At 37.5% G+C, this 72,089-nt stretch overlaps 1 protein-coding gene across 1 annotated transcript; it reads right to left on the bottom strand.

Moving 5' to 3' along the window:
• Window positions 1–41,826: 41,826 nt before the first annotated feature.
• Window positions 41,827–44,212, bottom strand: DMAC1 (distal membrane arm assembly complex 1). The gene is made up of 2 exons (XM_034987988.1): window positions 43,885–44,212; window positions 41,827–43,020 (listed from the first exon to the last, which is right to left on the bottom strand). The coding sequence occupies exons 1-2, from the start codon at window positions 44,156–44,158 to the stop codon at window positions 42,956–42,958; spliced, it is 339 nt and encodes a 112-aa protein (XP_034843879.1). The 5' UTR covers window positions 44,159–44,212; the 3' UTR covers window positions 41,827–42,955.
• Between the last annotated feature and the right edge of the window lie 27,877 nt (window positions 44,213–72,089).

Here is a 72,089-nt window from a genome sequence, read left to right as displayed (position 1 = left end):
TCATCTATTGTGAGTCATTCTTCTGCCTACCCTCTTTTTAAAAATTCCATTATTATTTGTGAGTTAATATATATAGGGTGTTTATTAATTTAAACCTTACTGAGCATTGTTACATGTGAGACACTTTGCTTCTACCTCAAAACCTTGTAAAAACTATAAAAGATGTCATGGACTTATATCATAGGAAAAGGAGGCACTTGTTGCAGGTATATTTTCTACAAGTTTGCAATATATGAAATTAACAATATTCAACTTTTTTGAACTATAAAAATGATAGTATCATATTGTCTTTCTTTTATTTGTCCAGGGTTAGTGAGATATAGACAACACCTGAAGTGGTTGCTGTGTGGGGAGCCATTTAAAAATGACTTTTATTTTTATTGTTCCCTTTCCAGAATATGTAGCACACGGCTTTGAAATCTAAAAGGGTTCAAAGGCTTCAGGGTTCTTTTTTGTTGTTGTTGTTGTTGTTGTTTTTATTTTTTTTAGATTTTATTTATTTGTTAGAGAGAGAGCATGAGTGGGGGGAGGGGCAAAGGGAGAGGGAAAAGCAGATTCCTGCTGAGCCTGGAGTCAGACATAGGGACCCATCCCAGGACCCTGAGTTGGAGGCAGATGCTTAACTGACTGAGCCACCCAGGTGTCTGTAAAAAACTTCAGTTTTAATCTCAGTGCTCTTACTTACTTTCTTTGTGATCTTGAGCTCATTTTATTGCCTCCATAAAACTTAATTATTTCACCTATAAAATGGGGATAGCAGTAGAAACAACTGTATTAGTTCTCTCTTGCTACATAACAAATTTCCCCAGAACTTAGTGGGTTAAAAAAAAATCAAAAAAACCACAAACATTATTCATAATTTTTGTGGGTCAGGAATTTGGAAGCAGCTTAACTGGATGGTTTTGGTTCACATTCTCTCATGAGGTTGTGGTCAAGGTGTTAGCTGGAGTTTCGTCACCTTAAGACTAGACTGAGGCTGAAGGAACTGTTCACTTGCATTCATAATGAGTTGCTGCTGGCTATTAGGATGTCTCAGATTTCCACTGTGTAGACTTCTCTGCAGGGCTACATAAGTGCTCTCACAATATGGCAGTCAGCATCCTCCAAAATGAGTAATCCAAGAAAGGGTAAGATAAAATCTGCACTATATTCTATGGCTTAGCCTCAGAAGTCCTACATCGTCCTTTCCACAATATCCTACTGATTATGTAGGTCAGTTCTATTCAGAGTAGGTAGTGACTGTACAAGAGTGTGAATATCAAGAAGGCAAGGATCACTGAAGTCATCTTGGTGGCTGGACCACACCAACCATACATTTATTGTTAGGAATAAATAATGCACATAAGTACTTAGCCTGGCATGTATCAAGCATAATTTAAATTCTAATTAAGTTATTACTAATATTAATTTATTAAAATAAATGTAAATGTTAATGCATAATTTCTGTTTAAAGTTTGTAAAATGCAAAAAAAAAAAAACAACAGAAATTTTAAATAAAAAAAACACCCATTTCTAACTGTTCTCTAAACCTCTCATCTAGAATAGTACATATAACACAAAACATGCAGTGAGGTGTGTCAAAATAAAATTCTAGAATCCTTGCAGCTCCATAGGTAATTATGTGACTATTTGAAAAAAAAAAGTTTTAATAAATACAAAGTTTATTTTTTAACAGTATGATCTCATATTTAGTTTATATGGTCCTTTTGAGATTATAAATGAATTAGGAAGAAATTAGGAGCAAGTTCTTTTCAATATACTAAATTCTCTTCAGTGGTCTATAAGTTCATAAATTCCTCCTGTTCTTCTGAATACAGTTAATGTTTTATTTAAAAGGTATCTTTTGGTTGTAAGTGACAGAAACCAAGTCAGTCTATTTTAAGATAAAAGGGAATGTTTAAGCTCAAACAACTAATAAGTCAGGGGTGGAACAGTGTGTGACATAGATTCCAGGGGTTCAAATGATATCCTCAGGTCATTTCTCATGTTGCTTCCCCCAATGTGGTGAGCAACATGGTCACCAGTATACCCAAACCCCTACATTTATAGCATAGCATTAGAATAGAAAGAAGATCTTTCCCTCCCAGAACGTACTTAATCCCAAGTCACATGCTCACTCCTGAGCCAATCGCTGTAGTTAAAGAGATGAGTACTTTGATTGACCAGCCTGGTTGATGTTTGTACTTTGAGATAACAGTATTGATGGTGGTAGTTAGTGGTAGTGGGTAGGGTTGGAGTCAGGGGACACCATGAATTTTAGTCCCACCAGCTCACCATAGGAGCCAGAAGAAATCTAGTGGGAAAGTGTGTAAAGAAAAGGAAAATTATAGCTATTATAGCTGACTATGAATAAGTAGAATTTATGATAGAAGCACTCTGCAAAATGAATTAAAAATAAATGTTTAGAATAGTTTTGTTTCCTATTATATATAATATTTTATTTTATATTTTTATAAAGGAAGAAGGCATAGGGTGTGTACATCCTATAGTTAGAAGATTTAAATATTGGTCACCTGTGAGGGGAAAAAAAAATCTTTCCTGCTTATTGTTGCAAAGATGGACCACACAAAAATTAGTTTTTTAATAACCCATGACACAAAAGTATAAAATATAGAAGTTTAGAAAGCTGCACAAGCACTTTGTGAATATTCTACAGACCAATAGTTTTAAACTAGGTTAAGAAAGGGTGCCTGGGTGGCTCAGTTGTTAAACGTCTGCCTTCGGCTCAGGTCATGATCCCAGGGTCCTGGGATCGAGCCCTGCATTGGGCTCCCTGCTCCACAGGAAGCCTGCTTCTCCCTCTCCCACTCCCCCTGCTTGTGTTCCCTCTCTCGCTGTGTCTTTCTCTGTCAAGTAAAGAAAATCTTTAAAAAAATGTATAAACTAGGTTAAGAGGAATTGGTTCAGACTATTTATTGCTGAGGGATGGTAATGATTCAGAGAGGAAGAATCTTCAATTTCCAATCTCTCAATTTTGTTTTTGTCTGTCTTATCTGGAGGGATCCTGCATGAGTTTTCATTTGGAAGGAGGGTTCCATTACTAGGAAAAATAGTTTGGAAATCTAATGTCATGTAAAAGATGATTATAAAGTTTTAGGGTCTGTATGCCCTCACACATTCATTCAGTTATTCAACAAACATTTGTTTATTTGTGGGCAAATAAACAAAAGCATTTCTCTTCCCTCTTGGAGCTAAGAATTTAGGGTGTATCTGTTGTTATCTTAGGGTTATTATAAGCTCAGACCAGAAACTGTGGCCCAAGTCCACTAACATTTGACAGATATTTAGCAAGCTCCTCTTATGTGCAAGGTAGTAAGTGGGGCGATGTCATGGGTGGGTGCTGGGAATGCAAAGATGGATAGCAAACCCTGCTCTCAGAAAATCACAAATCAATATTGTGCTTCTTGGTCTCAAGGATGGTGGACTTTTGACCTCCTCTTATGCTTCTACTAGTAGTGAGGGAGGAAATATGTAGTGAACATTGTCTTCCATATTTCTCATCCTACTCCCTACCACCACCACCAACAAAATTCCTTCTGTAATGTTTAAAGAACCTCTAGGAAGAAAAATGACCACTATACAATAGCTTTTAGTGGCTAAATCACACTCATGGACTATTTGTAGATCCCAAGAGGACTATACTGTATCAACCTCATTCCTAATTGTGGAACAAAATTTCAAATGCAAAATCTTCTTGGAGGGGAAATTTACATGTTTTTATTTATAACATCTATACTTTAATGCAGAATTCTTAGGGCAGAGTTTCTTAAAGTGTGGTCCACAGATCACCTATATTAGAGTCACATATGGAACATACTAAAAATGCAGATTTCTGGGCCTCACCCCAGACCTTCATAATGAGAATCTGCAGACTCCAGAATTCAGTAATTCAAAAGAGAACACTAGGTAAGTCTTAGACACACTAATGTTTCAGTGAGCAATGTTTCTTAGGTTCAGAAGCCTAAGTTGTGTGAGATCTCAAATGGGTAACCAGTCTTACTTAGGAATGTATTCATTCATTGTGTTATGAGTAGGCAACATTAACAAACTCCATTAAAAAATAGCAATGACAAACCACCAACATACCACTAATCAGAGTTGGGCCTGGTAAAGCAGGTCTCTTCACACATCAGTTTTCTGTTCTAACCCAAATCAAAGTGACTACTGGCTTGATAACAGAGAACCCTACTTTTCCTTGTTCCAAAGATCTGGGGATGCAATAAAGTTAACAGAAGAATAGCCCTCTGGCTGGACACCCAGCAACCCCATTCTCAAATGCCTCCTAAGGCATCTAGGAAGTCCCCAGAGGGTACTTCATTGTGCTTTCATGTGGTCCCTAGATGACCACATGCTCTTGCTCTTCAAGTTTGCATTAATATTGCTCTGAAACTATCCCTGGTGTGTCCTGGCTTTGTACTACTCTGCTACTGATGAAAGCAGCTTTGAGGTTGCTGTGGTTTTCTGCTCTCAACTTCCCAAACCCAGGAGCTTGGTTTGGTCCTGCTTTCCTACTTCTAGTTCCAACAGTTTACCCTGCCAATGAGGAATACTTTCTTCATCTAGCCCTGTGTTGTCTTCTGCATCCAAAGTTTTAAATGGATTCAACTTTTAGTTTCTGTGTCTTGCCAGAGAGTGGAGTGATGTGCTTCTCATTTGGTCATATCTTCCTGTGCACAGAAATTGGTCAGAAGTCTCTTATGGTGGAGTTTAGGAGGTTGGGTAGGGAGCTAATGACACTTAAATTGATTTTTTTTTTTTCTCACAAGTTGCTTCAACTTCATATCAAGTTTGTTGACCTCAACATCCTCTCTAGTAGGTTGAGTTTTTTTTTTTTAATAAGGTGATTTCATTGAGTTAACAGTGTCATCAAGGACATAACTTTCTGTCTTCCTGCTGTGCCATCAATAGCTCATTGGCTTGTCCTCACACTGGTTCACTCCATGGTCACAGGATAGCTACAGCAGTGCCAGGCATCAGATACAGACCCAACAATCAAAAGAAGAGGAGGTCCATCTCTTTCTCTATGTCTGTTTCAATACTGAGGAAAACTCTCTCACAAGATTCTTAGCAAGTTGAACTTTAATCTCTTGGACAAGAACTGGATCATATGCTCACTCCTAAACCAATCACCATCAAGGGGAATAAGTTAATCTTGTGAGGTTTTTGTTTGTTTGTTGCTAGAATATTCAATATATTCTCCCTAAGGGCTAGACACATGAATACAGTTAGAGTGTTATTAGCATACAAGAAAGAGGTGGGTTTGGGATAGGCAACCAACTACTAAAAGACTTCTGGTCCTTCATGATGAAAAGCTCTGGAAGACTAATGGAGTTGTTCATATCCTTATCTCTGGCATGTTTACAACTCCTAGATTCCCACTCTGGAACCATAGAATAGCCAGAAGCACATCTGATTTTGGTTTACAGTGATGAGGATGTTCTAATTTAATTTAATTTAATTTGATTTGATTTTTCACTGGTTATACGCAATCTACAGTGTCTGATTTTTCAATTCATTTCTAACTAGACCCTGCCTTTTTTTTTTTAGAAAAAAAAAACCTAAAAAATAAGAAACAAAAACAAAACTAAGAACTTTCAAGTTTGCAGGTGAGTATAAGTAACATGAAGGTTTAAAATAAAACAATTGAGGGGTGCCTGAGTGGCTCAGTGGTTAAGCGTCTGCCTTCGGCTCAGGTCATGATCCCAGAGTCCTGGGGTCAAGCCCCGCATTGGGTTCCCTGCTCGGCAGGGAGCCTGCTTCTCCCTCTCCCACTCCCCCTGCTTGTGTTCCCTCTCTCGCTGTGTCTCTCTCTGTCAAATAAATAAATAAAATCTTTAAAAAAATAAATAAATAATAAAATAAAACAACTGAGATTTAAACAAAACATTCATGTTTGATAGCTTCTAGGGTTTTCCAGTCATTTCATTTCTCCTGATCAGAACTCTCTCTCTCACTTTTCACAACAGCCAACAAATTTAATGGAGCAAGTAACATGAGTCACAGACCACAGCCTCATTTCAAATGAAAAATGCCAAAGTACACCCTCTGCCTCAATCCTGTGTCAAATTCCTGTGTCCAAAAAAAGGAGGGAAGGAAGGAAGGATGTAAGAGGAAAGGAAAGATCTCCTGCAAATCTGTCAAATGAACAACTGCAAGCAGCCATTAAAGTTAATTAGAACCAAGTGTCAGAAACAGAACTTTGAAGATTTCACTGATGTTTACTCTAAAACCCACTTTCCCCCAAAGCTTCCATGTGCTTCTTTATTTGGTTTTATTTCTAGGACTTGTGCTTACAGCAGCAGATGTGGGAGCAAAAATGAAATCAGAAGGACTTTGGTATTCTGGAGTAAATTTTTCTCCACTGCATTAGTGAGAGAGAACAGATTGTAGCTAGGATAAGAGCAGTGTAAATAATTTTAAGTGTGCAATAGCACACAGCATCGATTTAAATGACCTGGTAACTCGGCACCATCCCAGGCAATTATTCCTTAAGCGGGATTTATGTTGTGTGTTGTCAAAAAGCAGTTCAAACCTTGGACACATATATGTTTAAATATATGTTTGGAAATTGCTCTTCTCAATTGGAAAAGATCTTTGCTTTGTTATAAAAATCAGAAAGGCCATTTTCTGTATCTTTTCTTTTAAATTTAATAACCCTCGGTGGTGTGGAGGAATAGTTCACTTTTTTCCAGTAATTTAAATATTTTTGAAGATGCACATGCAGATTTATTTGAAAAGTGTCTTCTAACAAGGATAGCATTTATCATTAAAAATATATGAATGAAATTACAAGAAGGCTTACTCTTTTATTTTTAATGATATCTTTTATATATATCTAAAACTTTCTGGGCTTTTAGTGAAACTGCAAAAGAAATTAAAATATTTTAGGTTTTCCCCTCCACATTTCTTTCTGGGGAAGCAGCAAGGCTTGGATTCACATAAAGAACTGCATGTTAATGTCATAGCCTCAGATTGACTGGGTAAATGCCAAGGAGCACATCAGAGTTAGTAATGAAACTTCCAGTGACAACTCAGTCAGCCTTTGACTTCATGTTTTATGGCTCCCCACTCTGTCTGACATTATATTTCAGGACTATAGTTGGAATGCTGAGCACAATGGTTGGCACATTCTAATCTCAGGTGCCCAGATGTGTTGGTGGATTTTTCTTTTCAGTTCACAGCCAATACGCCTCATGAAACTTGGGTTTAAACTTGGCTGTAATTTTGGCAGCAGAGCTGCCAGTCAAGAGCCGATCTAACCCTTGCATTTGCTGTTCTTCTCTCTCATTTATAACTTGCCAAAGCAGAACCAGATCTATGGGACATTCTCAGGTGGGATTCTGATCTAATGTATAGAATCTATACAAGTACTGTATTGTTTCATAATATAAGAAAAAACATGCTGGATTCTAAAGCCTTGTCTTTAGCTTCTCCAACTTTTTTGTTGTTGTCCTACTGTTGCTTGACACCCTTACCTTGGTTTTCTCTAAAAAAGTCTCATGAGTGAGTCTTCTCCAAACCCTCCTCCATCTGATTTTGCTAATTGTGATATGATAAACTTATTTCTCTCTCTCATTCTTCCTCCTTTAGAGGGAATAGACACATTAAAATCAGGATAGCAAAAAGAGGAATTTGGTAATGAAGAAAGAAACAGAAACCCTCCTTATGCAAAAAGATTGTTGTGGCAGCATAGAACTATTCTGTTGTCTTACTAATTCTCCACTTGCAGCATCCTAAGTACTATCCACCCCACCACACATATCCCTGTCCACAAATAATTGTTAATTTGTGCCAGATGCATGAGAAGAAGAGGAAGTCCTCCAGAAGAGAAAGGCAGAGGGGTCAAATAGACATCAGTCATAGAGAGAGGGCTTTACTTTCTAGTGATTCCAAAGGTGGGAGGGGTAGGCAACTCTGATATGTAAGAAGCTACTCTGTCTTCTGGATGATTATGGGATGGAAGTTGTGTCTCAAAGTAAAGGACAATTTTTATATCCTCTGTGTTCTCTGTGAGCACTTGACTTAAGAGTAAGGGTATTTAAAAGTGAATGGTGCCACCCTTCTTATTCATTAGTAAAGAATAGTACTGGGATTATTCTAAATTGACTTCAAATTTCTCCATACTGAACGAAAGCCAAAAAGGGCTGGCTGTCACGAACATTATGTCAGTCTGTTTCCCCACCTTAAATACAGATCAATTTCTGCATGAAGCTATTTCATGATCTTGGTCAATCCATTCAATAGGTGAAGCTCAGATAATTTATGATTTGACTACACCTACAGGGTGTGTTGGAACAGGTAATCAGAATCAGACTGTTCATTTGATTATAATACATTGCCTAGGAAGTACCTGCAAATTAGGGTCTCAAACAGGATGATTTGAGGATGTCCTTGCCTATGTGGTTACATGTGTAAAGTTCTCTGGAAATAGGAAGGCTGGCCCTAAGCCTTCAGACCTCACCAGCATTTTGGTTTGCTTAATTGAGCACACTCAGATTACTTGTACCTGTGGTATTAGCTATACTAATTTATATTCAATAAACATAAATTCTAAGGGATGAGACATTTAATCAGAAAAAAATTTAAGAGCAAGTTCTTAAAAGTTACTGTAAGATGTTACTTGCTAGCTCATGGCCTCCTATGCTACTGTTTTCTGACACAGTTAACTTTTTGTGCATAATAAAGCAAGATCATAAACCAAAAAATAAAGCAAAGAATGATGGGCTTTTAAGGCTAGTGGTATTGTTATAGATCATCTGATTGAAACCTATATTTTACAGAAAAGAAACAGGCCTGGAACCTGCATGCCTTCATTCACTGACAATTATTCATTTTGCTCTTACTGAATACCTGGCATTGTTCTAGTTACCAGAAATAAAGTTGTAAACTTAACACTTTAAGTTTCTATCCTCATGACACTTATATTTGACTGAGGAATGAACAAGTGTGGGTATGTGTTTGAGCAGAATGTTAGGTAGTGATGGGTGTTAGGAAGAGAAAGAGTACAGAAAAGAGATAGAGTAATAGGAGCAAAAGTGGGAGCTCTTCTGGATTTGACAGAAAGCACTCTGAGGGAATTTGAGCAGATATCTGACTGATGTGAAGGACAAGCTATGTGACTATTTGAGGGGAGGAGTTCCAGGCAGAGGGAACAGTGAGTGCAGACTCTGAGGCAAGATGTTATGTGTGTGTTTGAGAAGCAGCAATGGATATGCTTGGAACTCTGAACAAGAGGGAAAGTGTGAAATGAGATCACACAACTATCCAGGGCTCAATCATATAAGATCTCAAAGGCCAAGAAAAAGAAGCTTAGAATCTATTCTAAGTGTGATAGGAAAAGATTGGTGATTGGTGAGTTTTAAGAAAGAGTATGAATGATCCAATTTACATTTGAATTGGTCATTCTGGCTGCTGTGTGGGGTGAGAGTATAGGAGGTATGAGACAAGAAGGAAAATCCGTCAGGAAAGGATTATAATAGGCCAGGTAACAGCTGTGGTGACTTGAAGCAGGATGATGTAGTTGGTAATAAGGATCAGACTTTAGGAATATTCTGAAGATAGAACTAATAGGATTTGCTGTGGGGTTGAGTGTATTAAAAGATAAACTGTGGCCTATTAAAAATTTTAAGAGTTTATTTGAATAAAAATTTATTCGAATCAGGCAGTGCTAAACCAGAAGTGGTAAGGAGCACTCCTGAACAGAAGCCAGGGAAAAGACTCATATAGTAGAAAATGTGGGAACAAAGAAGAAATTATTGATTTGCTATAGCTTAAAGCATATTTGGCTCCTTGTGATTGGCTGTCCTTCATGTTTTGATTTCATTACCCTGAGGCATTTACAAGTTTAGATTTTCATTTGTTTATGGAGGCTAGCATGACATTAGAGCAAACTCAGTCTAATGGCCTCTTTGTTTAATTAACTTAATAAGTGTGTAATATAGAAGAAAAGGAAGAGTCAGAGATTATTTCTGAGAGGATAGTGATGCCACTTCTTAAGAAAGGGACCAAGAGGTAAAGCAGATTTGGAAAATAAAAGCAGAAATCAAGAGTTTCTTGATTTTGGTTTTGGGAGTGTTAAATTCAAGACACCTATTAGTCATCCAAATAGCAATGTCAAAAGGCAATTGAATATATGAATCTGGAGCTCAGGAAGACTTTGGGTCAAGAGGTATAAATTTAAGAATCATTACCATTGACTTATCTAAGATTACTGAGAATAAAAGTCTAAACTTGTACCTCCTGGTTGGTCAGAAGAAAGATGGTAGTGGAGTAGGAAGACCCAAGGCTTGTCTTGTCCCACAAACATAACCATATAACAACCAAGTCATCCTAAATACCCTGGAAGTCGACCTGAAGTAGGACAGAACAAACTCCACAACTAAAGGGAGAGAAGAGGCCATATGAAAGAAAGTAGGAAGTGCAAACACAGTGGTTTAGGGGAGAAAGGGATCATAGATGCTTCAGATAGGAGGGAGCTGTGATTGTGGAGAAGAGTGAGAGAGAGGAGCATACAGGGGAATGCACAAGGAGAATGTTTCCCCAGAGCCATTGGCTTGGAAAATGAGAGGGGTTCTTGCAACAATTGGGGCTTAAAGCTTGGAGTTTTAAAAGTCAGCAGGCTTAGCTGGGATAGAGCCCAGAGGTCACTGCCCTGCTCCTGGGGGCAGACAGTGTGGAAAGAGCAATTTGAAGAATGCCTGGAGCACACAGAAGGGAAATCATTTGCCCTTCTCAGAGTGCTTCTCTGAGAGGCTGCATTCAAGGAGATGCATTTCCAGGAACAAAGGAGTTGGCTGGCACCATTTCCCTCCTCTACCCCTCAGCATAAAGACAGAAACATTTGCAGGAAGCAGCACAGTGCTGACACTGGCTGCCTAAATTGCTTACACCAAGCCCAACACCCCTTTGCTCTACTGGGACTGCCCCTCTCAGTCAAGCTTGCCTCAGTCCCAGCATGGGAGGCCCCTCCCCCAGAAGACCAGCACAAACCCCTGCCCACACCATGTCTCCTGACTGGAGACTTATGCAGGGCCTCATTTCTCATAGAAGTAGTATCAGGCCTCATTTACAAACAGACCAGAGCACACCTAGTTAAAATTTGCCACATTCAGGCCAAGGGCCAAACACTGCCCACAGCAGGCAAGAAGAGCTTCTAGAGATGACTGGCCTGAAAGATACAACAATCAAAATACAAGAAAAACACATGAAGGACATGCCAGAGACATTCCCTGAAGTGCCAGGCCCTGAACACTACACGACCTCTTCTACATAAAGTCATTACTTTCAGGGGCAGGAAACATACCTGGCTTTCCTAACACAGAGAAGAAGACAGAGACTTAGATGAAATGCCACGATGGAGGAATTTATCTCAAATGAAAGAACAAGATAAGGCTACGGCCAGAGATCTAAGCAAAACAGATATAAGTAACATGACTGATGGAGAATTTAAAGCACCAATCAAGGATAGTCACTAGGCTTGAGAAAATAATAGAAAACATCAAGGAGACTCTTACCACAAAGATAAAAGAGTTAAAAAAAGAATCAGAGATGAAGAATGTAATAAACAAGATTGGAAACATGCTTGATACAGTGGACAGCAGGCTGGAAAAAGCAGAGGAATGAATTGGTGACCTAGAAGACAAAGTAAAGGAAAATAAATGAAACTGGCCAAAGATCTGCAAAAGAATTATGGAACATGAGACTAGACTTAGGAAACTTCAGTGACTTCATCAAATATGATGATATTTGTATCACAGGGTTCCCAGAAGAAGAAGAGAGAGAAAAGGGGGCAGAAAATTTATTTGAGATAATAGCTGAAAACTTCCCTAATCTGGGGAAGGAAACAAATATCTAAATCCAGGAGGTGTAGAGAACTCCCATTAAAATCTACAAAAGCAAGCCAACACCAGGACATATTGTGATTAATTTTACAAAATATAGTAATAAAGAAAAAATCATAAGCAGAAGAAAAAAGAAGTCCTTAAATTACAAGGGAAGATACCTAAAGTTAGCTGGATATTTTTAACACAAATTTTGCAGGCTAGAAGAGAGTGGCATTATATATATAATCTTAAATATAGATTTTATTTATTTGTTAGACAGAGAGAGAGAGAACACAAGCAGGGAGAGCAGGAGGCAGAGGGAGAGGGAGAAGCAGGCTCCTGGTTGCCCAATGCAGGGCTCGATCCCAGGACCCTGGATCAGGACGCGAGCCAAAGGCAGATTCTTTTTTTTTTTTTTTTAATGTTATGTTAATCACCATACATTACATCATTAGTTTGTGATGTAGTGTTCCATGATTCATTATTTGCGTATAACACCCAGTGCTCCATGCATAACATGGCCTCTTTAATACCCATCACAAGGCTAACCCATCCTCCCACCCCAATCACCTCTATAACCCTCAGTTTGTTTTTCAGAGTCCATCGTCTCTCATGGTTCATCTCCCCTTCTGATTACCACCCCCTTCATTCTTCCCCTCCTGCTATCGTCTTCATCTTTTTTTTTTTTTAACATATAATGTATTATTTCTTTCAGAGGTACATCTGTGATTCAAAAGTCTTGCAAAATTCACAGTACTCACCATAGCACATACCCTCCCCAATGTCTATCACCAAGCCACCCTATTCCTCCCACCCCCCATGACTCCAGCAACCCTCAGTTTCTTTCCTGAGATTAAGAATTCCTCATATCAGTGAGATCATATGATACTTGTCTTTCTCTGATTAACTTATTTCGCTTAGCACAACACTCTCCAGTTCCATCCACGTCATTGCAAATGGCAAGATTTCATTCCTTTTGATGGCTGCATAATATTCCATTGTATATATATACCACATCTTATTATCCATTCATCTGTTGATGGAGATCGTGGCTCATTCCACAGTATGGCTATTGTGGACATTGCTGCTATAAACATCAGGATGCACATACCCCTTTGGATCCCTACATTTGTATCTTTGGGGTAAATACCCTGTAGTGCAATAGCTGGATCATATGGTAGCTCTATTTTCAACTTTTTGAGGAACCTCCATACTGTTTTAAAGGGTGGCTACACCTACTTGCATTCCTACCAACAGTGTAGGAGGGTTCTCCTTTCTCCTCATCCCCGCCAACATCTCTCGTTTCCTGACTTGTTAATTTTAGCCATTCTGACTGCTGTGAGGTGGTATCTCATTGAGGTTTTGATTTGGATTTCCCTGATGCCGAGCGATATTGAGCACTTTTACATCTGTCTGTTGGCCATTTGGATGTCTTCTTTGGAAAACTGTCTGTTCATGTCTTCTGCCCATTTCTTGATTGGATTCTTTGCTCTTTGGGTGTTGAGTTTCATAAGTTCTTTATAGATTTTGGATACTAGCCCTTTATCTGAATGTCATTTGCAAATATCTTCTCCCATTGTGTCGGTTGTCTTTTGGTTTTGTTGACTGTTTCTTTTGCTGTGCAAAAGCTTTTTATCTTGGTGAAGTCCCAATAGTTCATTTTTGCCCTTGCTTCCCTTGCCTTTGGTGATGTTTCTAGGAAGAAGTTGCTGCACCTGATGTCAAAGAGGTTGCTGCCTGTGTTCTCCTTATGGATTTTGATGAACTCCTGTTTCACATTGAGGTCTTTCAACCATTTGGAGTCTATTTTTGTGTGTGGTATAAGGAAATGGTCCAGTTTCATTCTTCTGCATGTGGCTGTCCAATTTTCCCAACACCATTTGTTGAAGAGACTGTCTTTGTTCCATTGGACATTCTTTCCTGCTTTGTCGAAGATGAGTTGACCATAGAGTTGAGGGTCCATTTCTGGGCTCTCTATTCTGTTCCATTGATGTATGTGTCTGTTTTTGTGCCAGTACCATACTGTCTTAATGATGACAGCTTTGTAATAGAGCTTGAGTCAGGAATTGTGATGCCACCAGCTTTGCTTTTCTATTTCAACATTCCTCTGGCTATTCGGGGTCTTTCCTGGTTCCACACAAATTTTAGGATTATTTGTTCCATTTCTGTGAAAAAATTGGATGGTATTTTGTTGGGAATTGCATTGAATGTGTAGATTGCTCTAGGTAGCATTGACATCTTCACAATATTTAATCTTCCAATCCATGGACATGGAACGTTTTTCCATTACTCTGTGTCTTCCTCATTTACTTTCATGAGTATTTTATAGTTTTCTGAGTACAGATTCTTTGCCTCTTTGGTTAGATTTATTCCTAGGTATCTTACAGTTTTGGGTGCAATTGTAAATGGGATCATCTCCTTAATTTCTCTTTCTTCTGTCTTGTTGTTGGTGTATAGAAATGCCACTGATTTCTGTGCATTGATTTTATATGCTGCCACTTTACTGAATTCCTGTATGAGTTCTAGCAGTTTTGGGGTGGAGTCTTTTAGGTTTTCCACATAAAGTATCATATCATCTGCAAAGAGTGAAAGTTTGACTTCTTCTTTGCCAATATGGATGCCTTTTATTTCTTTTTGTTGTCTGATTGCTGTGGCTAGGACTTCTAATATTATGTTGAATAGCAGTGGTGAGAGTGGACATCCCTGCTGTGTTCCTGACCTTAGGGGGAAAGCTCTCAGGTCTTCCCCATTGAGAATGATATTCGCTGTAGGTTTTTCATAGATGGCTTTTATGATATTGAGGTATGGACCCTCTATGCCTATACTCTGAAGAGTTTTGATCAAGAAAGGATGCGGTACTTTGTCAAATGCTTTTTCTGAATCTATTGAGAGGATCATATGGTTCTTGTTCTTTCTTTTCTTAATGTATTGTATCACATTGATTGATTTGTTGATGTTGAACCAACCTTGCAGCCCAGGGATAAACCCCACTTGGTCGTGGTGAAAAATCCTTTTAATGTACTGTTGCATCCTATTGGCTAGTATGTTGGGGAGAATTTTTGCATCCATGTTCATCAAGGATACTGGTCTGTAATTCTCCTTTTTTATGGGGTCTTTGTCTGGTTTTGGGATCAAGGTAATGGTGGCCTCATAAAAAGAGTTTGGAAGTTTTCCTTCCATTTCTATTTTTTGGAACAGTTTCAGAAGAATAGGTATTAATTCTTCTTGAAATGTTTAGTAGAATTCCCCTGGAAAGCCATCTGGCCCTGGGCTGTTGTTTCTTGGGAAATTTTTGATGACTGCTTCAATTTTCTTAGTGGTTATCAGTCTGTTCAGGTTTTCTATTTCTTCCTGGTTCAGTTTTGGTAGTTGATACATCTCTAGGAATGCATCCATTTCTTCCAGATTATCTAATTTGCTGGCATAGAGTTGCTCATAATATGTTCTTATAATTGTTTGTATTTCTTTGGTGTGGGTTGTGATCTCTCCTCTTTCGTTCATGATTTTGTTGATTTGGGTCATTTCTCTTTTCTTTTTGATAAGTCTGGCCAGGGGTTTATCAATCTTGTTAATTCTTTCAAAGAATCAGCTCCTAGTTTCGTTGATCTGTTCTACTGTTCTTTTGGTTTCTATTTCATTGATTTCTGCTCTGATCTTGATTATTTCTCTTCTCCTGTTGGGTTTAGTGTTTTTTGCTGTTCCTTCTCCAGCCCCTTATGTGTAGGGTTAGGTTGTGCATTTCTGACCATTCTTGTTTCTTAAGATAGGCTTGTATTGCTATATACTTTCCTTTTAGGACTGACTTTGCTGCATCCCAAAGATTTTGAACAGTTGTATTTTCATTTTCATTTGTTTCCATGAATTTTTTTTAATTCTTCTTTAATTTCCTGGTTGACCCATTCATTCTTTAGTAGAATGCTCTTTAGCCTCCATTTATTTGACTTCTTTTCAACTTTCTTCTTCTGATTTAGTTCTAGTTTCCAAGCATTGTGGTCTGAAAATACACAGGCAATGATACCAGTCTTTTGGTACAGGCTGAGACCTGATTTGTGACCTAGGATGTGATCTATTCTGGAGAATGTTCCATGTGCACTAGAGAAGAATGTGTATTCTTTGCTTTGGGATCGAATGTTCTGAATACATCTGTGAAGTCCACTTGGTCCAGTGTGTCATTTAAAGTCTTTATTTGCTTGTTGATCTGTCCATTTCAGTGAGTAGGGTGTTAATGTCCCCCTCTATTATTGTATTCTTGTTAATGTGTTTCTTTGTTTTTGTTATTAACTACCTTATATAATTGGCTGCTCCCATGTTAGGAGCATAGATATCTACAATTGTTAGGTCTTCTTGTTGGATAGACCCTTTAAGTAGGATATAGTGTCCTTCCTCATCTCTTATTACACTCTTTCGTTAAAATCTAATCTATCTGATATAAGGATTGCCACCCCAGCTTTCTTTTTGGTGTCCCCTAGCATGGTAAATGGTTTTCCACCCCCTCACTTTCAATCTGGGGGTGTCTTTGGGTCTAAAATGAGTCTCTTGCAGATAGCATATGAATGGGTCTTGTTTTTTTATCCAATCTGATAGCGTGTGTCTTTTGATTGGGGCATTTAGCCCATTTACATTCAGGGTAACTATTGAAAGATAGGAATTTAGTGCCATTGTATTGCCTGTAAGGTGACTGTTACTGTATATTGTCTGTGCTCCCTTCTGGTCTATGTTGCTTTTAGGCTCTCTCTTTGCTTAGAGGACCCCTTTCAAGATTTCTTGTGGGGCTGGTTTTGTGTTTGCAAATTCCTTTAGTTTTTGTTTGTCCTGGAAGCTTTTTATCTTTTCTTCTATTTTCAATGACAGCCTAGCTGGATAGAGTATTCTTGGCTGCATATTTTTCTCATTTAGTGTTCTGAATATATCATGCCAGTTCTTTCTGGTCTGCCAGGTTTCTGTGGATAGGTCTGTTGCCAATATCATGTTTCTACCATTGTAGGTTACAGATCTCTTGTCCCAAGCTGCTTTCAGGATTTTCTCTTTGTCTCTGAGACTCGTAGGTTTTACTATTAGATATCACGGTGTTGACCTATTTTTATTGATTTTGAGAGGGGGTTCTCTGTGCCTCCTGGAGTTTGATGCCTGTTTCCTTCCCCAAATTAGGGAAGTTCTCTGCTATAATTTGCACCAATATACCTCTTCACCTCTCTTTCTTCTCTTTCTGGGATCCCAATTATTCTAATGTTGTTTCATCTTATGGTATCATTTATCTCTCGAATTCTTTCCTCGTGATCCAGTAGTATTTATCTCTCTTTTTCTCAGCTTCTTTATTTTCCATCATTTGGTCTTCTATATCACTAATTCTCTCTTCTGCCTCAATTATCCTAGCAGTTAGAGCCTCCATTTTTATTGCACCTCATAGCCTTTTTGATTTTGACTTGGTTAGATTTTAGTTCTTTTATTTCTCCAGAAAGGGTGTCTCTAATAACTTCCATGCTTTTTTCAAGCTCAGCTAGTATCTTTAAAAACTTCATTCTGAACTCTAGTTCTGACATCGTACTAATGTCTGTATTGATTAGTTCCCTGACAGTCAGTACTGCTTCTTTTTCTTTTTGTTGAGGTGATTTTTTCCGTCTTGTCATTTTGTCCAGAGGAGAATAGATGAATGAGAGAACAAAGTGCTAACAGGGTAAAACATCCCCAGAAAATATACACTAAACAAATCAGAAAAGACCTGAACCTGGGGGAAAGGAAAGTGAAGAAAGAAAAAAGAAAAAGAAAAAGATAAAAACAAACAAAAACTAAACAAAACAAAAAAACAGAATATGATCAAATATGATCAGGCTGGTACATAGATCAGTGCCACACACTAGATTTTGGGTTTATTTTGGTCTGTTAGACGAAAATGCCTCCCAAAATTTTAAAGAAAGGAAAAGTTATATATGTACAAATAAGGGTTAATATGATGAAGGGATGGACTATGACTGTAAAGATGGAAAGTATAAAAAATTTATAAAAGTAATTGATAAGAAATTGGTTGAAAAAAGAAAGAAGAGTATTTTAAAAAAAATTGGGAGAGAATGTTATCAGTCAGGAGACAAGAACAAAGCCATACACTAGAGATTTAAGGTATATTTTGATCTTTTAGAAGAAACTGTATCTCAAAATTTTAAAGAGAGAACAACTTATATATATAAACCAAAAATAAGGGTAACTACTATGAAGGGATAGAATATGACTCTAGAAATTAAAAATAAAAAATATTTTTTAAAATAGGGATTGATAAGATATTGGTTGAAAAAGGGAAAAAGAAAAATTAAGAAAAAAGAAAAAAGAAAAAAGAAAAGACATTAAAAAAAAACATTAACTTTGAAAGACTAAAGAATCATGGGGAAAAAGCCATGAATTCTATGTGCAGTATTCCCCTAGCGCTGGACTTCTGCCGTTCTCACTGATCGGTAAACTTGGTCTTGGCTGGCTGTTCTCATTGATATTCTGGGGGGGGGGGGGCTATTGCCATCGTTCCCAAATGTGTTTGCCGGAGGTGGAATTGCCCCACCCTTGCCGGAATCAGGCTAAGTAATCTGCTTGGGTTTGCTCCCGGGAGTTTTTGTTCCCTGCAAGCTTTCCATACAGCTTTGGAGGACGGGAGTGGAAATAGCAGCCTCCCAATCTCTGCCCCAGAGGAGCGGAGAACTCAGGGGTGGCACTCCTTAGCAAGCCCACAGAGAAAAGCAGTCAATCACTCCCTTCTCCCCAGTCTCCAGTCTCCAGCTGCACTATGTAGTCACCCAGCCTGTGATCGAGCATTTCTATCTCTGGCACCCGATCCCGAGTGGAGTCTCCAAACCCAGCAGATCCCTGCGGTGCGCTCCTGCGCTGCTCCTCCCAGGGGAGGAAGGGGAGTCTCCCTGGATCTGCTGCTTGTTGTGTCCCTTCTGGAAGAGCAGTGGCTCAACTGTGCTGCAGATCACAGTTTATGGCAACCCCGAGCTGAGAGCCCACTCCTCAGCCCTGTCTCTGCACCCAGCTTCCCTGCTCTGATAACTGGGAGCTCTGCAACACTCAGGCACTCCCGGTCTTTCTGTGACCCCTAGGGTCCTGAGACCACACTGTCCCAGCGAGGGTTCCACCCCCCACTTAGCCACTGTAGCAACGTCCCTCAGTGGAGCCGACTTCTAAAAGTTCTGTCACTTGCCAGAAGTGGCTGACAGAGGCCCCCTCCTTGCCATCTATCCTCCCGAATATGGCCTCGGATTCACTTCTCTGGCATCCTACCTTCCAGAAAGTGGTTGCTTTTCTGTTCAGAGAGTTGTTGCTATTCTTTTCTTTGATCTCCTGTTGAGTTTGTAGGTGTTCAGAATGGTTTGATCCCTGTTCACCTGAATTCCTGGAACCAGATGAAATCTAGGTCTCCTACACCTCTGCCATCTTGCTCCACCCCTTCCAAAGGCAAACTCTTAACTGACTGAGCCACCCAGACACCCCAGGAGTGGCATTATATATTAAATGTGCTGAATGGGAAAAATCTGCAGCCAAGAATACTTTATCTGTCAAGGCTATCACTCAGAATAGAAGGAGAGATAAAGAGTTTTCCAGACCTCACCAAAAAAAAAAAAAAAAAAAAAAAAAGACCAAATAAGAACCAAAAAACAAAACAAAACTAAAGGAGTGTGTGACCACTAAATCAGCCCTGTAAGAAATATTAAAGGGGACCCTTTGAGTGAGAAAGAAAGACCAAAAGTGACAAACACAAGAAAGGATCAGAGAAAATCTCCAGAAACAATGACAAAACAAGTAATAAAAGGCAATAAATACATAGCTATCAATAATTACTTTGTATGTAAATTGGCTAAACGATCTAATCAAAAGACATAAGGTGTCAGAATGGATAAAAAAATCAAGACACATCTATATGCTGTCTATAGAAGACTCATTGTAGACCTAAAGACCGCTCCAGACTAAAAGTGAGGGTGTGGAGAAATATTTATCATGCAAATGGCTCTCACAAGAAAGCCAGAGTAGCAACACCTATATTGGACAAATTAGACTTTAATACAAAGACTGTCAACAATAGCCAAACAATAGAAAGAGTCCAAATGTCCATCGATTGATTAATGGATAAAGAAGATGCGGCAGGCTGCCTGGGTGGCTCAGTTGTTAAGCGTCTGCCTTCAGCTCAGGTCATGATCCCAGGGTCCTGGGATCAAGCCCTACATCAGGCTCCCTGCTCGGAGGGAAGCCTGCTTCTCCCACTCCCTCTGCTTGTGTTCCCTCTCTCACTGTCTCTCTCTCTCCCTGTTGAAAAATAAAAATAAAATCTTCAAAAAAAAGATGTGGCATATATATATTATACACACACACACACACACACACACACACTGGAATATTACTCAGCCAACAAAAAGAATGAAATCTTGCCATTTGCAATGACCTGGATGGAGCTAGAATATTTTAATCAAAGTTAAATAAGTCAGTGAGAGTGATTTCACTTTTATGTGGAATTTAAGAAACAAAACAGATGTGGGAAGGGAAAAAGAGAGAGAGGAAAGCAAACCATAAGAGACTCTTAATGATGGAGAACAAACTGAGGGTTAATGAATGGAGGTGGGGTGGGGGATGGGCTAGATGGGTGATGGGTACTAAAGAGAGCACTTACTATGATGAGCATTGGGTGTTATATGTAAGTGATGAATCACTAAATTTGACTCCTGAAACCAATATTACACTATATGTTAACTAACTAGAATTTAAATAAAAATTTGAAAAAAAAAATAAAAAAGACTATAACAAAAGATAATGAAAGGCACTATATCATAATGAAGGGGATAATCCAACAAGAAGATATAACAATTATAAATATTTATGTACCAACATGGGAGCTCCCAAACATATAAAACAATTAATAACAAACATAAAAGAACTAATAGATAGTAATACAATAATACTGGGGACTTTAACACCCCACTTACATCAATGGTCAGATCATCTAAACAGAACATCAACAAGGAAAAACAATGGCTTTGAAATGACACACTGAACAAGATGGACTTAACAGATACATTCAGAACATTCCTTCCTAAAACAGCAAAATACACATTCTTTTCAAGTGTACATGCAACATTTTCCAGAATAGATCACATATTAGGTTACAAATCAGGCCTCAACAGATGCAAAAAGAATAAAATCCTACCATACAACTTTTCTGACCACAACCCCATGAAACTAGAAGTCAACCACAAGAAAAAATTTGGAAAGACCACAAATACATGGAGGTTAGGTGATATATTACTACACAATGAATGGGTCAAGCAGGAAATCAAAGAAGAAACTAAAAAGAAAATACATGGAAACAAATGAAAATAACACAATAGTCCAAAACCTTAGGGATGCAGTAAAGCAGTCCAAAGAGGGAAATATATAGCAATACAGGCCGACCTCAAGAAGCAAGAAAAATCTCAAACAACCTAACCTTACACCTAAAGGGCCTAGAAAAGAACAACAAATGAAACCTAAAGCCAGCAGAAGAAAGAGAATAATAAAGATTAGAGCAGAAATAAATGATATAGAAAGTAAAAAACAAAAAACAAACAAACAAAAAACAATAGAACAGATGGTTCTTTGGAAAGATTCATAATATTTACAGATCTCTAGCCAGACTTATTTAAAAAAAAAAGAAAAAGAAAAGGATCCAAACAAATAAAATCACAAATGAGAGAGGAGAAATAACAACCATCACTATAGAAATACAAACAAATATAAGAGAATATTATGAAAAACTATAGGCCAACAAACTGGACAAGGTGGAAGAAATGGATAAATTCCTAGAAACATATACACTACTAAAACTGAAACAGGAAGAAATAGAAAACTTGAACCAGCAAAGAAATTGAATCAGTAATAAAAAACAAAACAAAACAAAACAAAAAAAACTCCCAATAAACAAAAGTCCAGGGCCAGATGGTTTCACAGATGAATTCTATCAAGCATTTAAAGACTTAATACCTATTCCTCTTAAACCATTCTAAAAAATAGAAAAGAAAGAAAAACTTACAAACTCATCCTATGAGGCCAGTATCACCCTGATACCAAAACCAGATAAAGACTCCACTAAAAAAGGGAACACAGCCCAATATCCCTGATGAATATGGATGCAAAAATTCTCAACAAAATACTAACAAACTGAATTCAACAATACATTAAAAAAATCATTCACCATGATCAAATGGGATTTATTCCTGTGTTGCAAGGGTGGTTCAATATTCACAAATCAAACAACATTATACACTATGTTAATAAAAGAAAAGATACAAATCATATGATCATTTCAAGAGATTCAGGAAAAGCATTTGACAAAGTACAACACCCATTCATGATAAAAACCCTCAACAAAGCAAGTTTAGAGAGAACATACCTCAACCTAATAAAGGCCATATATGAAAAACTCACAGCTAATATCATCTTCAGCAGGGAAAAACTAAGAGTTTTTCCTCTACGGTCAGGAAGAAGACAGGGTTGTCCACTCTTGTCACTGTTATTTAGCATAATACTGGAAGGTCTAGCTACAGCAATCAGACAACAAAAAGAAATAAAGACATCTTATCAGCAAGGAAGAAATAAATCTATAATTATTTGCAGATGACACGGTACTCTATATAGAAACCTGGAAAAGATTTCACCACAAAACTGCTAGAACTGATACATGAATTCAGTAAAGTCACAGGATACAAAAAACAATGTACAGAAATCTTGCATTTCTATACACCAATAATGAAGCCACAGAAAGGGAAATTAAGGAATCAATTCCATTTACAATTGCACCAAAACCAATAAGAGACTTAGGAATAAACCTTACCAAAGAGGTGGAAGACCTGTACTCTGAAAACCATAAAACACTGATGAAAGAAATTGAAGATGACACAAAGAAATGGAAAGTCATTCCATGCTCATGGGTTGGAAAAACAAATAATGTTAAAATGCCTATATCAAAGCAACCTACATATTTGATATAATCCTTATCAAAATACTAACTGCATTTTTCACAGAACTAGAATAAACAATCCTAAAATTTGTATGGAACCACAAAGGACCCCAAATAGCCAAAGCAACCTTGAAAAAGGAAGGCAAAGCTGGAGGCATCACAGTTCTGGACCTCAAGTTATATTACAAAGCTGTATTGATCAAAACGGTATGGTAATGGCACAAAAAATGGATTAAAGACCTAAATGTGAGACATGAAACCATAAAAATCCTAGAGAACACAGGGAGTAACCTATTTGACATCAGCCTTAGAAACTTCTTCTTGATATGTCTCCTGAGGCAAGGGAAACAAAAACAAAAATAAACTCTTGGGATTATATCAAAATTAAAACTTCTGCACAGTGAAAGTAAACAGTCATGAAAACTAAAAGGCAACCTACAGAATAGGAGAAGATACCTGCAAATGATATATCTGATAAAGGGTTAGTATCCAAAATTTATAAAGAACTTATAAAACTCAACACCCAAAAATGAATAATCCAATTAAAAGTGGGCAGAAGACATAAATAGACATTTTTTCAAAGAAGACATCCAGATGGCCAACAGATACATGAAAAGATGCTCAACATCACTGATCATCAGGGAAATACAAATCAAAACTACAATGAGATGGCTTAGTAGGTTAAGCATCTGACTCATGATCTCAGCTCAGGTCCTGATCTCAGGTCATGAATTCAAGCCCCTTGATAGGCTTCATGCTAAGCATGGAGCTTACTTGAAAAAAAAAAAAAAAAAAAAAAACTACAATGAGATATCACCTCACACCTGTCAGAATGGCTAAAATCAACAACACAAGAAACAATAGGTGTTGACAAGGATCTGGAGAAAGGGGAACCCTCTTGCACTATTGGTGGGAATGTAAACTGGTGCAGCCACTCTGAAAAACAGTATGAAGGTTACTCAAAAAGTTGAAAGTAGAACTACCCTGCAATCCAGCAATTGCACTACTAGGTATTTACCCAAAGATAAGTACGAATTCAAAGGATACATGCACCTGGTTGTTTATACCAGCATTATATACAATACCCCAATTATGGAAACAGCACAAGTGTCCACGGACTGATGAATGGATAAAGAAGATATAGTATATATATACAATGGACTATTATTACTCTGTCATAAAAAGAATGACATCTTGCCTTTCACAACAATGTTGATGGAACTAGAGAGTACAATGCTAAGCAAAATCAGAGAAAGACAAATAGCATATGATTTGAGTCATATGTGGAATTTAAGAAATAAAAGAAACAAGCAGAGGAAAAAAGAGACAGAGGAAGACAAACCAAGAAACAGACTCTTAACTATAGAGATCATACTGATGGTTACCTGAGGGGGGTGGGTGGGGGGATGGATTAAATAGGTGATGGAGATTAAGGAATGCACTTGTCATGATGAGCACTGGGTGATGTATGGAAGTGTTGAATCACAGCATTGCACACCTGAAATTAATGTTACATTGTATGTTAACTAAGTGGAATCCAAATAAAGAAAAACTTGTACCTCCTTCTTTGTTCCTTATTGGCTATATCTAGATGACTACTGAAATAAAACAGACTTACCAGAAATTGGCATGTTATTTGAGTATTATTTTTTTTTAAGATTTTATTTATTTATTTATTTGAGAGAGAGAGAGAGAGAGACAAACAGCATGAGAGGGGATAGGGTCAGAGGGAGAAGCAGGCTCCCTGCTGAGCCGGGAGCCCGATGTGGGACTCGATCCCAGGACTCCGGGATCATGACCTGAGCCGAAGGCAGTCGCTTAACCAACTGAGCCACCCAGGCACCCTTGAGTATTATTTTAATTAAAAAACGAACTACTGGGACCTCATCAAATTAAAAAGCTTTTGCACAGCAAAAGAAATAGTCAACAAAACCAAAAGACAACCGACACAATGGGAGAAGATATTTGCAAATGACATATCAGATAAAGGGCTAGTATCCAAAATCTATAAAGAACTCATCAAACTCAACACCCAAAGAACAAATGATCCAATCAAGAAATGGGCAGAAGACATGAACAGACATTTTTCCAAAGAAGACATCCAAATGGCCAACAGACACATGAAAAAGTGCTCAACATCGCTTGGCATCAGGGAAATCCAAATCAAAACCTCAATGAAATGTCACCTCACACCAGTCAGAATGGCTAAAATTAACAAGTCAGGAAATGATAGATGTTGGTGGGGATGCAGAGAAAGGGGAACCCTCCTACACTGTTGGGAATGCAAGCTGGTGCAGCCACTCTGGAAAACAGTGTGGAGGTTCCTCAAAAAGTTGAAAATAGAGCTACTATATGATCCAGCAATTGCACTACAGGGTATTTACCCCAAAGATACAAATGCAGGGATCCAAAAGGGTACATGCACCCCGATGTTTATAGCAGCAATGTCCACAATAGCCAAACTATGGAAAGAGCCAAGATCAAATGAATCGATAAATGAATGGATAGAGAAGATGTGGTATATATATACAATGGAATATTATGCATCCATCAAAAGAATGGATTCTTGCCATTTGCAATGATGTGGATGGAACTGGAGGGTATTATGCTGAGTGAAATAAGTCAATCAGAGAAAGACATGTATCATATGACCTCACTGATATGAGGAATTCTTAATCTCAGGAAACAAACTGAGGTTTGCTGGAGTGGTGGGGGTGGGAGGGATAGGGTGGCTGGGTGATAGATATTGGGGAGGGTATGTGCTATGGTGAGCACTGTGAATTGTGTAATACTGTTGAATCACAGACCTGTGCCTCTGAAACAAATAATACGTTATATGTTAAAAAAAAAAAAAAAAAGATAGCAGGAAGGGAAAAATGAAGGGGGGGAAATCAGAGGGGAGATGAACCATAAGAGACTATGGACTCTGAGAAACAACCTGAGGGTTCTAGAGGGGAGGGAGGTGGGGGAATGGGTTTGCCTGGTGATGGGTATTAAAGAGGGCACGTTCTGCATGAAGCACTGGTTGTTATACACAAACAATGAATCATGGAACACTACATATGTATGGTGATTAACATACCATAATAAAAATATATTTATATATCTTAGATAAAATATATGTAATATATATTTCTCACACATATATAATCTGCATTCAAGAAAATAAGTGAAAGCCACATTCAGTAAGAGAAAATCCTGACTACAAAAGATCTTATAATAATTTTTAAAGATAAGTAGGGTTTTCTAAACCTCAAAAGAAAAGCCCTTGACTAGACATGATGTTCCAAGTAAAGTTCAAATAGAGAGAGTATAATCTGGAGCCCCTTAGCCAACTTTAACCCTAGGAGAGAGTTGAGTTCAAGGAACTATATCAATGTTAACTGGTCTCAAGATTGCATTTGGCTTTAGTAGGTAAAACTTCATGAAAGTGCACCTGGAATACAGTGGCCTAGCAAGCCCAGGTGGGATGTTACATTTGACTCCAATATTTTTAAGATGAAATTATTTTAGTATGAGCTTTAATTTTTTAAAGGTTTATATTTATTTATTTGAGAGAGAGAGAGCAAGTGTAAGAGTAGAGGGAGGGGCAGAGAGAGAGGATCTTGAAGCAGACTCCCCGCTGAACGTGGAGTCTGACTTGGGGCTCGATCCCACAACCCATGAGATATGACCTGAGCCAAAACCAAGAGGCCACCCAGCTGCCCCTTGACTCCAATTTTTAAGAGAAGTGGCCATGCTCTTGAACAGCTGGGACTCTGAATGGCATCCTTGTGGAAAGAAATGCCATATTTCACATCAAAGATTAGAGGAAAGGGAAGAGGAATCATAGGACAGTTGTGAACTATTAGGAAAAAGAAGGAGGAGACATGATGTTTCATCTTTTAAGTTGAGGGATTCAAAGCTCTAAGTCTTAGTAAGACTATCTCTTAGCAAGTTCCAAGAAATCATGGTATTTATTCAAGAATCAGTATCATAGTGGTGTTTTTGAAGAGCTAAATTGGTTCCAAAGGAGAATGGCTAATATTGCACAGAAACAGGATAGCTTGGAAGGTTTTAGATTCAGAATGCCTTGTAGCACCACTCTATTTCTGAAGAGTTGCACTGCATATTTTTGAAAAAGTACAACTGAATGAGAGAAGTGAGTAAAACTAGTAGGGTGCTATGTACAGTTTCGAAGACTTAACATATCCACTTATTTTATTTGATCTATGTGGAAAAGCCATAGACAGGCAAGATGGGTAAGATCATCCCTATTTTCCAAATGAGGAAGTGAGACAGTCAATAAGTGGTGGAGAAAGGATTCAACCTAGGGATTCATTTAGAACTCATGTCAAGGGAAAGCTTGTCAGTCCCACAAGGAACTTGGTGCAATAAGCATCAAGCAATGCAGGAAGCCAAAGCTGCTGTCAGTTGCCCTCCTCCCCCTCAGCCATAGATATATTTAAACCAAGTAATAATAAAACAAACCGGCAGCTGGTACTTTTGTAGAGCCAACTCTGGAGCCCCCTCAGAAGAGAACTTTTTTTCTAGATAGAATTTGTGTTTTGTCTTTTTTTATTTTTCATTTGCTGTTTATTTTAAAGTTACATTTCTAATTAAATGAAACATTTTAAAGTAAAAATTGGAATGAACTGAGACAAATTGTGAGTACAGACATGCCTTGAGCAATGTGCAGGTTTTCGTTTTTAAAATTCTGCCTTCCTGGCATCTGTCTGTGATACATGATATGGCCAAAAACACTCAATTCCACAGACACTAAGAGAGAAGTCCCTTCCCCACATCCAGACCCTGAGTCCTCAATCAGCAGGCAAGAGGAGTAGTCATACATAATTTGTATTTTTAAAAACTATGATACTGATCATCACTCATTGTCATTAAACATTCAGTCCTCACAAAACTTGGTGGGTATGACTTTTCACATTTTACAAATTAGGGAGCTGAGGCTCAGAGAATGTAGCTTGTCTAGGGACAGACAGCTTCCAACTGGCTGATTCTAATAGCTCACCTTCCACCTGCATCGTTCCAGACCTTCCAAAAACAGTTGAAGCACTTTGAGGGAGACAAGTTGAATTTCTGTTGCTTTGAAAGGCTCAACCTAAACTACTTTCTACCCAGAAGGCTAGAATTCAAGTACACACATCTCTCTGAATTCTTTGAGAACCGATGTCCTGCGAAGATGTCAAAGACCTGCACTCACATGACCAAATTTGCCTCTTACTAGTGATTGTACATTCCCTCACCCAACTGAAGCCACCTTCATTTCTTTATCTGTAAAATGGGGACTATGTGAGATGCTCTGCTCATTCTCTTAGGTTGCTGTAGAGCCAACTGTATACATTCATGAAGGTGTTTGTCAATTGAAAAACTCCTCACAAATGGTGCTAGTGTGATTTTTCTCACCTCAGTAAGAATGCTGCCAAAATTTTTGGCATGCTCATATTCAGCCATGGTAAAACTGGCTTGAGTTTTCTTATCTCTCCCTCTCACTTATGATAACTATACAGCAAAGGGAACTGAAATGGGTTTTGTGCAACAGAAGTCACAGAAAAAGGATCATGTTTCCACTAAATTGTGAGGAGGGGCTGATTCTGCTGGGGCTGCCAACATGTGCCAAATGTGTCTCTCAGCTTGCTCAATTAGTAACAGGTGTTCACAGGCTGGTGAGGTTGGAAAGAAAGCCTCCTCCACCCATTGCCTGTCTTTCACTTGTCAAGGGTTTTGACAGGCATTTTGCAGTTCCCTGTCACACAGTTTTTAGCACGGCTGCACAGCGTGCTGCTCAAAGCAAACCCAAGTCAAGGAACTCTGAGAATTTCCCCTTAGAGTTTTTGTTTGATGACATGCCTAGATATGAGTGTTGGTAGCCCTTCCTCTTGACATGTGTCTGCTTTATTCATCATCCTGGTGATCCAGAGTTTGTCCAACTGGTGATTGGGCTTTGCTCCAGGTAAAATATCAGACTTGATTTCTGTATCTGTTTAGTAAGATCTAAAATACCCCTCTGTCTTGCTCCTGTGTACCCAGTGTATAATCCTTACTTATAATCACTTTTTAAAGTGTCTGTCTCTCCCACTAGACTCTCAACTTCTAGGAGCAGGAACTCTGTAATATTCCTAACACACCAAGTAGAGTATCTGGCATATAACAAAGGCTAATAAATGCATATTGGACTGAATCTTAATTCAATGCATCTGAGGTACCTGAAAATGATAATCCCCCTGAAGGAAATGAGGCCATATTTCTTCTAGTTATTGAAACTTTTTTGATTATAACACAACTAGAATCTAGCCAGTACTGGCTTCAGGTCCCAGGCCTAAAGGACTATTTTGTAGTTGGCCGTTAGAGTGATAAAATCACTTGTTGGACTTTATTGTGTCCACTTACCTTCACATATAGGTGGACATCATTTAAAACATATATATTATATTATATATAATACATATTTATAAAATATATTCCTTTTAATGATTCATATACATATTTAAAATATATATTTCATATAAATATATATTAATGAAATATATATTTCTTTAAATAAATATATATTCATATACATATGTGTATATATATATATGATCTGGTACCTCTAGGCACAGGGCAGAATGTGCATTTTTTATTGGTCTGCTTTGCCCACTCACTGAGAGAATATTTGCCCACTCACTGATGGAATATTTTCCTTTGCTAAGGTTTATTGTTATTCTAGACACAGGCTGGATAACATAATGTGTTTAATTTAATTCACATCACTAAACCAGTATTATGCAGAGTGAAACTGAAGGAGGGATTTTCCTATTTGAGTTCTTGGGAAATAGAAAAGGACCACACACATATACACTACCACACCACCACCAATACCAATTATTCCTGATTTTCCATATTTCATTTGAATGTCTGAGCAGTTAGACACAGCAGGAGAGGGTAATCACATGTCATGCTTCCAAGAATGATCTGATCACAAGAGGGTCAGAAAGGACCCTGTTCCTCCCCTATAGAATTGTTTGGTTGGCTGGTGCATTATTTGGGGTGAGGGATTACTAAATTCCTGTAAGCATGAAGCATTTGCTGCTTCAGGTAGCTAGAGACTGAACCTGTAGGAGCAATGATCTGAGCTTCTGTGACAGCTTCACATCATCACTGCAGAGAGTGCTATTTCAGTTTGATCTGTTCCCTGCTACTATCTCTGTCCTTTGGCATCAGAGAGTACATCTCTTTCATACAAAGAGAGAGCCTTCATGATGAAAAGGTATTTAGAGATTGCCTAGTCTTCTGATTTCATGGAAGGTAACATGTTCTAAAAGTTTAAATGGCTTGCTCAAGAGCTGACTAGAAGCTGGTGGCAGAACTGAGATTAAAAACTGGGTCCCATGGTTTCAGTCCGATGTTTTTTGTTTTTGTTTTTGTTTTCCATTACATTACAGCTGAGATCTACTGCACAGGTCAGTCAGGTTCAAATACACTGGTGGTTCTCAAATTTAAACATTCATTTGAATCAGCCATGGGGCTTGTTAAAATATAGATTGGGACTTCACCCCCAGGGCTTCTGATTGAATGGTAGATCTGGCATGAGGCTAAGAATGTGCGTTTCTAATGATATCACAGGTGATGCTCATGCTGCTGGGCCTGGGAGCATACCTGAGAGACACTTAAGTTGTCAAATGGAACAAACACTGCCCTTTCTTTCTTCATTAATTTGTTCAATGCTTTATTTTCTTATTCATCAAAATTTACTGAATATGAACCAAGTACATGGCATGTTTGATGCTGGGGACAGAAACATGAAGATGACAAAAGCACAATCCTCTTTTTGAGTTCACAATCAGTGGGGAGGGACAGATGCATAAATAATTACTGAGCTGGGGGGGGGGGGAAGGAGTAAGATGGCAGAGGAGTAGGAGACCTAAATTTCATCTGGTCCCAGGAATTCAGCTAGATAGGGATCAAACCCATCTGAACACCTATTAACTCAACAGGAGATTGAAGAAAAGAATAGCAGAAACTCTCTGAACAGAAAAGCAACCATTTTCTGGAAGGTAGGACGTACAGATAAGTGAATCTGAGGCAATATTTGGGAAGATAGACAGTGGGCAAGGGGGCCTCCATCAGCCACTACTGGCAAGTGATAGAGCAGCGGAGCACAAAATTGGAACTTTTAAAAGTCTGCTCCGCTGAGGGATGTCACTCCAGTGGCTAAGCGGGGGTGGAACCCTCGCTGGGACAGTGTGGTCTCTGGACCCTCAGGGTCACAGGAAGACCAGGGGTGCCTGAGTGTGGCAGAGCTCCCAGGTATTGGAGCAGGGAAGCTGGCTGCAGAGATGGAGCCAAGGAGTGGGCTGTCAGCTCAGGGTTGCCATAAACCATGATCCATGGCACAGTCAGGACACTGCTCTTCCAGAAGGGACCCAACAAGCGGCAGATGTGGGGAGACTCCCCTTGTCCCCTGGGAGGAGCAGTGCAGGAGCACACCACAGGGATCTGATGGGTTTGGAGACTCTAAACAGGGTCGTGTGCCAGAGATAGAAATGCTTGGTCAAAAGCTGGGTGAGCATGGAGTGCGGCTGGAGACCGGGGAGACAGGAGTGATTGACTGCTTTTCTCTGGGGGCTTACTGAGAAGTGGGGCCCCGGTTCTTGGCTCCTCTGGGCGGAGATTGGGAGGCCGCCATTTTCACTCTCGTCCTGCAAGGCTCTATGGAAGCTTGCAGGGAACAAAAGCTACCAAGAGCAAGCCTGAGCAGATGACTTAGCCCGGCCCAGGCAAGGGCAGGGCAATTCTGCCTCCAGCAAAGACATTTGGGAACCACTGCAACAGGCCCCTCCCCCAGAAGATCAGCAAGAACAGCCAGCCAAGACCAAGTTCATCGATCAATGAGAATGGCAGAACTCCAGCGCTAGGGGAATAGAGCACATATAATTCATGGCTTTTTTCCCCCATGATTCTTTAGTATTTCAAAGTTAATTTTTTTTCTTTTCTTTTCTTTTCTTTTTTTTTTTTAAATTTTTCTTTTCCCCTTTTTCAACCAATATCTTATCAATCCCTTTTTGAAAAAAACTTTTTTTATTTTTCATTTTTAGAGTAGTAGTAGTTACCTTATTTTTTGGTATAAATTTTGGTATATATATAAATTGCTCTCTCTTTAAAATTTTGAGATACAGTTTCTTCTAACAGACAAAAATATACCCTAAATCTCTAGTGCATGGCTTTGTTCTAGTCTCCTGCCTGATCACATTCTCTCCCCTTTTTTTTTAATTCTTCTTCTTTCTTTTTTCAACCAACTTCTTGTCTTATCAATTCCTTTTATAAAATCTTTTGTAATTTTTATCTTAAAAGTCATATTCCATCCTTTCATCATATTTACCCTAATTTTTGTATATATATGTTTTCTTTCTTTAAAATTTTGGGAGGCACTCTCTTCCAACAGACCAAAATATGCCCCAAATCTAGTGTGTGGCATTATTCTATGCTCCAGCCTGATCATATTTGATCATATATATTTTTTTTCTTTTTTAATTTTTTTTCCTTCCTTTCTTTCAGTTTCTTTTCCCCGGGTTTCAGGTCTCTTCTGATTTGTTTAGTGTATATTTTCCTGGAATCGTTGTTACCCTGTTAGCATTTTGTTCTCTCATTCATCTAGTCTCCTCTGGACAAAATGACAAGACAGAAAAAATCACCTCAAAAAAAAAAGAAGAAATACCGGCTGCAATGGACCTAATCAATATGCACATTAGTAAGATGTCAGAACTAGAGTACATAATGATGATTTTAAAGATACTAGCTGAGCTTGAAAAAAGCATGGAAGTTATTAGAGAAACCCGTTCTGGAGAAATAAAAGAACTAAAATCTAACCAAGTTGAAATAAAAAAGGCTATTAATGAGGTGCAATCAAAAATGGGGGTGCTAACTGCTAGGATAAATGAGGCAGAAGAGAGAATCAGTGATATAGAAGACCAAATGATGGAAAGTAAAGAAGCTGAGAAAAAGAGAGAGAAACAACTACTGGATCACAAGGGCAGAATTTGACAGATAAGTGATACCATAGATGAAACAATCCTAGAATAATTGGATACCAGAAGAAGAAAGAGAGAGAGGGGCAGAAGCTATATTGGAGCAAATTATAGCAGAGAACTTCCCTAATTTGGGGAAGGAAACAAGCATCAAAATCCAGGAGGCACAGAGAACCCCTCTCAAAATCAATAAAAATAGGTCAACATCCCGACATATAATAGTAAAACTTATGAGCCTCAGAGACAAAGAGAAAATCCTGAAAGGAGCTCGGGAGAAGAGATCTGTAACCTACAATGGTAGAAACATTAGATTGGCAACAGACCTATCCACAGAGACCTGGCAGGCCAGAAAGGATTGGCATGATATATTCAGAACACTAAATGAGAAAAATATGCAGCCAAGAATACTCTATCCAGCTAGGCTGTCATTGAAAATTGAAGGAGAGATAAAAAGCTTCCAGGACAAACAAAAACTAAAGGAATTTGCAAACACAAAACCAGCCCGACAAGAAATCTTGAAAGGGGTCCTCTAAGCAAAGAGAGAGCCTAAAAGCAACATAGACCAGAAGGGAGCACAGACAATATACAGTAACAGTCACCTTACAGGCAATACAATGGCACTAAATTCCTATCTTTCAATAGTTACCCTGAATGTAAATGGGCTAAATGCCCCAATCAAAAGACGCAGGCTATCAGATTGGATTAAAAAACAAGACCCATCGATATGCTGTCTGCAAGAGACTCATTTTAGAACCAAAGACACCCCCAGATTGAAAGTGAGGGGGTGGAAAACCATTTCCCATGCTAATGGACACCAAAAGAAAGCTGGGGTGGCAATCCTTATATCAGACAAATTAGATTTTAAAACCAAGTCTGTAATAAGAGATGAGGAAGGACACTATATCCTACTTAAAGGGTCTATCCAACAAGAAGATCTAACAATTGTAAATATCTATGCCCCTAACATGGGAGCAGCCAATTATATAAGCCAATTAATAACAAAGCAAAGAAACACATTGACAGCAATACAATAATGGTGGGGGACTTTAACACTCCCCCTCACTGAAATGGACAGGTCATCTAAGCAAAAGATCAACAAGGAAATAAAGACTTTAAATGACACACTGGACCAAATAGACTTCATAGATATATTCAGAACATTGCATCCCAAAACAACAGAATACACATTCTTCTCTAGAGCCCATGGAACATTCTCCAGAATAGATCACATCCTAGGTCACAAATCAGGTCTCAACCGGTGCCAAAAGCGTGGGATCATTCCCTGCCAATTTTCAGACCACAATGCTTTGAAACTAGAACTCAATCACAAGAAGAAAGTTGGAAAGAACTCAAATGCATGGAGGAAAAAGAGCATCCTACTAAAGAATGAATGGGTCAACCAGGAAATTAAAGAAGATTTAAAGAGTCATGGAGCCCAATGAAAATGAAAACACAACTGTTCAAAATCTTTGGGATGCAGGAAAGGCAGTCCTAAGAGGAAAGTATATAGTAATACAAGCCTTTGTCAAGAAACAAGAAAGGTCTCAAGTACACAACCTAACTCTACACCTAAAGGAGCTGGATAAAGAACAGCAAATAAAGCCTAAACCCAGCAGGAGAAGAGAAATAATAAAGATCAGAGCAGAAATCAATGAAATAGAAACGAAAAGAACAGTAGAACAGATCAACGAAACTAGGACCTGGTTCTTTGAAAGAATTAACAAGATTGATAAACCCCTGGCCAGACTTATCAAAAAGAGAAGAGAAATGACCCAAATCAACAAAATCATGAATGAAAGAGGAGAGATCACAACCAACACCAAAGAAATACAAACAATTGTAAGAACATTTTATTAGCAACTCATTGCCAGCAAATTAGATAATCTGGAAGAAATGGGTGCATTCCTAGACATGTATCAACTACCAAAACTGCACCAGGAAGAAATAGAAAACCTGAACAGACGTATAACCACTAAGGAAATTGAAGCAATCATCAAAAATCTCCCAACAAACAAGAGCCCAGGGCCAGATGGCTTCCCAGGGGAATTCTACCAAACATTTCAAGAAGAATTAATACCTATTCTTCTGAAACTGTTCCAAAAAATAGAAATGGAAGGAAATCTTCCAAACTCGTTTTATGAGACCTCCATTACCCTGATCCCAAAACCAAAGACCCCATCAAAAAGGAGAATTACAGACCAGTATCCTTGATGAACATGGATGCAAAAATTCTCCCCAAAATACCCGCCAATAGGATCCAACAGTACATTAAAAGGATTTTTCACCACGACCAAGTGGGATTTATCCCTGGGCTGCAAGGATGGTTCAACATCCGCAAATCAATCAATGTGATACAATACATTAAGAAAAGAAAGAACAAGAACCATATGATCCTTTCAACAGATGCAGAAAAAGCATTTGACAAAGTACAGCATCCTTTCTTGATCAAAACTCTTCAGAGTATAGGGAAAGAGGGCACATACCTCAATATCATAAAAGCCATCTATGAAAAACCCACAGCAAATATCATTCTCAATGGGGAAAAACAGAGCTTTCCCCCTAAGGTCAGGAACATGGCAAGGATGTCCACTCTCACCACTGCTATTCAACATAGTATTAGAAGTCCTAGACACAGCAATCAGACAACAAAAAGAAATCAAAGGCATCCGAATCAGCAAAGAAGAAGTCAACCTCTCACTGTTTGCAGATGATATGATACTTTATGTGGAAAACCCAAAAGACTCCACCCCAAAACTGCTAGAACTCATACAGGAATTCAGTAACGTGGCAGGATATAAAATCAATGCACAGAAATCAGTGGCATTCCTATACACCAACAATAAGACAGAAGAAAGAGAAATTAAGGAGACAATCACATTTACAATTGCACCCAAAACCATAAGATACCTAGGAATAAATCTAACCAAAGAGGCAAAGAATCTGTCCTCAGAAAACTATAGAATAATCATGAAAGAAATTGAGGAAGACACAAAGAAATGGAAAAACGTTCCATGCTCATGGATTGGAATAACAAATATTGTGAAGATGTCAATGCTACCTAGAGCAATCTACACATTCAATGCAATCCCCTCAAAATACCATGCATTTTTTTTTTCAAAGAAATGGAACAAATAATCCTAAAATTTGTATGTAACCAGAAAAGACCCTGAATAGCCAGAGGAATGTTGAAAAAGTAAAGCAAAGCTGGTGGCATCACAATTCCGGACTTCCAGCTCTATTACAAAGCTGTCATCATCAAGACAGTATGGTACTGGCACAAAAACAGACACACAGATCAATGGAACAGAATAGAGAGCCCAGAAATGGACCCTCAACTCTATGGTCAACTAATCTTCGACAAAGCAGGAAAGAATGTCCAATGGCAAAAAGACAGTCTCTTCAACAAATGGTGTTGGGAAAATTGGACAGCCACATGCAGAAGAATGAAACTGGAGTATTTCTTTATACCACACACAAAAATAGACTCCAAATGGTTGAAAGACCTCAATGTGAGACAGGAGTTCATCAAAATCCATAAGGAGAACACAGGCAGCAACCTCTTTGACCTCAGCTGCAGCAACTTCTTCCTAGAAACATCACCAAAGGCAAGGGAAGCAAGGGCAAAAATGAACTATTGGGACTTCATCAAGATAAAAAGCTTTTGCACAGCAAAAGAAACAGTCAACAAAACCAAAAGACAACCGACACAATGGGAGACGATATTTGCAAATGACATATCAGATAAAGGGCTAGTATCCAAAATCTATAAAGAACTTATGAAACTCAACACCCAAAGAACAAAGAATCCAATCAAGAAATGGGCAGAAGACATGAACAGACAGTTTTCCAAAGAAGACATCCAAATGGCCAACAGACACATGAAAAAGTGCTCAACATTGCTCGGCATCAGGGAAATCCAAATCAAAACCTCAATGAGATATCACCCCACTCCAGTCAGAATGGCTAAAATTAACAAGTCAGGAAATGAGAGATGTTGGCGGGGATGTGGAGAAAGGGGAACCCTCCTACGCTGTTGGTGGGAATGCAAGCTGGTGCAGCCACTCTGGAAAATAGTGTGGAGGTTCCTCAAAAAGTTGAAAAAGAGAGGTACCATATGATCCTTCAATTGCACTACTGGGTATTTACCCCAAAGATACAAATGTAGGGATCCTAATAGGTACATCACCCCAATGTTTATAGCAGCAATGTCCACAAAAGCCAAACTATGGAAAGAGCCAAGATGTCCATCGACAGATGAATGGATAAAGAATTGTGCTATATATATATATAGTGGAATATTATGCAGCCTTCAAAAGGAATGAAATGTTTCCATTTGCAACGATGTGGATGGACCTGGAGGGTATTATGCTGAGCGAAATAAGTCAATCAGAGCAAAACATGTATCATTTGATCTCACTGATATGAGGAATTCTTAATCTCAGGAAACAAACTCAGGGTTGCTGGAGTGGTGGGGGTGGAGGGATGGGGTGGCTGGGTGATAGACATTGGGGAGGGTATGTGCTATGGTGAGTGCTGTGAATTGTGTAAGACTGTTGAATCAAAGACCTGTACCTCTGAAACAAATAATACATTTCATGTTAAAAAAAAAAAAAAAGGAAGAAGATAGCAGGGAGGGAAAAATGAAGGGGTGGAATTGGATGGGGAGATGAACCATGAGAGACTATGGACTGTGAGAAACAAACTGAGGGGTTGTAGAGGGGAGGGTGGTGGGGGGATGGGTTAGCCTGGTGATGGGTATTAAAGAGAGCATGTTCTGCATGGAGCACTGGGTATTATATGCAAAAATGAATCATGGAACACTACATCAAAAACTAATGTTTGATGTATGGTGATTAACATAACATAATAAAATAAATAATTACTGAGCAATCTTTTAACTGTAGTGATAGAAGTTTATACAAAGTTTAATGGTTGCACAGTCCTGAAAATAATGACAAAAAGTGTTTTTAGGGAAGACTTTGCCAGAGAGGTGACATTTGGGCTGGGCTTGGAAGGACAAGTGGGATTTTTCCAGATGTAGCAGAGATAAAATGATATCCTTTTTGGCTGAAGGAACAACAGGTGCAAAGGCATGGAGAGTGACATCTTTAGGAAGAATTGGCTAAGTAAGAGTGGCAGGAACATGGTGTGGAACAGAAGTCAAGCAGTGGAAGAAGATAAAGATGGAAAGATATGGAAGGTGAACTAATGAAGGGTATTCCATATCCTGCCAAAGAGTTGCACTTCACCTTGTGTGCAGCTGGGATAATGAAAGGTTTTTATGTGGGATGTGCTTTAAGTTTACCCTGGCTAGAGTGTGAGGGAGGATGAGAGAGGTTTCCTAGAAGCAAGTATAAATTAAGAATCTATTATAGTGATCTACATTAGGAATGATGATAATGCATCCAAAACAATAGCAATGGGAATGCCCAGGAAAGAGCATTAAAGGGATAAAATAACCAGGACTTGCTAACAGATCAGAGGTCAAGAATGAGAGTAAAGAGAGCCATAGATAATTCTATAGTTTCTAGCATGGTCAGCTTATGAGATAGAAATGCTATGAATGAAATAACAAATAGGAGAAGTAGGTTGGGGTGAGGTAAGTTCACTTGGGACAAGTTGGGATGCTGGTGTCTGTAGGCAGGCAAGTAGGATGCCCTACTGTGATGGGAAATAGAGTCTGAAGTTCAGGAGAATCGTCCAAAATCAGGAGAGAGATTAGGGTAAAGTCATGGAATGGTATGATCATGCCTGCTCAGGGAGATGTGAATTTCTTGTCCTGGATTAATATGCAAATTGCTGTCAGAGTGATAAGTGATAGAACCTCAATTATAAAGAGGAAACCAAGAGATTAATGATACATGTTACACTAAGGTATAACCAAGTTAAAAATGGAAAATCAGAATTCAAAATTTCTAATTTTGACATCTGAACATTTTGAGAAGGAATGCTAAGAAAACAACTATAGCAACATGAATTTCATTTCCCAGTTCATGCTCTTCACCATGCCACTACTGCTTTGTTGCCTGAGGCTTTGGGAAAATTCTCACCTGCTCCAGGCCTTGGTTATCTCAATTGTAAAACAGGGCTGCTGAGAGGATTTAACAATTCCTACAAAGCACTTAGCATAATGCTTGGCACATAAAAAGGGTGCTGTAATTCTCTCTCTCTATATATATGTATGTATGTATGTATGTATGTATGTATGTATGTATGTATATATGTATTCAGCAGTGGAGCAATTTTGCTAGAAAACAGAAGACAAAAACTGTCCAAGAAGGCTACCAGTAAAAGAACAAGTAAAGACAGTAACTGTAAAGACAAATGCTGTTAGATGGCCTCTTCTTGTTAATTCCTGAATACCCAGAATGGGGGTGCATATTTGGTCTGGCATTCCATCTACGACTATGATACCACAAAACATACCTGACTTGTTGCATTCATTTTATATGGCTATGTAATAAATTGTCAAAAACCTGGAGACTTAACATGATGCAAATGTATTATTTCACAATTTCACAGCATTACTATATACTCTGCTTAAGGTCTCATTGGGCTGAAACCAAGGAGGTGGTTGGGGCTGCAGTTCTTAGCTCTCATAAGGCCTTCATCCAAGCTTACAGGTTGTTGGAAGCATTCATCTCTTTGTAGTTGTAGAACTGAGGTCTTAGTTTCCCTTGTAGCTATCACTCTCAACAGCTCCAGGTGGCCTGCACTTCCTAGCCACATGCCCCCATAGGCAGCTCACAGGGATGTTTGCTTTCTTCTGGTCCTGCAGGGACTTACCTTACATTGAATCCTCCTCTTGCTTCTAATCTCTAACTTCTCCTGTCTCTGACTTCTAGAACAAGATTTAATGGGCTCATGTGATTAGCCCATCCAGATAATGTCCCTATCTTAAGATCAACTGATCTCAAACCTTAATTACATCTACAAATTTCCTTCATAGCAGCACCTAAAAGTGTGTTTGAATAACTGGGAGAAAGTGCACATACACCAGGGATCTAGACCATCTTAAAAATCTTGCCTACCACATTCCTGAAGCACATGCAAGTCAGTCACACGACTAGGCAGTGATTTTTAGCAGCATTGCTGCATTTAACATTTGCCCTTTGGGTTATTTCTCTATACTCTTTCTACAAATGAATGACAAGTTGCTGAATATCTCAAAGGCCAAGAGACACGCATTTAGAAGAGTGACATATATTCTCCCCATGCTCGTAGGGTACTTCTGAATGATGTGTAATTCTAAGACTTTCACCTCTGACTCTGTGTCCCTAACACCTATATAATCAAGGCAAGGATTTATCTGTCATTGAAAAAAAAAAAAAAAAGTGGCTTTTCAACTCAAAGTTGCTTACTATTCCTGACCAAGACTTGAGAAGTGTCGGTTTGATTAATGCAGTCCCAGCAATCAATCAATTGAGGCCAAGGGTGGTTTTGGGGGGGTAGTTGAACATATGCTTGACCTGAACATATATTTAATTTAGGAGCAATTTATTTTGTTATCAAATCAGCTGGCTTCATTCAAGAGGCCCCTAATTCAGACACAGCCAGGCTGAGAAACCACTAATAAAAAGGAACAAGGAGCAAATGCTGAGGGTGGAGGTGAAGTACAAGTCATGGCTGAGATGCTTAACCTGTAAGCATGGTCTCTGGAATTGGTCTCAGTCAGGTGAAACTCCGTAACTTTTTAGATTGATCTGCACTTGGAACACTCCAGTGCTGCCAGCAACAGCAGTCTCAGCAGCTGGCTTGGGAAGAGAGACCCCCTTACCTCTCCTTTCCAACACAAAGCAAGATCCTAAGGATCAATCTATATTTGGGTCCTTTCTTATGTTCAGACATTGGTTAGCTGGTCACAGGATTCCAGGCTAGTCAATGCAATACACAAAAGGAACAAGAGGGGCATCTGGGTGGCTCAGTGGGTTAAGCATCTGCTTTCAGCTCAGGTCATGATCCTGGGGTCCTGGAATTGAGCCCCACTTCAGGTTCCCTGCTCATTAAGGAGCCTGATTCTTTCTCTTCCCCCTCTCATTCTCATTCTTGCGCTCTCATGAATGAATAAAATCTTAAAAAAAAAAAAAAAAAAAAAAAGAGATGGTGCAATGATTTTTTTAAAGATCTTATTTAGAGAGAGAGAGAGAGAGAACGCGTATGAGTGCAAGCTGGGGGAGGAGTAAAGGGAGAGGGAGAGAATCTCGAGACACAGGGCTAGATCTCATGACCCTGAGATCATGACCTGAGCCAAAATCATGAGTCGTCACTTAACCGAGCCACTCAGGAGCCCCAGTGTAATACTTTCTTGATCAATGAGCTACTGAAGTTTATACCATGTAAAGGTTTAGTTAATAGATACCTTGGGCATCATGAACATCGTCCGTGTTCACATATGTTCACATTTTGGTTTGTGTTTCAAGGAAAACTGTAAGGTCATTTTAAATTACCTTTATTTGTACTTTTCCTCCTCTCCTTTGCCAGAAGTAATTATGAGCCTTTGTAAACTCATTTCCATGCCATAAAGAGATTCTACAACCCATGAATCATAATTAAACAGGTGTTCTTATATTACTGAGTAATAATCCACTGATTTTTGAGCCTGTTTATCCTACTCACCCCACTTCATCCCCAACAAAAGGGAAGACAATAGGGGCACTATGTGTACTTCATGCCTTGCAGGACTGAAGTGGTATATCCCTTTTGTCTCTGAAGATCAGACTCATCTCTAAAACAAATTAGATTTCTGACTTTGCACTGGCAGAAACCAAAGCAAATTTTCCAAAGTTAAAAAAAAAAAAAAACAAAAACAACTATTAGTTTCAAATTTAACAAACTTACTTTTTTTGGGGGGGAGTGTTATTCCCACTTAAATGCCCACAGACATAGTAAAGAATCATTTTACTCAAACCTAGTAAAACAGCTCCAAGTTGGGAAGAACCAAACATACCTTGGCAATACTCTAGTGAGCAGGCAAGTTTATTTGGAAAAAACTCTTATTTGCTTACACACTAGTACAAATTCTGAGATGTTAAAATTATATTAAAAGTTATTCTATTTATTCAGTAGGTCAATCCAAGACCAAAAGTTAGATTTATGTACTTTGGTTTAACCCCCCAAAAATGTTGGGAATAGTCATTCAGCATTAGATCCAGGCACTTCTACATACTAGTAACAGTTCTGAAGGGACTTGCTCAACATCGTACACACTGTGATCGGCAGCTAACTTGACTATCTTTCTGCTATGAAAAACAGCAATGTATAACTTTATAGAGAAGCTAGGGTATATCAGAAATGAAAAAAAACTGGTAGGAAGCACAGGCTTCTCTTAGAAATGAACTGTCAAATTTTAAGTCATTATCTCAAAAGCATGTCAATGTCATCACAGAAACATTTCCAGTGGTTGTGGACAAAGAACCAAATGTTTTTGTTTTCAATGATAAATGTGAATTTCTCTCAATTTTTTTGGTACTTTTAATTATATGCTGATTTTTGTTTCATAAAGGTAATTCTTGCCTCTTTGGAATCATCCTAGTTCTGAAAGACTAGAAGGAGAACTAAACAAGTCCTAGATGCACCACTGACTTGCTGAATGACCCTGGACAAATCGCCAGGATTATTTTTAAGTTTCACTTACCATCAATGAAATAGAGTAGCTTTGAAACTCTCATAAGGTGATATATTTGATAACGCCTTGGAAATTACAAGCAGTGCACAGATAAAAAGTTTTATGTACTTCTGCACATCGCATGATGCCAATCGACTGTTAATAGGTGTGGACCCAATACTAGGAAAAGTACAGAGAACTATTTAAAATAATAGTTTAGTTCATTTTCCAACTTGGTTTATCATTTCCTCTTTTTTTTTAACTTAAAAATTTTTAACTTTTTTTTTTTTTTTTTTTTTTTTAATTATTATACCAGATAAGACACAGAACTTTTTCTCTTCTCTGAGGGATTTATTGTTCCCTGTGGAGCCTGAGAAAGCGGCCACAACACTCATGGCCAAAGAATAACAACCCACATTTGTCTTTTCAGTCTTGTAGTATCTTCAGGACTGAAGTCTGTCGATGTCCATTTGTCTGTCCAGAACATCCATAAGTCCCCATGCTTGTTCTGGTGTCCTGGGGACATGGACAGATGACGACAAATTCATAGGTAGTACTTTCAATCAACACGGAAGGCCTTTCCTTTGGGGTCTGAAAGGATGACTACACCCCAACAAGCAATGCCTAGAGAAAAAAACAAAAAAACAACAGCACCTTACATGGTTGTTAAACCTCAGTTTACTAGGTGCTTTCATATATGCCACCTTATTTAATCCTCACAACACTCCTAGAAGATACATCACCATTATATTCTCTTGTAAGAGTCAAACTCAGAAAAGGAAAAGAAAGTTCAGAGGAAAAGAAAAATCGGTTACCTACCCAAGCAAGAAAGGGACTTAAAGAGAACTGATTTGGGGAATCTAATTAAAAAGGTAAGAGATCTGAAAACCTAAAATTCTACCCATTCAATTGGCTTGAAGAGTAAAAAGAATTACATTTTACTGTAAGATATCGTAACAATCAATTATTATCATAATAATAACCACATTATTATTATTGCTACAGTTAAGGACTGTGGGCTACTTTACCCATGGTACACCAAAATGTGGGCTTACAAGTCATATCTAAGATGTGACTTCAAAGCCCTAGTTCCTAATCAAGATTATGTACTCTCACTCAGACTTTCTCCAGGATCTGGAGGGGAAAAAATGGGGTCTGGTGCCACCTGGGTCACATCCTGATTATCTGACCTTGAACATAATACTTCTTAGTCTTTGTGCCTTAGTTTGTTCGGCGGTAAAAAAGGATTACTATAATCATACCTATATCTAAGCCATTGTTAGGATTAAAAAAATTGAAGCTAGTAAAGTTCTTAATTCTGTGATTTTTCTTTAATGAGGAAAGCGTTCCAACAACTTCCCCTCCCCGACCCTGCTTCTCATTTGGTGTACCTCCGCCACGTGACCAGCCCCGCAACCCGCCCACGTGGCTCCAGCCCACTTCTCCCTCTGCCCCTGCCCAAAGTCCCTGCGTTGCCCCGACTCTCACTGATGCCGATGACCATCTGTGTAATAGTCCCTGGACCAGGGGGGTATCCCAGCTTCATGGGCCTCCGCGCCACCCAGTACACGTACCCGCCCGCCCCTATCAGCCCCGCCCCTGAAAGCACGCGACAGCTCCAGCAGTTATTAAATAGAGGGCCTTCCGCTGGAGAGGTCGGCGCTCCAGGTGCAGGGAGGGGCAGGGACTCGGCGGAGTTGGTGGCCTCAGGAGGCGCAGGGACCTTGATCGGCTGCACAGGCTGGGACAGGAAAGAACCCATGTTCGGGAGCTCGGCTTCAGCTATGGGACTCTGGACGGAACTGACGTAAAAGTTACGGCCGGAAAGCAGAGCGCCGGCGCACTGCACCGGAAGCAGCTTGAGGTCGCTGGGAAATGTAGTTTGGGCCTGCCTCCAACGGGAAAAGATGGTGGCGCGCCTTCCGTTGTGGGTTTGAGTGGCAACAACCTTGGCCTTACCTGAGGCTATCTGTCCCTACACCCAGCCGCAATCACTTTCAGGATTATGACTTAGCCAACCTCCTAAATGTCTGAATTCTTAGTTTCTTTAGAGGAGGAGTCTGGGTTTCTAAGTTTCTTCCCTTGAGCGTGTCACTTCACCTGTCTGGAGGTGTGTAACTCAAAAGAGTTAAGTTTTATATGTGCTTAACTATATGCTAGACAATTTGCTAAGCGATTATCTGCATTATGCCATTTAGTCTTCCAACCCAATGAGGTATCATTTTCCTGAAAAATGATAAAACTGGTTAAGTGACATTGCCATAGTTGAAACCAATACCTGTGTCAATACAGTCAAATTTCTTATATGTCACCTGTACATATTGTCAATGCAAAATGAACAAACTTTTTTTTTTTTTTTTTTTTTTAATTTTAAAGAGAAAGGAAAAGAGTTTATTCCAGTCCAAGTTAGGATAGCTGCCTGGGGTACACCATATTCACAAAGAAGAGAGTGTTCTGGGGAAGAAACATTTGGTGCAAGGTTATATATGTTTTTGCATAAAGAATTACAAGTCATGATGAAGAACATTCCAGAACATCACAGACTTTATCTTAGTTTTTAATATATTGGAAGGCTGTATGACTTTAATTTTATGAGAACTGGGGAAGTTTCTTTATTTTTCCTGTGTTCAGGATTCTCATTTTTGGTTATTTTCTATTTTACTTATTATTTATTTATTTAGTTAGTTATTTTTACGATTTTATTTATTTATTTGACAGAGAGCGAGCGAGCGAGTGAGAGAGCACAAGCAGGGGAAACAACAGAGTGAAAGGGAGAAGCAGGCTCCCTGCTGATGTAGGGCTCATTCCCAGGACCCTGGGATCATGACCTGAGCATAAGGGAGACAGTTAACCAACTGAGCCACCCAGGCGCCCCTTATCATTTATTTTTAAACAAAGAAAGCCAATGTGTGCTCCGATATAGAACCCATGCTTTAAGGTTTGCCAAGTCATTTTGACCTTGTTAAATGTTAAAGTATAGGTTCTCTAGGAGCTCAAGAGCAGGAAACATTCAAAGTTGAAACTTTCCTTTATCAATGCTGTGAGGGGACTACATAAATATAATCAAGGTATTAAAAATGGGTTTGAATTACCTGGATAAATACTTTTCATTTCTCTTTAGTTATTTCCTAACATCATGATCTCAATTTTGTCATACTCATGGTATTGTTCCTATTCTGAGAGCCCTGGAGATAATTCAACTCAGAATCAGGCTAATGAACTTGAAGAGTTAATATAGGATCTGTTCTTGTAGGTTTACATTCTTACCATCCCTTTGGAATAAATTTTTAATTTTGATTGCTTCTTTGTAATTCAACTGCTATAGCATCCATTCCCAACCCATTTCCCTTCCATTTCCTTTGGGTAGAGTTGCATGTGTATTTTTTTTTTTTTTCTGGTTGTTTTCAGGAGATTACTGGTAAGAAAAAGGTATTTAGAGTTCAGAGGTCATTTCTGCCAGAGAAGGTGGATGAAAACAGGATTAACTTCAGGTTTGAATTTTTCTCCTTTAGAATGGCTTAAAAAATTAACACGATAAAAAATAAATTCATTTTTCCATTTTCTAAAATGGGATGTGATTTTGGGAAGGATTGAAAAAAGATAAAAATAAAGGTATGGATAATAGGAGAAAAGAAAGTAATAGGAGAAAATGCAATCATGAGAACATAGGTTGCCTGCTGCTTAATTTCAAAGACCCTTTCCATTTCATTCTCTCTCTCTTTCACCCCCCATGTATTGTCCAGTAGAAAGAGAAAGGGTTGGGAAATTTGGGTTCTATAGCAGGCTCTGTCACCATGAGTCAGCCATATGATATAGAAAACATTATTTATTCTCTCTAGCCTGTTAGAGAAAGTTTGTAATAAGGAGTTTTGGTTACCTCATGTTTGTAATAGGAGATTTGGAATAGGTGAAATCTAACACTTTTTTCCTAACTTGAAAGTTCTATTATTTACTAAATATCTCTTTTCAGTTAGTGTTTTGCTAAGTTCCATACTAAATGAATTTAATAACATTTCACTTAGAAATTCACAATTTGTAGCTGATTTTCACTATGCCTGATTCAACATTCTATAGTGCATGTGATTTCTCCTTATTTACGTGAAAACAAGCAAACAAACAAAAAATATCATTTGACAGTGGTTACCAAACATTTTGATTACACACTTATGTGGACAAAAAAGTTTGAGGGGTGCCTGGGTGGCTCAGTCATTAAGCGTCTGCCTTCGGCTCAGGTCATGATCCCGGGATCCTGGGATGGAGCCCCGCATCAGGCTCTCTGCTCCACAGGAAGCCTGCTTCTCCCTCTCCCACTCCCCCTGCTTGTGTTCCCTCTCTCGCTGTGGCTTTCTCTGTCAAATAAATAAATAAATAAATCTTTAAAAAAAAAAGTTTGAGCACATGCACAAAAAAAAGGTTGAGCACACAATAACAGTTATGCATGCCTATTTATTATTTACAAATTTTATATTACTTTATAAATTATGAGGATAAGATAATATAATAGAAATATAAAGCTTAATATTTTCTCATATCTTGATCCATAGGCTTGTGCATCTCCATGGACACCATGATTATCTGATATGTGAAAGTCATCTTTTATCTAAAAGCTTACCTTCTTTATTGTGCATATTACATAAAGATGCCAGGAGAGGACATCTTTAATTCTCTAAACAAGTATTATTAAAATGGCCCATGACACATTTCCAAACAACAGGCAAGATTTTAACTACTGTTTTGTTTTTTTTTTTAATTTTTTTAATTCTTATGTTAATCCCCATACATTACATCATTAGTTTTAGATGTAGTGTTCCATGACTCATTGTTTGTGCGTAACGCCCATTGCTCCATGCAGAATGTGCCCTCCTCAATACCCATCACCAGGCTAACCCATCCTCCCACCCTCCCCTCTAGAACCCTCAGTTTGTTTTTCAGAGTCCATCGTCTCTCATGGTTCGTCTACCCCTCCGATTTCCCCCGCTTCATTCTTCCCCTCCTGCTACCTTCTTCTTCTTTTTTTTTTTCTTAACATATATTGCATTATTTGTTTCAGAGGTACATCTCTGATTCAAAAGTCTTGCACAATTCACAGCGCTTACCAGAGCACATACCCTCCCCAGTGTCTATCACCCAGTCACCCCATTCCTCCCACCCCAGCCCCCACTCCAGCAACCCTCAGTTTGATTCCTGTGATTAAGAATTCCTCATATCAGTGAGGTCATATGATACATGTCTTTCTCTGATTGACTTATTTCTCTCAACATAATACCCTCCAATTCCATCCACGTCGCTGCAAATGGCAAGATCTCATTCCTTTTGATGGCTGCATAATATTCCATTGTATATATATACCACTTCTTCTTTATCCATTCATCTGTCGATGGACATCTTGGCTCTTTCCACAGTTTGGCTATTGTGGACATTGCTGCTATAAACATCAGGGTGCACGTACCCTTTCGGATCCCTACTTTTGTATCTTTGGGGTAAATACCCAGTAGTGCAATTGCTGGATCATATGGTAGCTCTATTTTCAACTTTTTGAGGAACCTCCATACAGTTTTCCAGAGTGGCTGCACCAGCTTGCATTCCCACCAACAGTGTAGGAGGGTTCCCCTTTCTCCGCATCCCCGCCAACATCTGTTCTTTCCTGACTTGTTAATTTTAGCCATTCTGACTGGTGTGAGGTGGTACTACTGTTTTTTTTTAAAGTACCTTCCAAAAGATGTGTTTCTTTTCTTATGATTGCCTCAAATAAATAATTTCAGCTTGTTTGTTATTGCACATAGCACATGTTGAAATTGAGAGGTTGTAATGAGATTGAGATATAACTTTGATTGGAAGATTATTAGAAATGTTGACACATCTTGAGATAAATGAAACAGTAGGGTCTGAGGATAAAGGTAGAGGTTAATGAAAGCAGGCAAAACTATATTTGGAGGAAGATGTGTGCATTTTGGGGGAAAGAAATAGAAGGAGAAGGTTGAAAGATTACTTCATTCTATTGTAACTGTTTATTATTTATTTATTTATTTATTTATTACTACTTATTATCTCTATAGTTCATTTTGGCACTTATGACTCACAAAGCCTTACGACCTCTCCTATTTATTTATAAATTTTAAAACTGCAAAAGCCATAAAAATTGTCCTTCACACTCCTGTCCCTCAGTCACCCAGTTCCCCTTCCCTAACACAGCCAGTTTTATCAGCTTCTTATATGTCTTTTCAGAGATGTCTGTGTATATGTGTATATTCTTTCCTCCAGTGACTTTGGAGGTCATTCCATATCAGCCAATATATAAAGTGCTTTTTTATGTGTTTGTAGGGCTCTGTAGTATTCCATTGTAAAGATGTACTATACTGTATTTAACTGGTCTCATATTCATAGACATTAATAGACATTTAGGCTGCTTCCAGTCTTTTGGTATTACAAATAGTGCCAGAGTAAATAACCTCGTACATACATTCTATCACAAACATGTAAGTATATCTTAGAATATATTTCTGAAAGGCTATAGTATTTATAAACTTGATGGACATTACCAAATGGCCTTTCACAAAATATGTACCAATTTACACTCTCACCAACAAGTGTGAGATCTGTTTCTCTATCCTATTCCCCCAAATAGTGAATTTAATCTCTGTCAATGTGATAGGTAAAAGAGGTTTAATTAACTTTTTCTTATTATTAGTGATCTTAATATATGTTTAATATATCTTAATATATGTTTAAAGACAATTCATACTTCTTTTTCTGTGAACTATCCATATTTTTGCCCATTTTTTTCATTGAATTGTCTTTTTCTCACTGACTTATAAGAATTCTTTATACATTAGAGAGATTAAAATTGGTCTGTGATATAAATTCATAATTTTTTCCAATCTGATATTGCATTTTGACTTTGCTTGTACTTTTTACCATGAACATTTTAAAAATATTTAATTGAATTTATTTATTTTGATTATGTTATGTTAATCACCATACATTACATCATTAGCTTTTGATGTAGTGTTCCATGAGTCATTGTTTGCGTATAACACCCAGTGCTCCATTCAATACGTGTCCTCTTTAATACCCATTACCAGGCTAACCCATCCCCACACCCCCCTCCCCTCTAGAACCCTCAGTTTGTTTCTCAGAGTCCGTAGTCTCTCATGGTTTAGCTATCTTTCTTTCTATAGCTTCTGAGGTTCACGTCATAATTAGAAAGGCCTTCTACTTTCTATGGTTTCCCCTTGTATTTTGATCTTTCCTTTAAACACTTAAAATTTTAATACATTTGGAATTTCTCCAATATTAGGTGTTAGGAATGTAATCAGCCTTTTTTCCCCCAATTCATTTTCTCAATTCTATTTATTAAACAATCCATCTTTCCCTACCTCTTAGAAATGCCACTTTCTAAAATGCCATATATAGATGTATGTCTATTCCTGGACTTCATGTTCTGCTCCATGATTTGTCTATTACTTTTGTGCCAGTATCACAGTATTTTAATTGCTAAAGCTTTGTGATGTGTTAATACTTGGAGACAGGTTCCCCCCGTTCCAGACTTTTCTTGGCTATTTTTACATGTTTATTTTTCCACATGAACTTTTGACTTAGCTTGATTATTCTGACAAAATGATGCTGACATTTTTATTACACTTGTGTGAAAATTGTAGGTTAATTTAGGAAGAATTGACATCTTTATGATGTTGAGTCATCCTATGCAAGGACATGGAAGGCTTTTTCTTTTGTTCATATCTTATTTTGTGTTCCTCTGTAACATTTTAATATCTTTTTTATAATGATCTCACACACATTTCCTCTCAGACTCTTTACCTTTTGTGCTGTTATTGAAAATAAGGATTTTTTTCCTTCTATTGTGTCTTCTAACTGGTTGTTGTTTGAATACAAGAAGACTATTGATTTCCAAATATCCTAACATTGAATTATTAGTGCCTTCTGGTGAACTTTTGAAATGTGATTGATAGCTTTCCTTTTGTGCAATTCTTATTGACTTTGGGGGTCACCTTTATACCCATTTCATAAACAGGATTTGGAAGCATTCCTTCTTTGTCTGTACTCTAGAACAGTTCAAATTCCATTGGAATTATCTGTTTTTTAAAAGTTTTGTTAGAATTTCACTGAGATATTGTATGGTGACTAACATAACATAATAAAATAAAATTAAAATTAAAAATAAATTTAAAAAAAAAAGAATTTCCCTGTGAAATTGTCTAGTCCAGGCACTTTATTATTTTGGTGGGGGAAGCAGAGGCTCTGGGGAAGGAGGTTCTTTGACACATTTCTTTATTTGTATTTTAGAAATATATTTAAATTTTCTGCTGCAAATAGTTTTGGCAAATTATACATTTCTGGAATATTATCTAGTTCATCCCAGTTTTCAAGTTTACTTGCACTAAACTGAGAAGAGTAGCCCCTTACAATTCCTTTAATTTCTTTATAACCTGTGTTGAACCTATAAATGCTAATATATATATGTGTGTGTGTGTGTGCATGTGTGTATGTGTATATATTTACATGTGATTAATTAAGGATCTTGAAATGGAGGGATTATGCTGAATTATCTGGGAAGGCCCTAAATACAGTCACATGTATCTTTATAAATACCATGCAGACAAAGAGTACACACAGAACAAAAGGCACTGTGACCAAGAAGTGATGTGGCTACAAGTCAAGGAATATGGGCAGCCACCAGAAACTGTTAGAGGCAAGGAACAAATTCCCCCCTAGAGCTTCCAGGGGGAGCACAACCCTGTGAACACCTTGATTTCAGTTCAGTGATACTGATTTCAGACTCTGGTCTCCACAACTGTGAGAGAATAAATTTCTGTTGTCTTAAGCCACCAAGTTTGTGACAATTTGTTACAGCAGCCACAGGAAACTAATACTTGTGCTTGATTAAACCTTTGTCCCAGACTCTGCACTCTGAAGAACCTGAAGACAGCAAAGTATAACACTTTCTTTTCTTCTTTTTTTTTTTTTAATTATTTATTAGAGAGAGAGAGAAAGAGCAATAGAGCACAAGGTGGGGGAGGAGCAGAGGGAGAGATAATCCTAAGCAGACTCCCTGCTGAGCATGGAGCCTGACCCAGGGCTTGATCTCACGACCCTGGGATCATGACTGGAGCCAAAATTGAGTCAGATGCTTAACCGATTGAGCCACTTTTTTTTTTTTTTTTAAGGAGTTTGTGCTACTCCACAATTTTCTGACATTGAATATTATTGTGAAATATTCTGAGGCCAGGTCAGTTTAATCTCTGATATAAGTGACTAGATCTTTTTGCCTAGATGCCTGAGTGATTTTCTTTTCTTCTTCCTTCCCTTCCCTCCCCTTCTTCCCCTCCCCTCCCTCCCCTTCTCTTCCTTTTCCTTCCCTTTCAAGTTGTTAAAATCCAATAACATTTTACCAGGATATATATCTTTGTTGACTATTCTAGTTCAATTTTCCAGGCATAAACAATGATACACATATTATTACATATTATGTATTTGTTATTGTATATTATTCATATATATATATATTAAATAATACAATATTTTAGAGACAAATATACATATATGTGTATATATGTACACATTCACATTCTCTTATCTTTGTTTCAAGAATGTTTATCTGAATTATATCTTTTAAGGCACAATTATTTTATTGTTTTCTTGTCACCAAATACAGCCAATTAACATTACTTCCACTCATTCATCATTGAAGACAAAAGGATAATTCATTGCATATTTTCAAAATAATGCACTATACAACAAACAAACAAACAACCAAAAATGTTAAATTTACCAAGGCATCCTGATTAATTATGTAAACTGGTAATTAAGAAAAAAAAACTAATCATTTGTTTCTTTCCTTATAAAATAGAAATTTAAGAGTTCTGTTAGTCTTAATGTAATCTTTATGGTTAAATAATCTCAAAGAGTGGTACATATAGTTTAATCTAGAAAGGTATGTGATTTAAACACCTCATATGAATGAATAAAATTTGCATAACAAAATGATTACAGAGAGCCCTAGGCTTTCATTAAAAATTGGATGTTGAATAATCCTTTATGATGTTATAGATTAGTATACAAAATACATTTTATACATTTATAACCTTAAGAAAAGAAAAATAATATTTTCTTGGTAAAGATCTCCTAGTAGCTATTTGGTTTACAATAGGATAAACTGAACCTCTAAGACTTTGGTGTTTACCAAATCAGATACACTGAGTGATTGTTTCCTAAGTCAAAGGTCTGCATTTTCTTCTGAAATACTGACACTTCAGGAGAGTATCTTGGCAAGGTGGTTTTCTGTATGTTGTTGTTGTGTATTAACTACGTTATTGCCCTTCCTTTCCTCCTCTCATGTGCTCTTCTATTTTACTTAAATATAAGTCCTTTCAAACATTCTCAAGAAGAATATTCCTGGGGCACTGGGTGGCTCAGTCGGTTAAGCATCTGCCTTCGGCTCAGGTCATGATCCCAGGGTCCTGGGATCGAGCCCCGCGTTGGGATCCCTGCTTAGTGGGGAGTCTGCTTCTCCCTCTCCCCTTGCTTCTCGCCACTATACCCATGATCTTTCTGTCAAATAAATAAAATCTTTAAAAAAAAAAAGAAGAATATTCCTCTAAGGAAGTTTTAGAGATGGAAAATTAAAAAAAAGAAGACTGGATATCAGCATGTCCTTGGATGTCCCTATTTTTGCTTCAGACTTCTACTAGATTGATGATGTGTTTTTACATATGACTACAAGCTCCATATCTCTGATTTTTTCCTAGAAAGTCCGCATCTACCTATGGCTCCTTTTTTATTGGGCCTCTTTGAAGACTGACCTTTTTTTTTAATTTTTAGCCTCAAGGAATGCCACATGTCTCTTTAGATATACAATTTTGGTTATCTGTTCATTTAGAAGTATTTGATCATCTTTTGGAGCTTTGTTTCATGCTTGGTTCTGCTGGCTTACTCTATTGTTGAATCTAAAAAATAGGTTTGTATAACCACCATCCCCCTAATATCTGGAGGTATGTCTTTGTGGTGAGCTTCCATTACCAGAAAAAAAAAAAAAAGAAAGAAAGAAAGAAAGAAAGAAAGAAAGAAGAAAGAAAGAAAGAAAGAAAGAAAGAAAGAAAGAAAGAAAGAAAGAAAGAAAGAAAGAAAGAAAGAAAGAAATGGACCTGGGCTTTTAACTTCCACTGTAGAGGATTGGAGATGCCTGAAGATGAGGAGTAACATCATTGTCCATGTTCTGCTGGACTTTCATACTTTCACATGCTTCTCTCTTTTCCCTCTCTCCAGAATGTGCAGTAGCTGCTTTGCGCTATAGTCCATTTGCAATTCCAGTGATAAATGGGCCTGTTCAGCTCATGGATTCAGAAAGCTATATGTTTGTCTTTTTGTGATAAGAAATAGACTCCACATATTTTCCTGCAGCTAGCAATGTGTTGTCCCTTGTTGATGTTGTCATTACTTCCATAGACCTTGGGAAGGGCAGTGGCCAGAGAACGACGACCACTGGCACATGTGGAGAATGACAAGACAGTGTGACATGCTGCATGCAACCCCTCACCTGTGCCCTGAGAGTCTAGTGTGGGCTCAGCAAAGTAACCATCACAGTATTTCTTCCTCTTGTACCATTGCCAATTGGATCTGCTCTTTAGTATTTGTTGTTTTTTCTTTTTCCTTCAATGATTCCAATTATATGCCCTGTTGTATCTTCTTTAATTTTCTTACAAATTCTTTCCATTTGTTTTCTTATTTATTTTAGCTTTGCTCTTTAATGTGCTTATAGCAATGTCTGTTCTCTCTCATATTCCTCTTCTTTTGTCCTTATAATCCTTTGATACTTTAGTTTTCTTCTCCCACTGCTTCACTTGAGTTCTGACAATTCATATTTTATCTTTTCCTGCTGTCTAGTTTTCTTGTATGTAAGTTCTTTCATTTGTGTTTTGAGCTCTTGCTTCATAGAATTGACTGGTTTTTAATTTTTTTAAATTTGGGAAGAAATATTTGGTCATGATTTTTATATGCTGCAATGACGATATATTTCTGGATGTTATTATGAACTTACCATTTATTTTTCTTGTTTCTTCCATTCTTTCCTTTTTTTTTTCTTTAGTGTATCTTCAAACATCCTCTTTTGATTCCCTTGTCATTATGCATCTCTGAAAGGGTGGGTTTTCCCATTTATATTAAGAGCAAGTTACATCAGGACAGAGCCAGAACTGAATTGCTGGCCAGTTGGTATTATCCTCTTGGCTCAAGGAGTCTTATGTGAGTTCATGTAGCCTTCTTTTCTCTCTAGTGAATGGAATAGGCAACTTTGGGGGTTTTCTTTTTAAATTCAGTCTTTTTTTCTCCTACACTTGCACAGAGACAGTGTGCTTCCTGCATGTGTGGCTTCTTGGCGGGTTTCTTTTATTTTACTTTACCTTTCTTTTTTTCATGGAGCAAAACTAGGTCCATAGAATGCAGGGATTTAAGGTGTGCCCTTCACCTTCAAGAACTGTGCTTTGCTGACTCATGCTGATATCTGCAGCTGCCATGCCCCTGCTCCACTCTCCCTTTTCTGCAACATACCCTTGCGTGATCACCACTGCCATAGTGATTGCACATGTACATATTGTGATGGAGCCACATCAGCTTTGGTCCCTGGTCATTATAATAAGCAGAATATCCCTTTTGACTTGCTTTGTATATGTAGGATAAAAGAGAAATAAACCTTTGTTGTATGAAGCCCCTGAGATATGAGGTTGTTTGTTACTGTAGCATAACCTAACCTATTTTGACTGATACAGTTTGCTCACATCTGGGGGTGCTACCCGCCAGGGCATTTGGAAATATAAGGAGGCACTTCTGGTTGTCACAATGACAGTGTTCAAGGACCAGGGATACTAAATCTCTGGTAATGCTTACAACAGTCCTATGCAATAAAATTTGCTTTGCTAAAATGTCAATAGTCCCTTGAAAAACTCAGTAAATGGCTTGACAAGTACAACCAAATTGCCTTCCTGAAATGAATGCCCATTATTAAAACCTTGCCCAAATTGGACTTTTTTTTGGCTTTTTAAAATCTTCTATTTTTAAGTAATTCAGATAATTTCAAATTTTTATATATGTACTTATTATCTTCTAAATATAATATCCAGGAGTGGACTGTTAGAGCTTATTAATTTTTATATCATTTTCATAGTCATTGGTACTCAGTAAATATCTGTAGATTTCATTTGTCTGAAATATCTTCTTGGGCCCAGGTTTGATAAAGTGAATTCCATATTGTGGGGGCAGAGTAGTGAAATGTGGGTTCCCCTTTTGTTTCCTATAGTTTGAACTGACAAAAGGCTTGGAAAATAAACAATTGAAAAAGACATTCCCTAAAGGTAGCCATCAAGTGTAATAAGACTCAAGTCAAATGGCCCAGCTGTCACAGTAAAATACAGCCTATTGACTTCCCTCTCACTAGGGAAAAGCACTGCTTGCCACTTACCACAGACAGCATGGAGAGAAAGTATCACCCTAAGAACTGCAGGAGGGAATGTCCTGTGTATCTGAGAAAAAGGCACAGAATAAATCTGGTTGCATGTGTCTCCCTAGTAGATAACCATATGTTTTTATAAGGGGGGAAGGTGGGTTACATAATTATCTTATTTTATCTTATTTTAAGGATCAGAAAATAAGTTGCACCATAGTTAAAATATAACTGACATAAGGAGCAACATTTTTTTAAATCATTAAAAAAATCATTAATCATTAATGATTTTTAATCATTAAAAAAATAATTAAATACCAGCTAGGTGCAAACTCCCAGTAGAGAGAAGTAGCGGGGCAGCTTACACAATGATGAGCATGATAGGAACTGCCAGAAGGTTTCATGAGTCTTATCTGGAAGCTGAACATATACATAAGTAAATAAAATACCTGTATACTGTGGAAAATATTATAACAGAGGCAGTAATGAATTCAGTGGAAAGGTAGGAAAAATAAGATTGTTTCTAATTGAGTGGAGGCAAATTAGTTAAATTTAGGAGAAAAAATACTTTAAGTTGGTCCTGAGAAGCAGCCTAATGTGTGGACCATGGAATGATATGTAAATATCATTGTCCTAGGGGGTTAAGAGGTATAATAACTAACATTGATAAAATGTTTTGCAGTTGAAGAGTGCTGTTACATACATTATTCATATGACTGTATTAATATTAACAGGTGGTTTATGTAATTAAAATCTGAGAAGTAGTGAATGTTAAAGGCATTAAAAATTGGGGTATACTAAAAATTATGACATCAATTTCCCACTGATTCCTCCTCAATTTATGATTGCATGTATAACTATATCTAGGATGTTCATGTCATGCAAAATGACAGCTAGAACACCCTCCACATTGATTCAATCTACTGACATCGATGCCTTGCAATATCTCACTCCACCAGAACCCAAAATTAAATATGTCATTCAAAAAGATGTTAAAGTAAATTCTCTTCTTAGAAGATGAACCACACTTACAGCCTAGCACTGGTGTTTATGTTTGTCAAGTTCAAGGAGTTGTATATGGCCTATTAAGCAGTATGTTTCCTTTGGTCTGGATACTGGTATTGATTAGATGAAGAATAAATAGCTTGGCTTTTCTTCAAGAAATGACACTTCATAGTGTCTTGAATCTTTTTAACTTGGAAATGTCTAATGTATATACACAGGTGAGGAGGAAAAGTTGTCACGTACATGTCAGCGAGCCCAGACCTTCAGAACTGTGAGCAAAAAAAAAAAATGATTTAATTATTTCAGTTCTTCCCATAACACTTATTCACTTCAACAGATTGCCTCTCTAACTCCCTCGCTCCTTATTAGTATCATGAGGAAATAACTTATATTGATCCCTTTTGTAATCTTTCTCAGTCCTGGTGGGTATTGCATGGGTGAACATCTGGGAATGTTGTTCTTTGCTATCCAGTGAATCATTAGAAAAGGAGATGGGCCCCAGGTGTCCTGCAGCCCAATGTGTCTTATGATTGCTGACACTAATCCACATGGCATCATACTGCCAAGTTAGATGGCTCTGGGGCTGCTGCTGATATAACCCAAGGGAGATAACTTCTCTTGGTGATAAAATGCACAGTTTTCTTGGAATTTTAATTTATTCCAGAATTTCCTTCCTGAGAGCATATACTGGTAATTTATTGTGGTTAGTATAAAGAATAAAATAACAGAAGAGAAAGAAGATGAGGTGATAATATGAACTAAAATAGCTATAGTATTTTCCAGATTATACAGTATCAAATTTAATACAATAAAACAGTAACAAAAGTATCATTATTATCCCCATTTTACAGATAAGGAAATTGGAGTCTGGACGGGTTAGGTAGTTTGTCTAAAGTGATTTGTTAGTAGGTGAAAGAGATGAAAAAAATGCTACCTAACATTGAGCCAGACACTCTACATATTGAATTCAATTCAGTTAAAAATAAAACTAACTCAGTTCAATTAAATTCAATTCCTTCAATTAAATTTAATCTTCACAATAACTTTATGTGCAGAGATTAACAGTCCCATTTTTTAATTGATGAGAAACCAGGTATTAGAAGTCACTTAGTTAAGAGATAAGGACTAGACTTGAATCTAGGTCTTCAGATGCAGAACCCATTCTATACTGCAGGTGTGGTCCATATCATGTGGCATCCTCTGACAGCAATTTGTGGTGTCTACCCGTATACTGTGCTAAGATAGTATCTATAAAGTGCTTTACACACTGCTTTGCACATGGAAAATATTCTGTAATTAGGAGCTACTATTAATACTTGAGTAACAAGGGTAGCAATTTGCTTATTACCTTTATTACAAAGATTTCTGAAGATTTTGCAAGTATTGTTAGGATCATGGAATGCTGGATTCCATTAAGCCTCTTACCTTTATAAAGTGTCTTTTCAGGTTGTGTGTAGAAAAGCTGAAATTCAGGGGTGCCTGGGTGGCTCGTTTGGTTGAGCATCTAATTCTTGGTTTCAGCTCAGGTCATGATCTTGGGGTGGTGGGATGGAGCCCTGTGTCAGGCTCCCTGCTCAGCAGGGAGTCTGCTTAAAGATTCTCTCCCTCTGTCCCTCACCCTCCTCATGCACTCTCTCTTTCTAAAATAAAGAAATAAATCTTAAAAAAAAAAAGCTGAAATTCAATGACAAAATGTAACTTTTCTAAATTGATTAGGTGTCAATGGCAAGTCAGGCTGGCAAAGTGTAGCAGCAAGACAAATTCTGTTATCCTTGACTGCATGCTACACTTCACCTGCCTTACATAGCCCATGAGCTCACAATATCATTTTTAAACTGCTTTGCAGTTTTCTAAGTGCTTTCAAATGCATTCTTTCATTTGTGTCTCACAACGACATTGTCAGGTGGCTATTAACTATCCCTGTTGTATGAATAGGGAAACTGAGACCGAATCGAGGTTAAGATTCAGTTAACACAACTAGGAAATGGAGGAACCAAAGCCCAGCACAGATTCCTTGACTCGAAACTTTTCTCTCTACATATTGCTACCTCATATTTTTATTAAGATTTCTGTCTCCGTATATTAGTTATGAGCCACCAGAATCTGAAAATGCAAAGGTAATAAAGTATCAGAGTGGGTAGCTTTATGAAAGGTATGAACAAAAAGGGAATTTTGTTGGGACTAATACTGAAATCTTAATTTTTTTTTTAACAAATGTTTATTTAACATATATTTATTTAGTTCCTACTTTGTCCATGACATCATATTAAATTTTGTGAGGTATGTAAAGCAGCAGGAGCCAAGAATGCTGGGAAAAATCTTCAGCTCTACTTAACACATTTTTAAATATGAAAAGAAATTATAGGACCCATGTCATGGTAATTACTTATGTCTTATTTCACCGATTAAATGAAAATCAAATTGATTATGATAACTATATCTTATTTATATTTACATTTCAAATAAAGTTTGGCTCAGTACCTTTCTTGTTGAATAAATGAATGACTGGATGGATGGATGAGTGAATGAATGAATGAATGAATGAATGAATGAATGAATGAATGAATAAATAAATAAATAAATAAATAAATAAATAAATAAATAAATAGGAATACATAGTAAGGATCTTTGCTCTCCGGGAGCTTATGAACTAAATTGAAAGATAAGATATGGGGGCTCAGTTGTTAGGCGTCTGCCTTCGGCTCAGGTCATGGTCCCAGGGTCCTGGGATCGAGCCCCACATCGGGCTCTCTGCTCCGCGGGAAGCCTGCTTCTCCCTCTCCCACTCCCCCTGCCTGTGTTTCCTCTCTCGCTGTGTCTCTCTCTGTCAAATAAATAAAATCTTTAAAAAAAGAGAAAGATAAGATATGAAATTAAATTAAATAAAATGCAAGAATGATATATGACCATATGGTATAGAGAAGAGGCATAATTTCTAGTTGAAATGATTAGGGAAAGCTTTCATGGAAGAGATGCTATTGAATGAGAGGTAAGTAATAAAGATTTCTCCTTTTTTAGAGCAATGGAAATAAGAAGTAGGGGATTTAAATCACCTAGTAGGTGGACATAGTGGGCATTCAAAACACTTTTGTTGAATGAATAAATGACTCTTCCCAACAAAAATGCTAATGTATTAGCATTTAAAAGTAAACTGCTATTGAGATATTTTGGTGTTACTTGAAATCAGTTAGATTAGAAATGTCAAAACACTGTGATCAAGGATCTTGCCATCCTCAGTTTGGCTCTTCTAGAGTATCATAGAAAGTGCTTTACTTCACTGTAGAGATTTACTAAGTCTTTACAATTCAGAGAAGCATTTTGGATGTATAGTCAAACAGTGAAACAAACATCTTTGAGAGGTTGCATCATTTCCTGGAGAGGGAGAACACCAAGCCAAAAGTCTTCAGTTACATCCTCACTCCTTACCTCATTTAATTTTAACATCTTTCAGCAGGCTGGCCATAAAAACTAGGATATGAGAATTCCTGCTTGATTCTTGTTCTGCGTTACACTCTACTGTTCACATTGATCATTTGGGTTTATTTCTTTTTTACAGAAAACCACTTGTGGTGCCTCCTAGGTTACTCTTAGAGCTGAGATTTTTATACCAACAATAAAAAGAAGCACTATTTATCATAAGGATTTTTTCCATTTGATTGCAATGATTCACAGTGCTTTCCTTTACTCCAGAGTAAAATAATAATGATTCTACCTGAAAGTTTTTAAAATGTTTTCTAAATTTTACATAGGTTGTAATCATCAAAAGTATAAATGAGAGCTTAAGGCATTAATTATAGAGGGGGGACTTCAGCTTGTTTTTATTACATGATAAATAACACATTCAATGGACTTTCCAAAAATTGTACTTTTATGTGATTCCCTTTAGAAACATTTTGAAAGATAATATAAAGAAAAATATCTACAATTTTAATATCATTAATTAATTAATAATAATTAATTATTAATATAAATTAATTTAATTATAAATTAATATAAATTATTTAATGTTTTTGGTGGTCACATTTGATGTTCTCTCTATATTCCCATTTGAACTGGATGACTATATATGTTCAGTAAAGTCTAAGTAGTTTAAAATTTGACTTACAAAACCATGATGAACACTTTTCAAAAAAATAACTTTTTAAATTAATTATCTAGCACTGTGAGGTGAATCCTGTCTCTTGAAAATGTATATAGTACATTTTTGGAAACTTTGCATATAGAAATGATTGAAAATTTCTGAAAATTTTAGAAACTTTTTAGAACTTTGTAAAGTTCAGAAATTTGTATTATCCCCCATGTTTTCTTAGGGGTGTACATCATGGTGCTGTGTATTTATAATGATTATGATTATATGGCTACCTTGACTTGGAATTCCAAAAGAAAAAGAGAGTTATGGGAATAGTTGAATGTACACATACATTATAAACATATAGGAACAATTTTTCCAAAAGAAAAAAATATAGAGAGAGAGAAAAGTTGTACTTTCATGGAAAGAAGCCCAAAAGTGAGAATGTTTCCAAGAAGATGTAAAGTTCTTTCTTCAAGGCAATGGTTTTCAAACCTTGGTATGTGGGGATCAGTTGGGGATCCAGTTAAAAAGAAGCTTTCTAGGCTGCACTCCTAAAGGATATTCATATCCAGTAAATATCTGCAACAGGAAAGGGGTGTATGAGAAAGGGGCAAGATGGAGGGATTAAAAGGGCTGGAAAAAACTTTAGAACGTGACAGATATGATCTTTATCTTAATTGTGGTGATGGTTTCTGAGATGTGTACATAATTTAAAACATCAAGTTGTACATTTTAATTGGTACTGTTTAATGTATGCTACTTATACATCAAAAAGCTTTCAAAATTAAGTAAAGTGGGCTCCAGGCAAAGGGAAGGAAGGGATTCTTCTGTTTTCTGAGGCACTTAGTTTTAGAGGTTTTTGTGTCTGATATTGAAAGCCCATCCAAACTAACACATTGTGAAGTGTGCATATGTGTGTGTGTGTGTGTGTGTGTGTGTGTGTGTGTGAAGAACTTTTGTTAACAGGGAGCAGTAGCACTAGGTCTCAGGCTGTTTCTATTGTGTGAACTTGCAAGACCCAGAGAGAAGTGTAGCTCTCCCTGCTCCATGAGGAGTCATTTACTAAGGGTTTGAGGTTGTAAATCTTGCCTTTGATTTCTAGGCCCTTCTGGTGACTGAGGCACCACACGGAATTTGGCGCTTTTTCTCACACTTCCCAAATTCTTGGGTTGTGATGGCAGGGGTGTGTAATAATAATGGGGAACAAGGTCAGCAATCCTAAAGAACTTCTTGCAAAAAAGTTTGAGATTTCTAAGCAGAATACCACATATGAGTGAGGGAAATGACTGAATTTAAGCTATATGAGCATTCTGTAGGTTTCCTAGCAATAACTTGGGCAGAAAAATCTCAGGATAGGAGAAAATTGACTTAACCAGAAGATGGTGGCTTGGAGCCATCCACTTGAATATTAAAAGGGATATGATTAAACTGGAAAGTTGGGAAGTACATTTTCTAGGACAAACATAGAAGAAGGATCTAAGAGCTGCCTATTCCTGACTCTTTATATACATGAGTAAATAGAGTCAATACTGATTGTGAGCTTTGCCTAAAGTTAGTCACACGGTGGGACTGTCTGAATTAACAAAAACAAACAAACAAAAACCACACACACACACACAAAAACCCAAGCTTTTCCAGTTTTCAAGTATATGCTCTTTTAACTGCTCTTTTTTAAAATTAAGTTTTTATTTTAATTCCAGTTAGTTAACATACAGTGTTATATTAGTTTTGGGTGTACAATACAGTGATTCAACAATTCTATACATTACTCAGTGCTCATCATGATAAGTTTACTCTTTAATCCCCATCACCTATTTCACCCATCCCCCACCCACCTCTGATAATCATCAGTTTGTTCTCTATAGTTAAGAGTCTGTTTCTTGGTTTGCCTCTCTCTTTTTTTATTCCTTTGTTCATTTGTTTTCTTTCTTAAATTCCACATATGAGTGAAGTCATATGGTATTTGTCTTTCTCTGACTGGCTTATTTCACTTAGCATTATACTCCCTAGCTCCATCCATGCTGTTGCAAATGGAAAGATTTCATTCTTTTTTATGTCAGAATAATATTTCATTGTGTATATATGCCACTTCTCTATCTATTCTTCTGTTGACAAACACGAGCTGCTTCCATAATTTGGCTATTATAAATAATGCTGCAATAAACATAGAGGTGCATGTATCCCATTGAATTAGTGTTTTTGTGTTTTAGGGTAAATACTCAGGAGAGAGACTACTGGATGGTAGTAGGGTGGTTGTATTTTTAACTATGTGAGGAAACTCCATACTGTTTTCCACAGTGGCTGCATCAGTTTGCATTCCTACCAACAGTGCATGAGACTTCCTTTTTCTCCACATCCTTGCCAACATTTGTTTCTTGAGTTTTTGATTTTAGCCACTCTGACAGGTGTGAGGTGATATCTCATTGTGGTTTTGATTTGCATTTCCCTGATGATGAGTGATGTTGAGCATCTTTTCATGTATCTGTTGGCCATCTGTATGTCTTCTTTGGAGAAATGTCTTCTGCTCATTTTTTAGTTGGAATATTTGTTTTAGTTGGAATTTTGTGTGTTGAGTTGTATAAATTCTTTATATATTTTGGATATTAACCCTTTATCAGATATGTCATTTGCAAATATCTTCTTCCATTCAGTATACTGTCTTTTAGTTTTGTTGATTGCTTCCTTTGATGTGCAGAAACTTTTAATTTTTATATAGCCCCAATAGTTTATTTTTGCTTTTGTTTTCCTTGCCTCAGGAGACATATCTAGAAAGATGTTGCTATGGTGGGTGTCAGAGAAATTACTACCTGTGCTCTCTTCTAGGATTTTATGGTTTTCAGGTCTCACATTTAGGTCCTTAATCCACTTTGAGTTTATTTTTGTGTATTGTGTCAGAAAGTGGTCCAGTTTTATTATTTTGCATGTAGCTGCCCAGTTTTCCCAACACGATTTACTGAAGAGACTTTTTCCCATTGCATATTCTTTCCTACTTTGTTGAAGATTAGTTGACCATATTTGTGGGTTTATTTCTGGGCTTTCTATTCTGTTCTATTGATCTATGTGTCTATCTTTGTGCCAGTACCATACTATTTTAATTAATACAGGTTTGTAATAAAACTTGAAGTCTGGAATTGTTATCCCTCCAGTTTTGTTTTTCTTTTTCAAGGTTTGTTTGACTATTTGGAGTCTTCTTTGGTTCCATACAAACTTTAGTACTGTTTGAATTAGAATTCTGTGAAAAATGCAATTGGTATTTTGATAGAGATTGCATTAAATCTATAGATTTCTTTGGATAGTATAAAAATTTTAACAATATTTGTTCTTCCAATCCATTAGCATAGAGTGTCTTTCCATTTCTTTGGGTCATCTTTAATTTCTTTCATAAATGTATTATAGTTTTCAGAGTACAGGTCTTTCTCCTCTTTGGTTAAGTTTATTCCTAAGTATTTATTATTTTGGGTGCAATTGTAAATGGGGTTGTTTTCTTAATTTCTCTTTCTGCTGCTTCATTATTAATGTATAGAAATGCAGCAGAGTTCTGTACATTGATTTTGTATCCTGTGACTTTACTGAATTCATTTATCAATTCAATAGTTTTTTGGTGGTCTTTCAGGTTTTCTATATATAGTATTATGTCACCTGCAAATAGTGATTTATTTCTCCCTGCCAATTTGAATGGCTTTTATTTCTTTTTCTTGTCTGATTACAATGGCTAGGACTTCCAGTACTATGTTGAATAAAAGTGGTGAGAGTGGACATCTTTGTCTTATTCCTGACCTTATGAGAAAAGCTCTCAGTTTTTCCCTTTTGAGTATGATGTTAGCTGTGGGTTTTCATATAAGGCCTTTATGAGGTATGTTCCCTCTAAATGTACTTTGTTGAGGGTTTTTATCATGAGTGGATGTTGTACTTGTGAAATGCTTTTTCTGCAGTTATTGAAATGATCATATGGTTTTTATCCTTTCTCTCATTTGTGTGATGTATCAGGTTGATTTATTCATAAATATTGAACCACTCTTGTGTCCTGGGAATAAATCCTGCTTGATCATGGTAAATGATTTTTTTTAATGTATTGTCAGATGCTGTTTGCTAGTATTTTGTTGAGGATTTTTACACCTATGTTCATCAGAGATATCAGTCTGTAGTTCCTTTTTTGTGGGGCCTTTATCTGGCTTGGGTATTAGGGTAATGCCGGCCTCATAGAATGAATTTGGAAGTTTTCCTTACTCTTCTATTTTTTGGAATACTTTGATAAAAAATAGGTATTAATTCTTCTTTAAATGCTTGGTAGAATTTGCCTGTGAAGCTGTCTAGTCCTGGACTTTTGTTTTTTGGGAGTTTTTTGATTACTGATTCAATTTCATTGCTGGTTATTGGTCTGTTCAAATACTATATTTCTTCCTTATTCAGTTTTGGGAGGTTATATGTGTCTAGGAATTTGTCCATTTCTTCTATGTTGTCTAATTTGTTGGCATATATTTTTCATAATATTCTCTTACAATCATTTGTATTTCCGTGGTGTTGTTATTTCTCCTCTCCCATTTATGATTTTGTTTATTTGAGTCCTCTCTTTTTTTATGAGGCTGACTAAAAGTTTATCAACTTTGTTGATGTTTTCATTGATCTGTTTTATTGTTTGTTTTTTAGTTTCTATATCATTTATTTCTGCTCTAATCTTTATTATAATTTCCTTCCTTCTGTTGGCTTGGGGTTTTGTTTGTTGTCCTTTTCCTAGCTCCTTTAGGTGTAAGGTTAGGTTGTTTATTTGAGATTTTTCTTGCTTCTTTAGGTAGGCCTGTATTGCTTCCAATAAACTTCCATCTTAGAAACACTTTTCTTGCATCCCAAAGATTTTGGACCATTGTGTTTTCATTTTCATTTGTTTCCATGAAATTTTTGATCTCTTCTTTGATTTCTTGGTTGACCCATTCATTGTTTAATAGCATGTTATTTAACTTCTATGTATTTGTGCTCTTTTCAGATTTTTCTTGTGGTTGATTTCTAATTTTATAGCATCGTATTCAGAAAAGATGCATGGTACGATCTCAATTTTTTTTTTTTAATTTGTTGAGACTTGTTTTGTGGCCTAATCTGTGATATATTCTAGAGAAAGTTCTATGTGCACTTGAAAATAATGTGTATTCTGCTATTTTAGGAAGGAATGTTCTGAATATATCTTTTATTTTATTTATTTTTTTAAAGATTTTATTATTATTTATTTATTTGAGAGAGAGTGAACAAGTGAGAGAGAGCACGATTGGGAGGGAAGGGCAGAAGGAGAGGGAGAAGTAGACTCGCCACTGAGCAGAGAACCCAATGTGGGGACTCAATCCCAGGACTCTGGGATCATGACCTGAGCTGACACTTAACCAACTGAACCACCCAGGAATCCTGAATGTATTTTTTAATCCATCTCCATCTTGTTCAGTGTGTTATACAAAGCCACTGTTTCCTTGTTGATTCTCTGTTTGGATGATCTGTCTGTTGATGTAAGTGGGGTGTTAAAGTCCCCCACTATTATTATATTACTACTGATTAGTTCCTTTATGTTGGTTATTAATGGTTTATGTACTTGGGTCCTCCCATGTTTGGATGCATAAATATTTATAATTGTTATATCTTCTTGTTGGATTGTACCCTTTATTATAATATGGTGCCCTTCTTTATCTTGTGTTACAGTCTTTGTTTTAAAGTCTATTTTATTCAATACAAGCATCGCTACCCTGGTTTTCTTTTAACATCCATTTGCATAATAAATGTTTCTCCATCACTTTCAGTCTGCAGATGCCTTTAGGTCTTAAATAAATCTCATAGGCAGCATATGCATGGGTCTTTTTTCAATCCACTTCTCACCCTATATCTTTTGATTAGAGCATTTAGTCCATTTACATTCAAGGTAATTATTGATAGATATGTATTTATTGACATTTTGTTACTTGTTTTGTGGTTGTTTTTGTAGTTTTTCTCTGATCCTGTCTTCTCTTTTTCTCTTTCATGGTTTGCTGGCTTTCTTTAGTGATATACTTGGATTCCTTTCTCTTTATTCTTTGCATATTCATTACTGGTTTTTGATATGTGGTTACCACTAAGTTTGTATACAATATCTTCTGCAGATAGCTGTGTAGGTGAAATTGATTGCTGCTCACATTTGAAACCAGGCTTTACTCCTCTTCCCTCTATGTTTTTGGTATATGATGTCATATTATAAATCCTTTTATTTTTGTGAAATTCTTGACCGATTTTTACAGATATACTCATTTTACTGATTTTGTGTTTCCTACTTTTCATACTCTCACTATGGTCTTTCCATTCCACTCAAAGTGTCTCCTTTAATATTCTTGCAGGGCTGGTTTAATGGTCATGAACTCCTTTAGATTTTGTTTACTGAGAAACTCTTTATCTCTTTTTCTATTTTGAATGATAGCCTTGCTGAATAGAGTATTCTTGGCTGCAGATTTTTCCCTTTTTGCACTTTGAATATATCATGCCACTCTCGCTGGCCTGCAGTTTCTGCAGAAAAATATGCTGATAACCTCATGGGGGTTTCCCTTTGATGTAACTGTCTTCTTTTGCTGTTTTTAAATTTTATTTTTATCACGACTTTTTGCCATTTTATTTACTTTGTGTCTTGGTGTGGACCTCCTTGGGTTGATTTTGTTGTAGTATCTCTGTGCCTCCTGGATCTGGATATCTGTTTCTTTCCTTGGATTCAGGAATTTTTCAGCTATTTGTGTTCAAATAAATTTTCTCTCTCTTCTGGTTTCCCTATACTGCATTATTTCCCTTGAAGAGTCACTGGGTTCCCTAAGTTTATTCTCATTTTGCATATTTTTTTCTCTCATTTGTTCAGCTTGATTGCTTTCTATTACTCTGTCTTCCAGATCATTAATTTGTTCTTCTGCTTTCTTAGCCTGCTATTTATTCCTTCTGCTTTTTTTTTTTAATTTCAAGTATTGTATTTTTCATCTTTGATTTGTTTTTTTTATCTCTTTGTTAAGGGTCTCACTGATGTCTTCCACTCTTTCCTAGAGCCCAGTGAGTATCTTTATGACCATTTCTTTAAATTCTCTATCAGGCATATTATTTATCTTTGTTTCACTTAGGTCTCTTGCTGTGATTTTGTCCTGTTCTTTCATTTAGGACATATTCCTCTCTCTCCTCATTTTCTCTAACTCTGTGTCTGTTTCTTTGTGTTAGGAAAATCCGCTATGTCTCTTGCTCTTAAAAATAGTGGTGGGGTGCATACTTTTAACAGGTTTGTGTTGGTTCTCTTTCACAGGGGACATGCTGCTGCTGCTGAGACTAAGCTGGCTGGCTGCTCTGCAAACCATTCACCTGTGTGGGTGTGGTGCCTGCAAGCTGTGCCTGTGGATAATACAGCTACTGTGGGGACACACAGACACTGAGGAGACTGTGGCCAGATAGGGTTATTTGCTAAGCTTGTGTGGGTGAGGGGTGCAGTTTTAACAAAGGGTGCATGTCTTCTGAAGGAGGTCAGGAGGTACAGTATTGGCAAGATTTGTGCCTGTCTTCTGGAGGAGGTGACCTGCAGTGCTGGGACTGAGAGAGGCCCAGCTGGGTGGGGTGGGACACAGTGTAAGCAAGTTAGGTAATGAATAGCTGTGCTTTGCTGGTTCTCACAGGTGGTTTTGTGATTTTGCTGGGTGCAGGGTAGGGAAATGGCACCTGCCAGTGCTTTTGTTCATGAAGTCCTTCAGTGAACTCTGAGATTAGTAACTGACTCTCCCTCCTGTATGCCTCAGACATTTTTCAAACTGCAGCTTCTAAGCTGTATATTCATGGGCTGTTTGTTGTACTATAAGGGCAGAGACTCCATTTCTTACTGCCCTCTAGGCTCTTCCAGAGCTGAGACCACTGGTTTTTAAAGTTCTAGGCTTTAAGTCCTGCTGGCTGTAAGAACTCACAAAATTTGGTCTCTCTAATTTTCAAAGCCAAATGCTATGGGAATTTATCTTCCCCCCCTGCAGGCTCCCTGCTCTGTGCCTGCAGCTCCCTCCCTCCAGTGGCCAGACCTGCAGGGTTTAGCTCCTGACCCTCTTCAATATGACTTCTTCTCTACATTTAGTTGTGGAGTTTGTTCTGCCAGTCTTCCCGTCATTTTCTGGGTTATTTACACAGATGTGAGTGTTATCTAGTTGGATCCATGGGGATGGTGAGTTTAGGGTCCTCCTACTCCACCATCTTCCCAAAAGAAGCCTAAAAAAGTTAACTGCTCTTTTTACTAATGGCAGATCTCTCTCTTTTTTTATTTTCCTTTTTGACTCTGAAGAAATGAACATTAAACTGGAAGGAGTAGAACAGACATGGTAAGGGGGTATTTGAAGTTCAAGCAAGATTAGATGTGTGAGAGAACTTAGATGCCATAAAGTAGCATATTTCTTCAAAGTTGTAAAAATCACATATCAGGATCCTGAAAGATTTTGCAGATGTAAATGCAGAATCACAGTTTTGGATAAGTCCTAAGGAACAAAAATTATTTTTTAAAAAAGAAATTGGAAAATATAAGATTCTGGAAAACCTGGCAAATCTGATAAAACACTCCAAGAATGATCATGCTCTACTATCTCCTATTTATAAATGGACAAAGTTTAGTTAGGTGGTCATTTTCAATTCTTAGATAAATCTAAGGATAATTCAACATTCCTAGGGTAAGTAAGTGTTGTAGGATCAGGGTAAAGAACATTCTAGTGGGCTTTTAAAAACAGTGAGAATTGAAGAAATGAGCTTGAACCTGGAGTAAAAACATTGACTATAAGTAATTTAATAAGTTTTTGTATAAAGAGAGGCTATGGATGAGTTGTATTTATTCTTCCTAAGACTGTATTTCAGAAAATACATTTAAACTCTGAATGAGATTTGCAGGAGGATGAGTACTGCTCACCATTGGAATATGTAAATATGTTAAAAAAGAGGTAACCTCTAATTTATATAAGATTCTTGCTCAAGTTTTACATCTTTCAGCACAATATTTTCTTTGACTTCCATAGGCCACATTTATGTGACATTTCTCTGAACTTTTATTGCCCTCAGAGTCAATAGCATGCAGGTTATTCTGTAATTAGTTAAGTTTTACGTGTGTCAACTACATACAAAGACCAGGTTAGATATTACAGGAGATATATACATGAAAGATAATTGGGCTCTATTCTTAGGTCATCTGGAAAAGGTTTTGTTGTTCTGAAAGTTTAGAGTTTATGAAGTACAGAAGAAATTTCAGTTAAAATTCATGGATTTATCCAGATTGAAAGTGAGGGGGTGGAAAATCAGTTACCATGCAAATGGACATCAAAAGAAAGCTGGGGTGGAGGCAATCCTTATATCAGACAAATTAGATTTTAAACCAAAGACTATAATAAGAGATGAGGAAAGACACTATATTCTACTTAAAGGATCTATCCAACAAGAAGATCTAACAATTGTAAATATCTATGCCCCTAACATGGGAAAAGTCAATTATATAAGCCAGTCAATAACAAAATCAAAGAAACACATCAACAACAATATAATAATATTAGGGGACTTTAAAACCCCCCTCACCAAATTGGACAGATCATCTAAGCAAAAGATCAACAAGGAAATAGAGACTTTAAATGACACACTGGACCAAATGGACTTCACAGATATATTCAGAACATTCCATCACAAAGCAACAGAATACATATTCTTCTCTAGTGCCCATGGAACATTCTCCAGAATAGATCACATCCTAGGTCGCAAATCAGGTCTCAACCTGTACCAAGAGTTTGAGATCATTCCCTGCCTATTTTCAGACCACAATGCTTTGAAACTAGAACTCAATCACAAGAAGAAAGGCAGAAAGAACTCAAATACATGGAGGCTAAAGAACATCCTACTGAAGAATGAATGGGTCAACCAGGAAATTAAAGAAAAATTAAAAAAATACATGGAAACCAATGAAAATGAAAACACAACTATTCAAAATCTTTGGTATACAGCAAAGGCAGTCCTAAGAGGAAAGTATATAGCAATAGAAGCCTTTCTCAAGAAACAAGAAAGGTCTCAAATACACAACCTAACCATACACCTAAAGGAGCTGGAGAAAGAACAGCAAATAAAGCCTAAACCCAGCAGGAGAAGAGAAATAATAAAGATCAGAGCAGAAATCAATGAAATAAACCAAAAGAATAGGAGAACAGATCAACGAAACTAGGAGCTGGTTCTTTGAAAGAACTAACAAGATTGATAAACCTCTGGCCAGACTCATCAAAAAGAAAAGAGAAATGACCCAAATCAACAAAATCATGAATGAAAGAGGAGAGATCACAACCAACACCAAGAAATACAAACAATTATAAGAACATATTATGAGCAACTATAGGCCAGCAAATTAGATAACCTGGAAGACATGGATGCATTCCTAGACATGTATCAACTACCAAAACTGAACCAGGAAGAAATAGAAAACCTGAACAGACTGATAACCACTAAGAAAATTGAAGCAGTCATCAAAAATCTCCCAACTAACAAAAGCCCAAGGCCACATGGCTTCCCAGGGGAATTCTACCAAACATTTCAAGAAGAATTAATACCTATTCTTCTGAAACTGTTCCAAAAAATAGAAATGGAAGGAAAACTTCCAAACTCATTTTATGAGGCCACCGTTACCTTGATCCCCAAACCAGACAAAGACCCCATCAAAAAGGAGAATTACAGACCAGTATCCTTGATGAACATGGATGCAAAAATTCTCCCCAAAATACTAGCCAATAGGATCCAAGAGTACATTAAAAGGATTATTCACCATGACCAAGTGGGATTTACCCCTGGGCTGCAAGGTTGGTTCAACATCTGCAAATCAATCAACGTGATACAATACATTAATAAAATAAAGAACAAGAACCATAAGATCCTCTCAATAGATGCCAAAAAAGCATTTGACAAAGTACAGCATCCTTTCTTGATCAAAACTCTTCAGAGTATAGGCACAGAGGGTCCATACCTCAATATCATAAAAGCCATCTATGAAAAACCCACAGTGAATATCATTCTCAATGGGGAAAAACTGAGAGCTTTCCCCCTAAGGTCAGGAACATGGCAGGGATGTCCACTCTCACCACTGCTATTCAACATAGTATTGGAAGTCCTAGCCACAGCAATCAGACAACAAAAAGAAATAAAAGG

The sequence above is a fragment of the Mirounga leonina genome, unplaced genomic scaffold, assembly GCF_011800145.1.
Source record: "Mirounga leonina isolate KUSES-001 unplaced genomic scaffold, KU_Mleo_1.0 Mir_447, whole genome shotgun sequence".
Lineage (NCBI taxonomy): Eukaryota > Metazoa > Chordata > Mammalia > Carnivora > Phocidae > Mirounga > Mirounga leonina.
Note: the sequence above shows the minus strand (reverse complement) of the source record. Positions and strands in the feature narration are given on the sequence as shown.

Coding starts and splice junctions, on each gene's coding strand:
- DMAC1 (XM_034987988.1), bottom strand. CDS start 44,158: ATGGGTTCTTTCCTGTCCCAGCCTGTGCAGCCGATCAAGGTCCCTGCG. Junction 43,021..43,884: donor ACAGATGGTCATCGGCATCA/GTGAGAGTCGGG, acceptor TTTTTTCTCTAG/GCATTGCTTGTTGGGGTGTA.